A 68,593-nucleotide genomic window follows, 5' to 3' on the forward strand; every position below is an offset into this window, starting at 1 on the left:
GGAGGGGTTTGGGAGGAGCCTAGTCAAATTGGGTGGTGTCAGAGAGGAAGGGGGAGGAGCCTGGACAGAAAGGGTGGGGTCAGACAGCAGAGGAGGGGTTTGGGAGGAGCCTAGTCAAATTGGGTGGGGTCAGAGAGGAAGGGGAGGAGCCTGGGCAGATTGGGTGGGGTCAGAGAGGAGGAGTATAGGTGGAGCCTGGACAGAAAGGGTGGGGTCAGACAGCAGAGGAGGGGTTTGGGAGGAGCCTAGTCAGATTGGGTGGGGTCAGAGAGGAAGGGGGAGGAGCCTGGGCAGATTGGTTGGGGTCAGACAGCAGAGGAGGGGTTTGGGAGGAGCCTAGTCAGATTGGATGGGCACAGAGAGGAAGGGGGAGGAGCCTGAGCAGATTGGGTGGGGTCAGAGAGGAGGAGTATAGGTGGAGCCTGGACAGAAAGGGTGGGGTCAGACAGCAGAGGAGCGGTTTGGGAGGAGCCTAGTCAGATTGGGTGGGGTCAGAGAGGAAGGGGGAGGAGCCTGGGCATATTGGGTGGGGTCAGACAGCAGAGGAGGGGTTTGGGAGGAGCTTAGTGAGATTGGGTGGGGTCAGACAGCAGAGGAGGGGTTTGGGAGGAGCCTAGTCAGATTGGGTGGGCTCAGAGAGGAAGGGGAAGGAGCCTGGGCAGATTGGGTGGGGTCAGACAGCAGAGGAGGGGTTTGGGAGGAGCCTAGTCAAATTGGGTGGGGTCAGAGAGGAAGGGGAGGAGCCTGGGCAGATTGGGTGGGCTCAGAGAGGAAGGGGGAGGAGCCTGGGCAGATTGGGTGGGGTCAGACAGCAGAGGAGGGGTTTGGGAGGAGCCTAGTCAGATTGGGTGGGGTTAGAGAGGAAGGGGGAGGAGCTTGAGCAGATTGGGTGGGGTCAGAGAGGAAGGGGGAGGAGCCTGGGCAGATTTGGTGGGGTCAGAGAGGAGGAGTATAGGAGGAGCCTGGACAGAAAGGGTGGGGTCAGACAGCAGAGGAGGGGTTTGGGAGGAGCTTAGTGAGATTGGGTGGGGTCAGACAGCAGAAGAGGGGTTTGGGAGGAGCCTAGTCAGATTGGATGGGGTCAGAGAGGAAGGGGGAGGAGCCTGGGCAGATTGGGTGGGGTCAGAGAGGAAGGGGGAGCAGCCTAGTCAGATTGGATGGGGTCAGAGAGGAAGGGGGAGGAGCCTGGGCAGATTGGGTGGGGTCAGAGAGGAAGGGGGAGGAGCCTGGGCAGATTGGTTGGGGTCAGACAGCAGAGGAGGGGTTTGGGAGGAGCCTAGTCAGATTGGGTGGGGTTAGAGAGAAAGGGGGAGGAGCCTGAGCAAATTGGGTGGGGTCAGAGAGGAGGAGTATAGGAGGAGCCTGGTCAGAAAGGGTGGGGTCAGAGAGCAGAGGAGGGGTTTGGGAGGAGCCTAGTCAAATTGGGTGGGGTCAGAGAGAAAGGGGAGGAGCCTGGGCAGATTGGGTGGGGTCAGAGAGGAAGGGGGAGGAGCCTGGGCAGATTGGTTGGGGTCAGACAGCAGAGGAGGGGTTTGGGAGGAGCCTAGTCAGATTGGATGGGCACAGAGAGGAAGGGGGAGGAGCCTGGGAAGATTGGGTGGGCTCAGAGAGGAAGGGGAAGGAGCCTGGGCAGATTGGGTGGGGTCAGACAGCAGAGGAGGGGTTTGGGAGGAGCCTAGTCAAATTGAGTGGGGTCAGAGAGGAAGGGGGAGGAGCCTGGGCAGATTGGGTGGGCTCAGAGAGGAAGGGGGAGGAGCCTGGGCAGATTGGGTGGGGTCAGACAGCAGAGGAGGGGTTTGGGAGGAGCCTAGTCAGATTGGGCGGGGTTAGAGAGGAAGGGGGAGGAGCTTGAGCAGATTGGGTGGGGTCAGAGAGGAAGGGGGAGGAGCCTGGGCAGATTTGGTGGGGTCAGAGAGGAGGAGTATAGGAGGAGCCTGGACAGAAAGGGTGGGGTCAGACAGCAGAGGAGGGGTTTGGGAGGAGCCTAGTCAAATTGGGTGGGGTCAGAGAGGAAAGGGGAGGAGCCTGGGCAGATTGGGTGGGGTCAGAGAGGAGGAGTATAGGTGGAGCCTGGACAGAAAGAGTGGGGTCAGACAGCAGAGGAGGGGTTTGTGAGGAGCATAGTCAAATTGGGTGGGGTCAGAGAGGAAGGGGAGGAGCCTGGGCAGATTGGGTGGGGTTAGAGAGAAAGGGGGAGGAGCCTGAGCAAATTGGGTGGGGTCAGAGAGGAGGAGTATAGGTGGAGCCTGGACAGAAAGGGTGGGGTCAGACAGCAGAGGAGGGGTTTGGGAGGAGCCTAGTCAAATTGGGTGGGGTCAGAGAGGAAGGGGAGGAGCCTGGGCAGATTGGTTGGGGTCAGACAGTAGAGGAGGGGTTTGGGAGGAGCCTAGTCAGATTGGATGGGCACAGAGAGGAAGGGGAAGGAGCCTGAGCAGATTGGGTGGGGTCAGAGAGGAGGAGTATAGGTGGAGCCTGGACAGAAAGGGTGAGGTCAGACAGCAGAGGAGTGGTTTGGGAGGAGCCTAGTCAGATTGGGTGGGGTCAGAGAGGAAGGGGAGGAGCCTGGGAAGATTGGGTGGGGTCAGAGAGGAGGAGTATAGGTGGAGCCTGGACAGAAAGGGTGGAGTCAGACAGCAGAGGAGGGGTTTGGGAGGAGCCTAGTCAGATTGGGTGGGCTCAGAGGGGAAGGAGCCTAGGCAGATTGGGTGGGGTCAGACAGCAGAGGAGGGGTTTGGGAGGAGCCTAGTCAAATTGGGTGGGGTCAGAGAGGAAGGGGGAGGAGCCTGGGCAGATTGGGTGGGCTCAGAGAGGAAGGGGGAGGAGCCTGGGCAGATTGGGTGGGGTCAGACAGCAGAGGAGGGGTTTGGGAGGAGCCTAGTCAGATTGGGTGGGGTTAGAGAGGAAGGGGGAGGAGCTTGAGCAGATTGGGTGGGGTCAGAGAGGAAGGGGGAGGAGCCTGGGCAGATTTGGTGGGGTCAGAGAGGAGGAGTATAGGAGGAGCCTGGACAGAAAGGGTGGGGTCAGACAGCAGAGGAGGGGTTTGGGAGGAGCCTAGTCAAATTGGGTGGGGTCAGAGAGGAAGGGGGAGGAGCCTAGGCAGATTGGGTGGGGTCAGAGAGGAGGAGTATAGGAGGAGCCTGGACAGAAAGGGTGGGGTCAGACAGCAGAGGAGGGGTTTGGGAGGAGCCTAGTCAAATTGGGTGGTGTCAGAGAGGAAGGGGGAGGAGCCTGGACAGAAAGGGTGGGGTCAGACAGCAGAGGAGGGATTTGGGAGGAGCCTAGTCAAATTGGGTGGGGTCAGAGAGGAAGGGGAGGAGCCTGGGCAGATTGGGTGGGGTCAGAGAGGAGGAGTATAGGTGGAGCCTGGACAGAAAGGGTGGGGTCAGACAGCAGAGGAGGGGTTTGGGAGGAGCCTAGTCAGATTGGGTGGGGTCAGAGAGGAAGGGGGAGGAGCCTGGGCAGATTGGTTGGGGTCAGACAGCAGAGGAGGGGTTTGGGAGGAGCCTAGTCAGATTGGATGGGCACAGAGAGGAAGGGGGAGGAGCCTGAGCAGATTGGGTGGGGTCAGAGAGGAGGAGTATAGGTGGAGCCTGGACAGAAAGGGTGGGGTCAGACAGCAGAGGAGCGGTTTGGGAGGAGCCTAGTCAGATTGGGTGGGGTCAGAGAGGAAGGGGGAGGAGCCTGGGCATATTGGGTGGGGTCAGACAGCAGAGGAGGGGTTTGGGAGGAGCTTAGTGAGATTGGGTGGGGTCAGACAGCAGAGGAGGGGTTTGGGAGGAGCCTAGTCAGATTGGGTGGGCTCAGAGAGGAAGGGGAAGGAGCCTGGGCAGATTGGGTGGGGTCAGACAGCAGAGGAGGGGTTTGGGAGGAGCCTAGTCAAATTGGGTGGGGTCAGAGAGGAAGGGGAGGAGCCTGGGCAGATTGGGTGGGCTCAGAGAGGAAGGGGGAGGAGCCTGGGCAGATTGGGTGGGGTCAGACAGCAGAGGAGGGGTTTGGGAGGAGCCTAGTCAGATTGGGTGGGGTTAGAGAGGAAGGGGGAGGAGCTTGAGCAGATTGGGTGGGGTCAGAGAGGAAGGGGGAGGAGCCTGGGCAGATTTGGTGGGGTCAGAGAGGAGGAGTATAGGAGGAGCCTGGACAGAAAGGGTGGGGTCAGACAGCAGAGGAGGGGTTTGGGAGGAGCCTAGTCAAATTGGGTGGGGTCAGAGAGGAAGGGGGAGGAGCCTGGGCAGATTGGGTGGGGTCAGACAGCAGAGGAGGGGTTTGGGAGGAGCTTAGTGAGATTGGGTGGGGTCAGACAGCAGAGGAATAGGCGTAGGTACTGAGGGACTATGAAGGGATCCTGACTTATGGTGGGGAACTGCAAAAACTTTTTTAATGCACCCCTTATACTCTCTGATTTCTGTTGGGAGGGGGCAGTCAAAATTTGGGGGAGCAGTATTAAAAGGTGCTTGGGCGCAACGTGAAGGGCGATGAGGTGCACAGAACGGCATGGCTTCTAGGTACATTTTGGGGGGCTACCATTAGTTTTTATTGCTCTGATCCTCCCTCATGGGGTGTACCCCAACTGGTTAGGGGCAACGGGGGAGGGGGGGCGGAAAAAGGCTGTTTGACAGTTTCTTTTACCAACAGGGGTGACCATACGATTCTGCTGCAGGTATTGTATTGAAAGGTACAACAAGGAGCATGTGGCTGTATTTTTGCAGGTGGGGTGCCCCAACATTTTACTGCCAGCAGCAGCAGCCCCCCTCCTCCCCACCCTGCAGATTGGTATAGGTACCTTTAGGACATTTCTGTTGAAAACAGAGGCTATAGCGAATCGCGCTACGAAATCCTAGAGCACTAACAATTGCTAAATAAAGGTGGCATCGGAGCATACGAATGAGGCAGGGAGAGGCTACTGTTGGCAATTCGTTTGGTGGGTCATAGTGAATAACCTCGGCATGCAAATAGGCAGAAGTGTGAGGATTGGCAGTGTCTGTAGAGAATTTTGGCATGCTCTTCAGTTTATTTTTTCCTCCTTACATTGGCTATGAACTACAGAGGAAAGGCCTGGCCTTACTGTTGGGCAAAACATGTATTTATGATTTTACGAAGTGTAGTCTGGGTGTACTGAGAGGGGCTGTACATTACGGTAAATGCCTGTATACCCCTGCAATGTGCATCCAACTGTCGCTTGAGATTGAACAGCGAACGAAGCAGCTGGGTTACTGACTGAATGTAATTATAGAAGGCAAATAGGAAGGGTGTTTGTGGTCACTCAAATGATTGAAACCTAGTTGATGCACTACCAAAGCTGGGGTACCAGGAAGGAACATTTGAGGGGTATTGAGATGGTGGTGTCCAGAGGTCAAAATACGTTTTAGAGGCACAGAGGTGCTGTGGTCCTGGTCCCACATTGGGGGCAGTCAAAAGTCCCTGCTAAAGATTTCTGTCCAACTGTTACCACATTTTGTGCAGCCTGGCTCCCTCTGTAACGATTCCCCAGTGTCTTTCGATCCTACAGATGACTGTATCAAACATCCCAATTTTTTTCTTGGCCTCATACCCCCAAAGTAGTGCCTGACATTTGCCAGCCTAACGATACTCACATTCTGGGAAAAACCTCACTAACCATGCATATTTATGCACCACACATGGCAAATCCTAACAATTGCAGAACATCATATCGCACTTGTCATCTTTGAGGTGCTGTATGTATTTGGATTTGAGGGAAATATTCATCCTTGCTTGCTCTCCCATCTGAAGTCTATGGTGCTGCTGTTCCTTTCTCACATGTCCCTTCAAAGAGACAAGTGACACACAGACTCAATCACTCAGCAAACATATATACTTTGACGCTTTCATCTTGCTGTTTACCTTCCAAATATTCCCCCCTCACCACAAATACATGCCAGCCATTCCTCATCCCCTCAGTCATCGCAGTCCTTCACTCCTTAGGCCCTGCAAGACCACCATGAACAAGAATCATGTCAGCAAGCTGAAGAAAAGCCTCAGTGTGCTCTTTTGTTCATACTGCTGCCCTCTAGTAACACTTCATGGCAACTGCAGCATAAGAATGGGTCTGAGAAGAGGGCTGTCCTATGCAAATAATGTCCTCCCATGCATACTTTCTTCTGAGACGGTCGGCGGCTTGTGCCGTGATACCGCCTTCAACATATGGTCTTCAACCAAATTTTTAAAAAGCCCACCTGCCTTAGACGAAGGATTTTGCCACTCACAGGAAGCACATGGGGACATCACCCTCATTTAGCAGGGTCCTAAATTGCCTGCTGTCAGCCTGTAAACAGAACAAGGGCGTTCGTGGGCGTTCGTGAGCGTTCCTCAAAGGAAGGAGGTGGGTGATTAAATCCACAGTGCCAGGGCAGGCCCAGCCCAGCCCAGCCCAGCGCAGCCCAGTCTGGCACAGCGCACTGCTGTGGAGGTCCATTCCTTCACATCCTGCAGCAGGCATGATGCAGACCTACTAGAGCAAAGGCTTGACTCTGCCCTTGTCTGTCTCTTAAAGGAAACAATCTTTCTAGCTTCTTATTGCACCTAATAAATGGACTCTAGCTTGCCTCAAACTCAACCCATCATTTCATTAGCCAGAGTTCATACTTGACCTTTATTTCTATCCAAGTACACTGGCACCAAACCCCTGATTTGAGCGAGTGGCTCACACCAAAATGAAAAATCACCATCATCCAACCTATTTTACAATAAGTGTAGCACCTTCCTTGCATTCTTGTGCTCAGTTATAACCCCCAATACCACAATTGCACTCTGCAATTAACCAAACTTAAAGGACAAAGAATGAAGACATTGATAAAGGAAGATAAGGCCTTGTCCCTATTGCACCTACTTGAGAAATAGGGCGGTTGGTAGAAGGTCATGAGGGAAAACATTTGAAATGTTTGGACAAACCTGCCAAAAAAAAACTTAGCAAAAAAAAAAAAAAATGTACTGTTTGAAAATTTCCCACCTTGGTATACTTCTACAGCATTGGCAGGATTCGAACCCTGGCCTGTGAGGGCTGTCCCCACCAAAGGTACAAGACTTACCTTTGAGCTATAGCTCCTTGATGGTCTTGAGGATTGTAGTAGTAACTATAAGCAACATACAGGCCTTGGTGTCCTTCCCTGCAGCTTCCATTGCACATAAAAAGGATGACCATGACATAAGGACAATTTGATAGGCTATTTACATGGAAACCAGTGTGGTCCAGTGGGTAAGTTCCTGCCTTCGATCCAGGCAACCAGGGTTCAAATCCCGGGTTCGGCACCAGGTGACTGATGGTGGCAGAGCAGAGGTAAGTTGGAGGTGGGCCTAAATGGCCAATTGGTAAGTAAAATGTGTCTGTGTGTTGTGTAAGAGTGGAATCATGCCTAGCGAATGAGGGATTGCAGATTGGTTGGTAAGTAAAATAGGTGTGGCCTGAAGAGAGACAGGTGAAAGAAAGGGAACAGGTGTTGTGTGTAGTCAGATTGGGGGTGGTCAGAGAGGCGGGGTTCAGGAGGAGCCTAGTCACCTTGGGGGGGGGATCAGCGAGGAAGGGGGAGGAGCCTGGACAGAAAGGGTGGGGTCAGACAGCAGAGGAGGGGGTTTGGGAGGAGCCTAGTCAAATTGGGTGGGGTCAGAGAGGTAGGGGAGGAGCCTGGGCAGATTGGGTGGGGTCAGACAGCAGAGGAGGGGTTTGGGAGGAGCTTAGTGAGATTGGGTGGGGTCAGACAGCAGAAGAGGGGTTTGGGAGGAGCCTAGTCAGATTGGATGGGGTCAGAGAGGAAGGGGGAGGAGCCTGGGCAGATTGGGTGGGGTCAGAGAGGAAGGGGGAGCAGCCTAGTCAGATTGGATGGGGTCAGAGAGGAAGGGGGAGGAGCCTGGGCAGATTGGTTGGGGTCAGACAGCAGAGGAGGGGTTTGGGAGGAGCCTAGTCAGATTGGATGGGCACAGAGAGGAAGGGGGAGGAGCCTGAGCAGATTGGGTGGGGTCAGAGAGGAGGAGTATAGGTGGAGCCTGGACAGAAAGGGTGAGGTCAGACAGCAGAGGAGTGGTTTGGGAGGAGCCTAGTCAGATTGGGTGGGGTCAGAGAGGAAGGGGAAGGAGCCTGGGCAGATTGGGTGGGCTCAGAGAGGAAGGGGGAGGAGCCTGGGCAGATTGGGTGGGGTCAGACAGCAGAGGAGGGGTTTGGGAGGAGCCTAGTCAAATTGGGTGGGGTCAGAGAGGAAGGGGGAGGAGCCTGGGCAGATTGGGTGGGCTCAGAGAGGAAGGGGGAGGAGCCTGGGCAGATTGGGTGGGGTCAGACAGCAGAGGAGGGGTTTGGGAGGAGCCTAGTCAGATTGGGCGGGGTTAGAGAGGAAGGGGGAGGAGCTTGAGCAGATTGGGTGGGGTCAGAGAGGAAGGGGGAGGAGCCTGGGCAGATTTGGTGGGGTCAGAGAGGAGGAGTATAGGAGGAGCCTGGACAGAAAGGGTGGGGTCAGACAGCAGAGGAGGGGTTTGGGAGGAGCCTAGTCAAATTGGGTGGGGTCAGAGAGGAAGGGGGAGGAGCCTGGGCAGATTGGGTGGGGTCAGAGAGGAGGAGTATAGGTGGAGCCTGGACAGAAAGAGTGGGGTCAGACAGCAGAGGAGGGGTTTGTGAGGAGCATAGTCAAATTGGGTGGGGTCAGAGAGGAAGGGGAGGAGCCTGGGCAGATTGGGTGGGGTTAGAGAGAAAGGGGGAGGAGCCTGAGCAAATTGGGTGGGGTCAGAGAGGAGGAGTATAGGTGGAGCCTGGACAGAAAGGGTGGGGTCAGACAGCAGAGGAGGGGTTTGGGAGGAGCCTAGTCAAATTGGGTGGGGTCAGAGAGGAAGGGGAGGAGCCTGGGCAGATTGGTTGGGGTCAGACAGCAGAGGAGGGGTTTGGGAGGAGCCTAGTCAGATTGGATGGGCACAGAGAGGAAGGGGAAGGAGCCTGAGCAGATTGGGTGGGGTCAGAGAGGAGGAGTATAGGTGGAGCCTGGACAGAAAGGGTGAGGTCAGACAGCAGAGGAGTGGTTTGGGAGGAGCCTAGTCAGATTGGGTGGGGTCAGAGAGGAAGGGGAGGAGCCTGGGAAGATTGGGTGGGCTCAGAGAGGAAGGGGGAGGAGCCTGGGCAGATTGGGTGGGGTCAGACAGCAGAGGAGGGGTTTGGGAGGAGCCTAGTCAAATTGGGTGGGGTCAGAGAGGAAGGGGGAGGAGCCTGGGCAGATTGGGTGGGCTCAGAGAGGAAGGGGGAGGAGCCTGGGCAGATTGGGTGGGGTCAGACAGCAGAGGAGGGGTTTGGGAGGAGCCTAGTCAGATTAGGCGGGGTTAGAGAGGAAGGGGGAGGAGCTTGAGCAGATTGGGTGGGGTCAGAGAGGAAGGGGGAGGAGCCTGGGCAGATTTGGTGGGGTCAGAGAGGAGGAGTATAGGAGGAGCCTGGACAGAAAGGGTGGGGTCAGACAGCAGAGGAGGGGTTTGGGAGGAGCCTAGTCAAATTGGGTGGGGTCAGAGAGGAAGGGGGAGGAGCCTGGACAGAAAGGGTGGGGTCAGACAGCAGAGGAGGGGTTTGGGAGGAGCCTAGTCAGATTGGGTGGGCTCAGAGGGGAAGGAGCCTGGGCAGATTGGGTGGGGTCAGACAGCAGAGGAGGGGTTTGGGAGGAGCCTAGTCAAATTGGGTGGGGTCAGAGAGGAAGGGGGAGGAGCCTGGGCAGATTGGGTGGGCTCAGAGAGGAAGGGGGAGGAGCCTGGGCAGATTGGGTGGGGTCAGACAGCAGAGGAGGGGTTTGGGAGGAGCCTAGTCAAATTGGGTGGGGTCAGAGAGGAAGGGGGAGGAGCCTAGTCAAATTGGGTGGGGTCAGAGAGGAAGGGGGAGGAGCCTAGGCAGATTGGGTGGGGTCAGAGAGGAGGAGTATAGGAGGAGCCTGGACAGAAAGGGTGGGGTCAGACAGCAGAGGAGGGGTTTGGGAGGAGCCTAGTCAAATTGGGTGGTGTCAGAGAGGAAGGGGGAGGAGCCTGGACAGAAAGGGTGGGGTCAGACAGCAGAGGAGGGGTTTGGGAGGAGCCTAGTCAAATTGGGTGGGGTCAGAGAGGAAGGGGAGGAGCCTGGGCAGATTGGGTGGGGTCAGAGAGGAGGAGTATAGGTGGAGCCTGGACAGAAAGGGTGGGGTCAGACAGCAGAGGAGGGGTTTGGGAGGAGCCTAGTCAGATTGGGTGGGGTCAGAGAGGAAGGGGGAGGAGCCTGGGCAGATTGGTTGGGGTCAGACAGCAGAGGAGGGGTTTGGGAGGAGCCTAGTCAGATTGGATGGGCACAGAGAGGAAGGGGGAGGAGCCTGAGCAGATTGGGTGGGGTCAGAGAGGAGGAGTATAGGTGGAGCCTGGACAGAAAGGGTGGGGTCAGACAGCAGAGGAGCGGTTTGGGAGGAGCCTAGTCAGATTGGGTGGGGTCAGAGAGGAAGGGGGAGGAGCCTGGGCATATTGGGTGGGGTCAGACAGCAGAGGAGGGGTTTGGGAGGAGCTTAGTGAGATTGGGTGGGGTCAGACAGCAGAGGAGGGGTTTGGGAGGAGCCTAGTCAGATTGGGCGGGGTTAGAGAGGAAGGGGGAGGAGCTTGAGCAGATTGGGTGGGGTCAGAGAGGAAGGGGGAGGAGCCTGGGCAGATTTGGTGGGGTCAGAGAGGAGGAGTATAGGAGGAGCCTGGACAGAAAGGGTGGGGTCAGACAGCAGAGGAGGGGTTTGGGAGGAGCCTAGTCAAATTGGGTGGGGTCAGAGAGGAAGGGGGAGGAGCCTGGGCAGATTTGGTGGGGTCAGAGAGGAGGAGTATAGGAGGAGCCTGGACAGAAAGGGTGGGGTCAGACAGCAGAGGAGGGGTTTGGGAGGAGCCTAGTCAAATTGGGTGGGGTCAGAGAGGAAGGGGGAGGAGCCTGGGCAGATTGGGTGGGGTCAGAGAGGAGGAGTATAGGTGGAGCCTGGACAGAAAGAGTGGGGTCAGACAGCAGAGGAGGGGTTTGTGAGGAGCATAGTCAAATTGGGTGGGGTCAGAGAGGAAGGGGAGGAGCCTGGGCAGATTGGGTGGGGTTAGAGAGAAAGGGGGAGGAGCCTGAGCAAATTGGGTGGGGTCAGAGAGGAGGAGTATAGGTGGAGCCTGGACAGAAAGGGTGGGGTCAGACAGCAGAGGAGGGGTTTGGGAGGAGCCTAGTCAAATTGGGTGGGGTCAGAGAGGAAGGGGAGGAGCCTGGGCAGATTGGTTGGGGTCAGACAGCAGAGGAGGGGTTTGGGAGGAGCCTAGTCAGATTGGATGGGCACAGAGAGGAAGGGGAAGGAGCCTGAGCAGATTGGGTGGGGTCAGAGAGGAGGAGTATAGGTGGAGCCTGGACAGAAAGGGTGAGGTCAGACAGCAGAGGAGTGGTTTGGGAGGAGCCTAGTCAGATTGGGTGGGGTCAGAGAGGAAGGGGAGGAGCCTGGGAAGATTGGGTGGGGTCAGAGAGGAGGAGTATAGGTGGAGCCTGGACAGAAAGGGTGGAGTCAGACAGCAGAGGAGGGGTTTGGGAGGAGCCTAGTCAGATTGGGTGGGCTCAGAGGGGAAGGAGCCTGGGCAGATTGGGTGGGGTCAGACAGCAGAGGAGGGGTTTGGGAGGAGCCTAGTCAAATTGGGTGGGGTCAGAGAGGAAGGGGGAGGAGCCTGGGCAGATTGGGTGGGCTCAGAGAGGAAGGGGGAGGAGCCTGGGCAGATTGGGTGGGGTCAGACAGCAGAGGAGGGGTTTGGGAGGAGCCTAGTCAGATTGGGTGGGGTTAGAGAGGAAGGGGGAGGAGCTTGAGCAGATTGGGTGGGGTCAGAGAGGAAGGGGGAGGAGCCTGGGCAGATTTGGTGGGGTCAGAGAGGAGGAGTATAGGAGGAGCCTGGACAGAAAGGGTGGGGTCAGACAGCAGAGGAGGGGTTTGGGAGGAGCCTAGTCAAATTGGGTGGGGTCAGAGAGGAAGGGGGAGGAGCCTAGGCAGATTGGGTGGGGTCAGAGAGGAGGAGTATAGGAGGAGCCTGGACAGAAAGGGTGGGGTCAGACAGCAGAGGAGGGGTTTGGGAGGAGCCTAGTCAAATTGGGTGGTGTCAGAGAGGAAGGGGGAGGAGCCTGGACAGAAAGGGTGGGGTCAGACAGCAGAGGAGGGGTTTGGGAGGAGCCTAGTCAAATTGGGTGGGGTCAGAGAGGAAGGGGAGGAGCCTGGGCAGATTGGGTGGGGTCAGAGAGGAGGAGTATAGGTGGAGCCTGGACAGAAAGGGTGGGGTCAGACAGCAGAGGAGGGGTTTGGGAGGAGCCTAGTCAGATTGGGTGGGGTCAGAGAGGAAGGGGGAGGAGCCTGGGCAGATTGGTTGGGGTCAGACAGCAGAGGAGGGGTTTGGGAGGAGCCTAGTCAGATTGGATGGGCACAGAGAGGAAGGGGGAGGAGCCTGAGCAGATTGGGTGGGGTCAGAGAGGAGGAGTATAGGTGGAGCCTGGACAGAAAGGGTGGGGTCAGACAGCAGAGGAGCGGTTTGGGAGGAGCCTAGTCAGATTGGGTGGGGTCAGAGAGGAAGGGGGAGGAGCCTGGGCATATTGGGTGGGGTCAGACAGCAGAGGAGGGGTTTGGGAGGAGCTTAGTGAGATTGGGTGGGGTCAGACAGCAGAGGAGGGGTTTGGGAGGAGCCTAGTCAGATTGGGTGGGCTCAGAGAGGAAGGGGAAGGAGCCTGGGCAGATTGGGTGGGGTCAGACAGCAGAGGAGGGGTTTGGGAGGAGCCTAGTCAAATTGGGTGGGGTCAGAGAGGAAGGGGAGGAGCCTGGGCAGATTGGGTGGGCTCAGAGAGGAAGGGGGAGGAGCCTGGGCAGATTGGGTGGGGTCAGACAGCAGAGGAGGGGTTTGGGAGGAGCCTAGTCAGATTGGGTGGGGTTAGAGAGGAAGGGGGAGGAGCTTGAGCAGATTGGGTGGGGTCAGAGAGGAAGGGGGAGGAGCCTGGGCAGATTTGGTGGTGTCAGAGAGGAGGAGTATAGGAGGAGCCTGGACAGAAAGGGTGGGGTCAGACAGCAGAGGAGGGGTTTGGGAGGAGCCTAGTCAAATTGGGTGGGGTCAGAGAGGAAGGGGGAGGAGCCTGGGCAGATTGGGTGGGGTCAGACAGCAGAGGAGGGGTTTGGGAGGAGCTTAGTGAGATTGGGTGGGGTCAGACAGCAGAGGAATAGGCGTAGGTACTGAGGGACTATGAAGGGATCCTGACTTATGGTGGGGAACTGCAAAAACTTTTTTAATGCACCCCTTATACTCTCTGATTTCTGTTGGGAGGGGGCAGTCAAAATTTGGGGGAGCAGTATTAAAAGGTGCTTGGGCGCAACGTGAAGGGCGATGAGGTGCACAGAACGGCATGGCTTCTAGGTACATTTTGGGGGGCTACCATTAGTTTTTATTGCTCTGATCCTCCCTCATGGGGTGTACCCCAACTGGTTAGGGGCAACGGGGGAGGGGGGGCGGAAAAAGGCTGTTTGACAGTTTCTTTTACCAACAGGGGTGACCATACGATTCTGCTGCAGGTATTGTATTGAAAGGTACAACAAGGAGCATGTGGCTGTATTTTTGCAGGTGGGGTGCCCCAACATTTTACTGCCAGCAGCAGCAGCCCCCCTCCTCCCCACCCTGCAGATTGGTATAGGTACCTTTAGGACATTTCTGTTGAAAACAGAGGCTATAGCGAATCGCGCTACGAAATCCTAGAGCACTAACAATTGCTAAATAAAGGTGGCATCGGAGCATACGAATGAGGCAGGGAGAGGCTACTGTTGGCAATTCGTTTGGTGGGTCATAGTGAATAACCTCGGCATGCAAATAGGCAGAAGTGTGAGGATTGGCAGTGTCTGTAGAGAATTTTGGCATGCTCTTCAGTTTATTTTTTCCTCCTTACATTGGCTATGAACTACAGAGGAAAGGCCTGGCCTTACTGTTGGGCAAAACATGTATTTATGATTTTACGAAGTGTAGTCTGGGTGTACTGAGAGGGGCTGTACATTACGGTAAATGCCTGTATACCCCTGCAATGTGCATCCAACTGTCGCTTGAGATTGAACAGCGAACGAAGCAGCTGGGTTACTGACTGAATGTAATTATAGAAGGCACATAGGAAGGGTGTTTGTGGTCACTCAAATGATTGAAACCTAGTTGATGCACTACCAAAGCTGGGGTACCAGGAAGGAACATTTGAGGGGTATTGAGATGGTGGTGTCCAGAGGTCAAAATACGTTTTAGAGGCACAGAGGTGCTGTGGTCCTGGTCCCACATTGGGGGCAGTCAAAAGTCCCTGCTAAAGATTTCTGTCCAACTGTTACCACATTTTGTGCAGCCTGGCTCCCTCTGTAACGATTCCCCAGTGTCTTTCGATCCTACAGATGACTGTATCAAACATCCCAATTTTTTTCTTGGCCTCATACCCCCAAAGTAGTGCCTGACATTTGCCAGCCTAACGATACTCACATTCTGGGAAAAACCTCACTAACCATGCATATTTATGCACCACACATGGCAAATCCTAACAATTGCAGAACATCATATCGCACTTGTCATCTTTGAGGTGCTGTATGTATTTGGATTTGAGGGAAATATTCATCCTTGCTTGCTCTCCCATCTGAAGTCTATGGTGCTGCTGTTCCTTTCTCACATGTCCCTTCAAAGAGACAAGTGACACACAGACTCAATCACTCAGCAAACATATATACTTTGACGCTTTCATCTTGCTGTTTACCTTCCAAATATTCCCCCCTCACCACAAATACATGCCAGCCATTCCTCATCCCCTCAGTCATCGCAGTCCTTCACTCCTTAGGCCCTGCAAGACCACCATGAACAAGAATCATGTCAGCAAGCTGAAGAAAAGCCTCAGTGTGCTCTTTTGTTCATACTGCTGCCCTCTAGTAACACTTCATGGCAACTGCAGCATAAGAATGGGTCTGAGAAGAGGGCTGCAGAGGAGGGGTTTGGGAGGAGCTTAGTGAGATTGGGTGGGGTCAGACAGAAGAAGAGGGGTTTGGGAGGAGCCTAGTCAGATTGGATGGGGTCAGAGAGGAAGGGGGAGGAGCCTGGGCAGATTGGGTGGGGTCAGAGAGGAAGGGGGAGCAGCCTAGTCAGATTGGATGGGGTCAGAGAGGAAGGGGGAGGAGCCTGGGCAGATTGGGTGGGGTCAGAGAGGAAGGGGGAGGAGCCTGGGCAGATTGGTTGGGGTCAGACAGCAGAGGAGGGGTTTGGGAGGAGCCTAGTCAGGTTGGGTGGGGTTAGAGAGAAAGGGGGAGGAGCCTGAGCAAATTGGGTGGGGTCAGAGAGGAGGAGTATAGGAGGAGCCTGGACAGAAAGGGTGGGGTCAGAGAGCAGAGGAGGGGTTTGGGAGGAGCCTAGTCAAATTGGGTGGGGTCAGAGAGGAAGGGGAGGAGCCTGGGCAGATTGGGTGGGGTTAGAGAGAAAGGGGGAGGAGCCTGAGCAAATTGGGTGGGGTCAGAGAGGAGGAGTATAGGTGGAGCCTGGACAGAAAGGGTGGGGTCAGACAGCAGAGGAGGGGTTTGGGAGGAGCCTAGTCAAATTGGGTGGGGTCAGAGAGGAAGGGGAGGAGCCTGGGCAGATTGGTTGGGGTCAGACAGCAGAGGAGGGGTTTGGGAGGAGCCTAGTCAGATTGGGTGGGGTCAGAGAGGAAGGGGGAGGAGCCTGGGCAGATTGGGTGGGCTCAGAGAGGAAGGGGGAGGAGCCTGGGCAGATTGGGTGGGGTCAGACAGCAGAGGAGGGGTTTGGGAGGAGCCTAGTCAGATTGGGCGGGGTTAGAGAGGAAGGGGGAGGAGCTTGAGCAGATTGGGTGGGGTCAGAGAGGAAGGGGGAGGAGCCTGGGCAGATTTGGTGGGGTCAGAGAGGAGGAGTATAGGAGGAGCCTGGACAGAAAGGGTGGGGTCAGACAGCAGAGGAGGGGTTTGGGAGGAGCCTAGTCAAATTGGGTGGGGTCAGAGAGGAAGGGGGAGGAGCCTGGGCAGATTGGGTGGGGTCAGAGAGGAGGAGTATAGGTGGAGCCTGGACAGAAAGAGTGGGGTCAGACAGCAGAGGAGGGGTTTGTGAGGAGCATAGTCAAATTGGGTGGGGTCAGAGAGGAAGGGGAGGAGCCTGGGCAGATTGGGTGGGGTTAGAGAGAAAGGGGGAGGAGCCTGAGCAAATTGGGTGGGGTCAGAGAGGAGGAGTATAGGTGGAGCCTGGACAGAAAGGGTGGGGTCAGACAGCAGAGGAGGGGTTTGGGAGGAGCCTAGTCAAATTGGGTGGGGTCAGAGAGGAAGGGGAGGAGCCTGGGCAGATTGGTTGGGGTCAGACAGCAGAGGAGGGGTTTGGGAGGAGCCTAGTCAGATTGGATGGGCACAGAGAGGAAGGGGAAGGAGCCTGAGCAGATTGGGTGGGGTCAGAGAGGAGGAGTATAGGTGGAGCCTGGACAGAAAGGGTGAGGTCAGACAGCAGAGGAGTGGTTTGGGAGGAGCCTAGTCAGATTGGGTGGGGTCAGAGAGGAAGGGGAGGAGCCTGGGAAGATTGGGTGGGCTCAGAGAGGAAGGGGGAGGAGCCTGGGCAGATTGGGTGGGGTCAGACAGCAGAGGAGGGGTTTGGGAGGAGCCTAGTCAAATTGGGTGGGGTCAGAGAGGAAGGGGGAGGAGCCTGGGCAGATTGGGTGGGCTCAGAGAGGAAGGGGGAGGAGCCTGGGCAGATTGGGTGGGGTCAGACAGCAGAGGAGGGGTTTGGGAGGAGCCTAGTCAGATTAGGCGGGGTTAGAGAGGAAGGGGGAGGAGCTTGAGCAGATTGGGTGGGGTCAGAGAGGAAGGGGGAGGAGCCTGGGCAGATTTGGTGGGGTCAGAGAGGAGGAGTATAGGAGGAGCCTGGACAGAAAGGGTGGGGTCAGACAGCAGAGGAGGGGTTTGGGAGGAGCCTAGTCAAATTGGGTGGGGTCAGAGAGGAAGGGGGAGGAGCCTGGACAGAAAGGGTGGGGTCAGACAGCAGAGGAGGGGTTTGGGAGGAGCCTAGTCAGATTGGGTGGGCTCAGAGGGGAAGGAGCCTGGGCAGATTGGGTGGGGTCAGACAGCAGAGGAGGGGTTTGGGAGGAGCCTAGTCAAATTGGGTGGGGTCAGAGAGGAAGGGGGAGGAGCCTGGGCAGATTGGGTGGGCTCAGAGAGGAAGGGGGAGGAGCCTGGGCAGATTGGGTGGGGTCAGACAGCAGAGGAGGGGTTTGGGAGGAGCCTAGTCAAATTGGGTGGGGTCAGAGAGGAAGGGGGAGGAGCCTAGTCAAATTGGGTGGGGTCAGAGAGGAAGGGGGAGGAGCCTAGGCAGATTGGGTGGGGTCAGAGAGGAGGAGTATAGGAGGAGCCTGGACAGAAAGGGTGGGGTCAGACAGCAGAGGAGGGGTTTGGGAGGAGCCTAGTCAAATTGGGTGGTGTCAGAGAGGAAGGGGGAGGAGCCTGGACAGAAAGGGTGGGGTCAGACAGCAGAGGAGGGGTTTGGGAGGAGCCTAGTCAAATTGGGTGGGGTCAGAGAGGAAGGGGAGGAGCCTGGGCAGATTGGGTGGGGTCAGAGAGGAGGAGTATAGGTGGAGCCTGGACAGAAAGGGTGGGGTCAGACAGCAGAGGAGGGGTTTGGGAGGAGCCTAGTCAGATTGGGTGGGGTCAGAGAGGAAGGGGGAGGAGCCTGGGCAGATTGGTTGGGGTCAGACAGCAGAGGAGGGGTTTGGGAGGAGCCTAGTCAGATTGGATGGGCACAGAGAGGAAGGGGGAGGAGCCTGAGCAGATTGGGTGGGGTCAGAGAGGAGGAGTATAGGTGGAGCCTGGACAGAAAGGGTGGGGTCAGACAGCAGAGGAGCGGTTTGGGAGGAGCCTAGTCAGATTGGGTGGGGTCAGAGAGGAAGGGGGAGGAGCCTGGGCATATTGGGTGGGGTCAGACAGCAGAGGAGGGGTTTGGGAGGAGCTTAGTGAGATTGGGTGGGGTCAGACAGCAGAGGAGGGGTTTGGGAGGAGCCTAGTCAGATTGGGCGGGGTTAGAGAGGAAGGGGGAGGAGCTTGAGCAGATTGGGTGGGGTCAGAGAGGAAGGGGGAGGAGCCTGGGCAGATTTGGTGGGGTCAGAGAGGAGGAGTATAGGAGGAGCCTGGACAGAAAGGGTGGGGTCAGACAGCAGAGGAGGGGTTTGGGAGGAGCCTAGTCAAATTGGGTGGGGTCAGAGAGGAAGGGGGAGGAGCCTGGGCAGATTTGGTGGGGTCAGAGAGGAGGAGTATAGGAGGAGCCTGGACAGAAAGGGTGGGGTCAGACAGCAGAGGAGGGGTTTGGGAGGAGCCTAGTCAAATTGGGTGGGGTCAGAGAGGAAGGGGGAGGAGCCTGGGCAGATTGGGTGGGGTCAGAGAGGAGGAGTATAGGTGGAGCCTGGACAGAAAGAGTGGGGTCAGACAGCAGAGGAGGGGTTTGTGAGGAGCATAGTCAAATTGGGTGGGGTCAGAGAGGAAGGGGAGGAGCCTGGGCAGATTGGGTGGGGTTAGAGAGAAAGGGGGAGGAGCCTGAGCAAATTGGGTGGGGTCAGAGAGGAGGAGTATAGGTGGAGCCTGGACAGAAAGGGTGGGGTCAGACAGCAGAGGAGGGGTTTGGGAGGAGCCTAGTCAAATTGGGTGGGGTCAGAGAGGAAGGGGAGGAGCCTGGGCAGATTGGTTGGGGTCAGACAGCAGAGGAGGGGTTTGGGAGGAGCCTAGTCAGATTGGATGGGCACAGAGAGGAAGGGGAAGGAGCCTGAGCAGATTGGGTGGGGTCAGAGAGGAGGAGTATAGGTGGAGCCTGGACAGAAAGGGTGAGGTCAGACAGCAGAGGAGTGGTTTGGGAGGAGCCTAGTCAGATTGGGTGGGGTCAGAGAGGAAGGGGAGGAGCCTGGGAAGATTGGGTGGGGTCAGAGAGGAGGAGTATAGGTGGAGCCTGGACAGAAAGGGTGGAGTCAGACAGCAGAGGAGGGGTTTGGGAGGAGCCTAGTCAGATTGGGTGGGCTCAGAGGGGAAGGAGCCTGGGCAGATTGGGTGGGGTCAGACAGCAGAGGAGGGGTTTGGGAGGAGCCTAGTCAAATTGGGTGGGGTCAGAGAGGAAGGGGGAGGAGCCTGGGCAGATTGGGTGGGCTCAGAGAGGAAGGGGGAGGAGCCTGGGCAGATTGGGTGGGGTCAGACAGCAGAGGAGGGGTTTGGGAGGAGCCTAGTCAGATTGGGTGGGGTTAGAGAGGAAGGGGGAGGAGCTTGAGCAGATTGGGTGGGGTCAGAGAGGAAGGGGGAGGAGCCTGGGCAGATTTGGTGGGGTCAGAGAGGAGGAGTATAGGAGGAGCCTGGACAGAAAGGGTGGGGTCAGACAGCAGAGGAGGGGTTTGGGAGGAGCCTAGTCAAATTGGGTGGGGTCAGAGAGGAAGGGGGAGGAGCCTAGGCAGATTGGGTGGGGTCAGAGAGGAGGAGTATAGGAGGAGCCTGGACAGAAAGGGTGGGGTCAGACAGCAGAGGAGGGGTTTGGGAGGAGCCTAGTCAAATTGGGTGGTGTCAGAGAGGAAGGGGGAGGAGCCTGGACAGAAAGGGTGGGGTCAGACAGCAGAGGAGGGGTTTGGGAGGAGCCTAGTCAAATTGGGTGGGGTCAGAGAGGAAGGGGAGGAGCCTGGGCAGATTGGGTGGGGTCAGAGAGGAGGAGTATAGGTGGAGCCTGGACAGAAAGGGTGGGGTCAGACAGCAGAGGAGGGGTTTGGGAGGAGCCTAGTCAGATTGGGTGGGGTCAGAGAGGAAGGGGGAGGAGCCTGGGCAGATTGGTTGGGGTCAGACAGCAGAGGAGGGGTTTGGGAGGAGCCTAGTCAGATTGGATGGGCACAGAGAGGAAGGGGGAGGAGCCTGAGCAGATTGGGTGGGGTCAGAGAGGAGGAGTATAGGTGGAGCCTGGACAGAAAGGGTGGGGTCAGACAGCAGAGGAGCGGTTTGGGAGGAGCCTAGTCAGATTGGGTGGGGTCAGAGAGGAAGGGGGAGGAGCCTGGGCATATTGGGTGGGGTCAGACAGCAGAGGAGGGGTTTGGGAGGAGCTTAGTGAGATTGGGTGGGGTCAGACAGCAGAGGAGGGGTTTGGGAGGAGCCTAGTCAGATTGGGTGGGCTCAGAGAGGAAGGGGAAGGAGCCTGGGCAGATTGGGTGGGGTCAGACAGCAGAGGAGGGGTTTGGGAGGAGCCTAGTCAAATTGGGTGGGGTCAGAGAGGAAGGGGAGGAGCCTGGGCAGATTGGGTGGGCTCAGAGAGGAAGGGGGAGGAGCCTGGGCAGATTGGGTGGGGTCAGACAGCAGAGGAGGGGTTTGGGAGGAGCCTAGTCAGATTGGGTGGGGTTAGAGAGGAAGGGGGAGGAGCTTGAGCAGATTGGGTGGGGTCAGAGAGGAAGGGGGAGGAGCCTGGGCAGATTTGGTGGTGTCAGAGAGGAGGAGTATAGGAGGAGCCTGGACAGAAAGGGTGGGGTCAGACAGCAGAGGAGGGGTTTGGGAGGAGCCTAGTCAAATTGGGTGGGGTCAGAGAGGAAGGGGGAGGAGCCTGGGCAGATTGGGTGGGGTCAGACAGCAGAGGAGGGGTTTGGGAGGAGCTTAGTGAGATTGGGTGGGGTCAGACAGCAGAGGAATAGGCGTAGGTACTGAGGGACTATGAAGGGATCCTGACTTATGGTGGGGAACTGCAAAAACTTTTTTAATGCACCCCTTATACTCTCTGATTTCTGTTGGGAGGGGGCAGTCAAAATTTGGGGGAGCAGTATTAAAAGGTGCTTGGGCGCAACGTGAAGGGCGATGAGGTGCACAGAACGGCATGGCTTCTAGGTACATTTTGGGGGGCTACCATTAGTTTTTATTGCTCTGATCCTCCCTCATGGGGTGTACCCCAACTGGTTAGGGGCAACGGGGGAGGGGGGGCGGAAAAAGGCTGTTTGACAGTTTCTTTTACCAACAGGGGTGACCATACGATTCTGCTGCAGGTATTGTATTGAAAGGTACAACAAGGAGCATGTGGCTGTATTTTTGCAGGTGGGGTGCCCCAACATTTTACTGCCAGCAGCAGCAGCCCCCCTCCTCCCCACCCTGCAGATTGGTATAGGTACCTTTAGGACATTTCTGTTGAAAACAGAGGCTATAGCGAATCGCGCTACGAAATCCTAGAGCACTAACAATTGCTAAATAAAGGTGGCATCGGAGCATACGAATGAGGCAGGGAGAGGCTACTGTTGGCAATTCGTTTGGTGGGTCATAGTGAATAACCTCGGCATGCAAATAGGCAGAAGTGTGAGGATTGGCAGTGTCTGTAGAGAATTTTGGCATGCTCTTCAGTTTATTTTTTCCTCCTTACATTGGCTATGAACTACAGAGGAAAGGCCTGGCCTTACTGTTGGGCAAAACATGTATTTATGATTTTACGAAGTGTAGTCTGGGTGTACTGAGAGGGGCTGTACATTACGGTAAATGCCTGTATACCCCTGCAATGTGCATCCAACTGTCGCTTGAGATTGAACAGCGAACGAAGCAGCTGGGTTACTGACTGAATGTAATTATAGAAGGCACATAGGAAGGGTGTTTGTGGTCACTCAAATGATTGAAACCTAGTTGATGCACTACCAAAGCTGGGGTACCAGGAAGGAACATTTGAGGGGTATTGAGATGGTGGTGTCCAGAGGTCAAAATACGTTTTAGAGGCACAGAGGTGCTGTGGTCCTGGTCCCACATTGGGGGCAGTCAAAAGTCCCTGCTAAAGATTTCTGTCCAACTGTTACCACATTTTGTGCAGCCTGGCTCCCTCTGTAACGATTCCCCAGTGTCTTTCGATCCTACAGATGACTGTATCAAACATCCCAATTTTTTTCTTGGCCTCATACCCCCAAAGTAGTGCCTGACATTTGCCAGCCTAACGATACTCACATTCTGGGAAAAACCTCACTAACCATGCATATTTATGCACCACACATGGCAAATCCTAACAATTGCAGAACATCATATCGCACTTGTCATCTTTGAGGTGCTGTATGTATTTGGATTTGAGGGAAATATTCATCCTTGCTTGCTCTCCCATCTGAAGTCTATGGTGCTGCTGTTCCTTTCTCACATGTCCCTTCAAAGAGACAAGTGACACACAGACTCAATCACTCAGCAAACATATATACTTTGACGCTTTCATCTTGCTGTTTACCTTCCAAATATTCCCCCCTCACCACAAATACATGCCAGCCATTCCTCATCCCCTCAGTCATCGCAGTCCTTCACTCCTTAGGCCCTGCAAGACCACCATGAACAAGAATCATGTCAGCAAGCTGAAGAAAAGCCTCAGTGTGCTCTTTTGTTCATACTGCTGCCCTCTAGTAACACTTCATGGCAACTGCAGCATAAGAATGGGTCTGAGAAGAGGGCTGCAGAGGAGGGGTTTGGGAGGAGCTTAGTGAGATTGGGTGGGGTCAGACAGCAGAAGAGGGGTTTGGGAGGAGCCTAGTCAGATTGGATGGGGTCAGAGAGGAAGGGGGAGGAGCCTGGGCAGATTGGGTGGGGTCAGAGAGGAAGGGGGAGCAGCCTAGTCAGATTGGATGGGGTCAGAGAGGAAGGGGGAGGAGCCTGGGCAGATTGGGTGGGGTCAGAGAGGAAGGGGGAGGAGCCTGGGCAGATTGGTTGGGGTCAGACAGCAGAGGAGGGGTTTGGGAGGAGCCTAGTCAGGTTGGGTGGGGTTAGAGAGAAAGGGGGAGGAGCCTGAGCAAATTGGGTGGGGTCAGAGAGGAGGAGTATAGGAGGAGCCTGGACAGAAAGGGTGGGGTCAGAGAGCAGAGGAGGGGTTTGGGAGGAGCCTAGTCAAATTGGGTGGGGTCAGAGAGGAAGGGGAGGAGCCTGGGCAGATTGGGTGGGGTCAGAGAGGAAGGGGGAGGAGCCTGGGCAGATTGGTTGGGGTCAGACAGCAGAGGAGGGGTTTGGGAGGAGCCTAGTCAGATTGGATGGGCACAGAGAGGAAGGGGGAGGAGCCTGAGCAGATTGGGTGGGGTCAGAGAGGAGGAGTATAGGTGGAGCCTGGACAGAAAGGGTGAGGTCAGACAGCAGAGGAGTGGTTTGGGAGGAGCCTAGTCAAATTGGGTGGGGTCAGAGAGGAAGGGGAGGAGCCTGGGCAGATTGGTTGGGGTCAGACAGCAGAGGAGGGGTTTGGGAGGAGCCTAGTCAGATTGGATGGGCACAGAGAGGAAGGGGAAGGAGCCTGAGCAGATTGGGTGGGGTCAGAGAGGAGGAGTATAGGTGGAGCCTGGACAGAAAGGGTGAGGTCAGACAGCAGAGGAGTGGTTTCGGAGGAGCCTAGTCAGATTGGGTGGGGTCAGAGAGGAAGGGGAGGAGCCTGGGAAGATTGGGTGGGGTCAGAGAGGAGGAGTATAGGTGGAGCCTGGACAGAAAGGGTGGAGTCAGACAGCAGAGGAGGGGTTTGGGAGGAGCCTAGTCAGATTGGGTGGGCTCAGAGGGGAAGGAGCCTGGGCAGATTGGGTGGGGTCAGACAGCAGAGGAGGGGTTTGGGAGGAGCCTAGTCAAATTGGGTGGGGTCAGAGAGGAAGGGGGAGGAGCCTGGGCAGATTGGGTGGGCTCAGAGAGGAAGGGGGAGGAGCCTGGGCAGATTGGGTGGGGTCAGACAGCAGAGGAGGGGTTTGGGAGGAGCCTAGTCAGATTGGGTGGGGTTAGAGAGGAAGGGGGAGGAGCCTGGGCAGATTGGGTGGGGTCAGAGAGGAGGAGTATAGGAGGAGCCTGGACAGAAAGGGTGGGGTCAGACAGCAGAGGAGGGGTTTGGGAGGAGCCTAGTCAAATTGGGTGGTGTCAGAGAGGAAGGGGGAGGAGCCTGGACAGAAAGGGTGGGGTCAGACAGCAGAGGAGGGGTTTGGGAGGAGCCTAGTCAAATTGGGTGGGGTCAGAGAGGAAGGGGGAGGAGCCTGGGCAGATTGGGTGGGGTCAGAGAGGAGGAGTATAGGAGGAGCCTGGACAGAAAGGGTGGGGTCAGACAGCAGAGGAGGGGTTTGGGAGGAGCCTAGTCAAATTGGGTGGTGTCAGAGAGGAAGGGGGAGGAGCCTGGACAGAAAGGGTGGGGTCAGACAGCAGAGGAGGGGTTTGGGAGGAGCCTAGTCAAATTGGGTGGTGTCAGAGAGGAAGGGGGAGGAGCCTGGACAGAAAGGGTGGGGTCAGACAGCAGAGGAGGGGTTTGGGAGGAGCCTAGTCAAATTGGGTGGGGTCAGAGAGGAAGGGGAGGAGCCTGGGCAGATTGGGTGGGGTCAGAGAGGAGGAGTATAGGTGGAGCCTGGACAGAAAGGGTGGGGTCAGACAGCAGAGGAGGGGTTTGGGAGGAGCCTAGTCAGATTGGGTGGGGTCAGAGAGGAAGGGGGAGGAGCCTGGGCAGATTGGTTGGGGTCAGACAGCAGAGGAGGGGTTTGGGAGGAGCCTAGTCAGATTGGATGGGCACAGAGAGGAAGGGGGAGGAGCCTGAGCAGATTGGGTGGGGTCAGAGAGGAGGAGTATAGGTGGAGCCTGGACAGAAAGGGTGGGGTCAGACAGCAGAGGAGCGGTTTGGGAGGAGCCTAGTCAGATTGGGTGGGGTCAGAGAGGAAGGGGGAGGAGCCTGGGCATATTGGGTGGGGTCAGACAGCAGAGGAGGGGTTTGGGAGGAGCTTAGTGAGATTGGGTGGGGTCAGACAGCAGAGGAGGGGTTTGGGAGGAGCCTAGTCAGATTGGGTGGGCTCAGAGAGGAAGGGGAAGGAGCCTGGGCAGATTGGGTGGGGTCAGACAGCAGAGGAGGGGTTTGGGAGGAGCCTAGTCAAATTGGGTGGGGTCAGAGAGGAAGGGGAGGAGCCTGGGCAGATTGGGTGGGCTCAGAGAGGAAGGGGGAGGAGCCTGGGCAGATTGGGTGGGGTCAGACAGCAGAGGAGGGGTTTGGGAGGAGCCTAGTCAGATTGGGTGGGGTTAGAGAGGAAGGGGGAGGAGCTTGAACAGATTGGGTGGGGTCAGAGAGGAAGGGGGAGGAGCCTGGGCAGATTTGGTGGGGTCAGAGAGGAGGAGTATAGGAGGAGCCTGGACAGAAAGGGTGGGGTCAGACAGCAGAGGAGGGGTTTGGGAGGAGCCTAGTCAAATTGGGTGGGGTCAGAGAGGAAGGGGGAGGAGCCTGGGCAGATTGGGTGGGGTCAGACAGCAGAGGAGGGGTTTGGGAGGAGCTTAGTGAGATTGGGTGGGGTCAGACAGCAGAGGAATAGGCGTAGGTACTGAGGGACTATGAAGGGATCCTGACTTATGGTGGGGAACTGCAAAAACTTTTTTAATGCACCCCTTATACTCTCTGATTTCTGTTGGGAGGGGGCAGTCAAAATTTGGGGGAGCAGTATTAAAAGGTGCTTGGGCGCAACGTGAAGGGCGATGAGGTGCACAGAACGGCATGGCTTCTAGGTACATTTTGGGGGGCTACCATTAGTTTTTATTGCTCTGATCCTCCCTCATGGGGTGTACCCCAACTGGTTAGGGGCAACGGGGGAGGGGGGGCGGAAAAAGGCTGTTTGACAGTTTCTTTTACCAACAGGGGTGACCATACGATTCTGCTGCAGGTATTGTATTGAAAGGTACAACAAGGAGCATGTGGCTGTATTTTTGCAGGTGGGGTGCCCCAACATTTTACTGCCAGCAGCAGCAGCCCCCCTCCTCCCCACCCTGCAGATTGGTATAGGTACCTTTAGGACATTTCTGTTGAAAACAGAGGCTATAGCGAATCGCGCTACGAAATCCTAGAGCACTAACAATTGCTAAATAAAGGTGGCATCGGAGCATACGAATGAGGCAGGGAGAGGCTACTGTTGGCAATTCGTTTGGTGGGTCATAGTGAATAACCTCGGCATGCAAATAGGCAGAAGTGTGAGGATTGGCAGTGTCTGTAGAGAATTTTGGCATGCTCTTCAGTTTATTTTTTCCTCCTTACATTGGCTATGAACTACAGAGGAAAGGCCTGGCCTTACTGTTGGGCAAAACATGTATTTATGATTTTACGAAGTGTAGTCTGGGTGTACTGAGAGGGGCTGTACATTACGGTAAATGCCTGTATACCCCTGCAATGTGCATCCAACTGTCGCTTGAGATTGAACAGCGAACGAAGCAGCTGGGTTACTGACTGAATGTAATTATAGAAGGCAAATAGGAAGGGTGTTTGTGGTCACTCAAATGATTGAAACCTAGTTGATGCACTACCAAAGCTGGGGTACCAGGAAGGAACATTTGAGGGGTATTGAGATGGTGGTGTCCAGAGGTCAAAATACGTTTTAGAGGCACAGAGGTGCTGTGGTCCTGGTCCCACATTGGGGGCAGTCAAAAGTCCCTGCTAAAGATTTCTGTCCAACTGTTACCACATTTTGTGCAGCCTGGCTCCCTCTGTAACGATTCCCCAGTGTCTTTCGATCCTACAGATGACTGTATCAAACATCCCAATTTTTTTCTTGGCCTCATACCCCCAAAGTAGTGCCTGACATTTGCCAGCCTAACGATACTCACATTCTGGGAAAAACCTCACTAACCATGCATATTTATGCACCACACATGGCAAATCCTAACAATTGCAGAACATCATATCGCACTTGTCATCTTTGAGGTGCTGTATGTATTTGGATTTGAGGGAAATATTCATCCTTGCTTGCTCTCCCATCTGAAGTCTATGGTGCTGCTGTTCCTTTCTCACATGTCCCTTCAAAGAGACAAGTGACACACAGACTCAATCACTCAGCAAACATATATACTTTGACGCTTTCATCTTGCTGTTTACCTTCCAAATATTCCCCCCTCACCACAAATACATGCCAGCCATTCCTCATCCCCTCAGTCATCGCAGTCCTTCACTCCTTAGGCCCTGCAAGACCACCATGAACAAGAATCATGTCAGCAAGCTGAAGAAAAGCCTCAGTGTGCTCTTTTGTTCATACTGCTGCCCTCTAGTAACACTTCATGGCAACTGCAGCATAAGAATGGGTCTGAGAAGAGGGCTGTCCTATGCAAATAATGTCCTCCCATGCATACTTTCTTCTGAGACGGTCGGCGGCTTGTGCCGTGATACCGCCTTCAACATATGGTCTTCAACCAAATTTTTAAAAAGCCCACCTGCCTTAGACGAAGGATTTTGCCACTCACAGGAAGCACATGGGGACATCACCCTCATTTAGCAGGGTCCTAAATTGCCTGCTGTCAGCCTGTAAACAGAACAAGGGCGTTCGTGGGCGTTCGTGAGCGTTCCTCAAAGGAAGGAGGTGGGTGATTAAATCCACAGTGCCAGGGCAGGCCCAGCCCAGCCCAGCCCAGCGCAGCCCAGTCTGGCACAGCGCACTGCTGTGGAGGTCCATTCCTTCACATCCTGCAGCAGGCATGATGCAGACCTACTAGAGCAAAGGCTTGACTCTGCCCTTGTCTGTCTCTTAAAGGAAACAATCTTTCTAGCTTCTTATTGCACCTAATAAATGGACTCTAGCTTGCCTCAAACTCAACCCATCATTTCATTAGCCAGAGTTCATACTTGACCTTTATTTCTATCCAAGTACACTGGCACCAAACCCCTGATTTGAGCGAGTGGCTCACACCAAAATGAAAAATCACCATCATCCAACCTATTTTACAATAAGTGTAGCACCTTCCTTGCATTCTTGTGCTCAGTTATAACCCCCAATACCACAATTGCACTCTGCAATTAACCAAACTTAAAGGACAAAGAATGAAGACATTGATAAAGGGAGATAAGGCCTTGTCCCTATTGCACCTACTTGAGAAATAGGGCGGTTGGTAGAAGGTCATGAGGGAAAACATTTGAAATGTTTGGACAAACCTGCCAAAAAAAAACTTAGCAAAAAAAAAAAAAAATGTACTGTTTGAAAATTTCCCACCTTGGTATACTTCTACAGCATTGGCAGGATTCGAACCCTGGCCTGTGAGGGCTGTCCCCACCAAAGGTACAAGACTTACCTTTGAGCTATAGCTCCTTGATGGTCTTGAGGATTGTAGTAGTAACTATAAGCAACATACAGGCCTTGGTGTCCTTCCCTGCAGCTTCCATTGCACATAAAAAGGATGACCATGACATAAGGACAATTTGATAGGCTATTTACATGGAAACCAGTGTGGTCCAGTGGGTAAGTTCCTGCCTTCGATCCAGGCAACCAGGGTTCAAATCCCGGGTTCGGCACCAGGTGACTGATGGTGGCAGAGCAGAGGTAAGTTGGAGGTGGGCCTAAATGGCCAATTGGTAAGTAAAATGTGTCTGTGTGTTGTGTAAGAGTGGAATCATGCCTAGCGAATGAGGGATTGCAGATTGGTTGGTAAGTAAAATAGGTGTGGCCTGAAGAGAGACAGGTGAAAGAAAGGGAACAGGTGTTGTGTGTAGTCAGATTGGGGGTGGTCAGAGAGGCGGGGTTCAGGAGGAGCCTAGTCACCTTGGGGGGGGGGGATCAGCGAGGAAGGGGGAGGAGCCTGGACAGAAAGGGTGGGGTCAGACAGCAGAGGAGGGGGTTTGGGAGGAGCCTAGTCAAATTGGGTGGGGTCAGAGAGGTAGGGGAGGAGCCTGGGCAGATTGGGTGGGGTCAGACAGCAGAGGAGGGGTTTGGGAGGAGCTTAGTGAGATTGGGTGGGGTCAGACAGCAGAAGAGGGGTTTGGGAGGAGCCTAGTCAGATTGGATGGGGTCAGAGAGGAAGGGGGAGGAGCCTGGGCAGATTGGGTGGGGTCAGAGAGGAAGGGGGAGCAGCCTAGTCAGATTGGATGGGGTCAGAGAGGAAGGGGGAGGAGCCTGGGCAGATTGGTTGGGGTCAGACAGCAGAGGAGGGGTTTGGGAGGAGCCTAGTCAGATTGGATGGGCACAGAGAGGAAGGGGGAGGAGCCTGAGCAGATTGGGTGGGGTCAGAGAGGAGGAGTATAGGTGGAGCCTGGACAGAAAGGGTGAGGTCAGACAGCAGAGGAGTGGTTTGGGAGGAGCCTAGTCAGATTGGGTGGGGTCAGAGAGGAAGGGGAGGAGCCTGGAAAGATTGGGTGGGCTCAGAGAGGAAGGGGAAGGAGCCTGGGCAGATTGGGTGGGCTCAGAGAGGAAGGGGGAGGAGCCTGGGCAGATTGGGTGGGGTCAGACAGCAGAGGAGGGGTTTGGGAGGAGCCTAGTCAAATTGGGTGGGGTCAGAGAGGAAGGGGGAGGAGCCTGGGCAGATTGGGTGGGCTCAGAGAGGAAGGGGGAGGAGCCTGGGCAGATTGGGTGGGGTCAGACAGCAGAGGAGGGGTTTGGGAGGAGCCTAGTCAGATTGGGCGGGGTTAGAGAGGAAGGGGGAGGAGCTTGAGCAGATTGGGTGGGGTCAGAGAGGAAGGGGGAGGAGCCTGGGCAGATTTGGTGGGGTCAGAGAGGAGGAGTATAGGAGGAGCCTGGACAGAAAGGGTGGGGTCAGACAGCAGAGGAGGGGTTTGGGAGGAGCCTAGTCAAATTGGGTGGGGTCAGAGAGGAAGGGGGAGGAGCCTGGGCAGATTGGGTGGGGTCAGAGAGGAGGAGTATAGGTGGAGCCTGGACAGAAAGAGTGGGGTCAGACAGCAGAGGAGGGGTTTGTGAGGAGCATAGTCAAATTGGGTGGGGTCAGAGAGGAAGGGGAGGAGCCTGGGCAGATTGGGTGGGGTCAGAGAGGAAGGGGAGGAGCCTGAGCAGATTGGGTGGGGTCAGAGAGGAGGAGTATAGGTGGAGCCTGGACAGAAAGGGTGAGGTCAGACAGCAGAGGAGTGGTTTGGGGGGAGCCTAGTCAGATTGGGTGGGGTCAGAGAGGAAGGGGAGGAGCCTGGGAAGATTGGGTGGGGTCAGAGAGGAGGAGTATAGGTGGAGCCTGGACAGAAAGGGTGGAGTCAGACAGCAGAGGAGGGGTTTGGGAGGAGCCTAGTCAGATTGGGTGGGCTCAGAGGGGAAGGAGCCTGGGCAGATTGGGTGGGGTCAGACAGCAGAGGAGGGGTTTGGGAGGAGCCTAGTCAAATTGGGTGGGGTCAGAGAGGAAGGGGGAGGAGCCTGGGCAGATTGGGTGGGCTCAGAGAGGAAGGGGGAGGAGCCTGGGCAGATTGGGTGGGGTCAGACAGCAGAGGAGGGGTTTGGGAGGAGCCTAGTCAGATTGGGTGGGGTTAGAGAGGAAGGGGGAGGAGCTTGAGCAGATTGGGTGGGGTCAGAGAGGAAGGGGGAGGAGCCTGGGCAGATTTGGTGGGGTCAGAGAGGAGGAGTATAGGAGGAGCCTGGACAGAAAGGGTGGGGTCAGACAGCAGAGGAGGGGTTTGGGAGGAGCCTAGTCAAATTGGGTGGGGTCAGAGAGGAAGGGGGAGGAGCCTAGTCAAATTGGGTGGGGTCAGAGAGGAAGGGGGAGGAGCCTAGGCAGATTGGGTGGGGTCAGAGAGGAGGAGTATAGGAGGAGCCTGGACAGAAAGGGTGGGGTCAGACAGCAGAGGAGGGGTTTGGGAGGAGCCTAGTCAAATTGGGTGGTGTCAGAGAGGAAGGGGGAGGAGCCTGGACAGAAAGGGTGGGGTCAGACAGCAGAGGAGGGGTTTGGGAGGAGCCTAGTCAAATTGGGTGGGGTCAGAGAGGAAGGGGAGGAGCCTGGGCAGATTGGGTGGGGTCAGAGAGGAGGAGTATAGGTGGAGCCTGGACAGAAAGGGTGGGGTCAGACAGCAGAGGAGGGGTTTGGGAGGAGCCTAGTCAGATTGGGTGGGGTCAGAGAGGAAGGGGGAGGAGCCTGGGCAGATTGGTTGGGGTCAGACAGCAGAGGAGGGGTTTGGGAGGAGCCTAGTCAGATTGGATGGGCACAGAGAGGAAGGGGGAGGAGCCTGAGCAGATTGGGTGGGGTCAGAGAGGAGGAGTATAGGTGGAGCCTGGACAGAAAGGGTGGGGTCAGACAGCAGAGGAGCGGTTTGGGAGGAGCCTAGTCAGATTGGGTGGGGTCAGAGAGGAAGGGGGAGGAGCCTGGGCATATTGGGTGGGGTCAGACAGCAGAGGAGGGGTTTGGGAGGAGCTTAGTGAGATTGGGTGGGGTCAGACAGCAGAGGAGGGGTTTGGGAGGAGCCTAGTCAGATTGGGCGGGGTTAGAGAGGAAGGGGGAGGAGCTTGAGCAGATTGGGTGGGGTCAGAGAGGAAGGGGGAGGAGCCTGGGCAGATTTGGTGGGGTCAGAGAGGAGGAGTATAGGAGGAGCCTGGACAGAAAGGGTGGGGTCAGACAGCAGAGGAGGGGTTTGGGAGGAGCCTAGTCAAATTGGGTGGGGTCAGAGAGGAAGGGGGAGGAGCCTGGGCAGATTTGGTGGGGTCAGAGAGGAGGAGTATAGGAGGAGCCTGGACAGAAAGGGTGGGGTCAGACAGCAGAGGAGGGGTTTGGGAGGAGCCTAGTCAAATTGGGTGGGGTCAGAGAGGAAGGGGGAGGAGCCTGGGCAGATTGGGTGGGGTCAGAGAGGAGGAGTATAGGTGGAGCCTGGACAGAAAGAGTGGGGTCAGACAGCAGAGGAGGGGTTTGTGAGGAGCATAGTCAAATTGGGTGGGGTCAGAGAGGAAGGGGAGGAGCCTGGGCAGATTGGGTGGGGTTAGAGAGAAAGGGGGAGGAGCCTGAGCAAATTGGGTGGGGTCAGAGAGGAGGAGTATAGGTGGAGCCTGGACAGAAAGGGTGGGGTCAGACAGCAGAGGAGGGGTTTGGGAGGAGCCTAGTCAAATTGGGTGGGGTCAGAGAGGAAGGGGAGGAGCCTGGGCAGATTGGTTGGGGTCAGACAGCAGAGGAGGGGTTTGGGAGGAGCCTAGTCAGATTGGATGGGCACAGAGAGGAAGGGGAAGGAGCCTGAGCAGATTGGGTGGGGTCAGACAGCAGAGGAGTGGTTTGGGAGGAGCCTAGTCAGATTGGGTGGGGTCAGAGAGGAAGGGGAGGAGCCTGGGAAGATTGGGTGGGGTCAGAGAGGAGGAGTATAGGTGGAGCCTGGACAGAAAGGGTGGAGTCAGACAGCAGAGGAGGGGTTTGGGAGGAGCCTAGTCAGATTGGGTGGGGTCAGAGAGGAAGGGGAGGAGCCTGGGAAGATTGGGTGGGGTCAGAGAGGAGGAGTATAGGTGGAGCCTGGACAGAAAGGGTGGAGTCAGACAGCAGAGGAGGGGTTTGGGAGGAGCCTAGTCAGATTGGGTGGGCTCAGAGGGGAAGGAGCCTGGGCAGATTGGGTGGGGTCAGACAGCAGAGGAGGGGTTTGGGAGGAGCCTAGTCAAATTGGGTGGGGTCAGAGAGGAAGGGGGAGGAGCCTGGGCAGATTGGGTGGGCTCAGAGAGGAAGGGGGAGGAGCCTGGGCAGATTGGGTGGGGTCAGACAGCAGAGGAGGGGTTTGGGAGGAGCCTAGTCAGATTGGGTGGGGTTAGAGAGGAAGGGGGAGGAGCTTGAGCAGATTGGGTGGGGTCAGAGAGGAAGGGGGAGGAGCCTGGGCAGATTTGGTGGGGTCAGAGAGGAGGAGTATAGGAGGAGCCTGGACAGAAAGGGTGGGGTCAGACAGCAGAGGAGGGGTTTGGGAGGAGCCTAGTCAAATTGGGTGGGGTCAGAGAGGAAGGGGGAGGAGCCTAGGCAGATTGGGTGGGGTCAGAGAGGAGGAGTATAGGAGGAGCCTGGACAGAAAGGGTGGGGTCAGACAGCAGAGGAGGGGTTTGGGAGGAGCCTAGTCAAATTGGGTGGTGTCAGAGAGGAAGGGGGAGGAGCCTTGACAGAAAGGGTGGGGTCAGACAGCAGAGGAGGGGTTTGGGAGGAGCCTAGTCAAATTGGGTGGGGTCAGAGAGGAAGGGGAGGAGCCTGGGCAGATTGGGTGGGGTCAGAGAGGAGGAGTATAGGTGGAGCCTGGACAGAAAGGGTGGGGTCAGACAGCAGAGGAGGGGTTTGGGAGGAGCCTAGTCAGATTGGGTGGGGTCAGAGAGGAAGGGGGAGGAGCCTGGGCAGATTGGTTGGGGTCAGACAGCAGAGGAGGGGTTTGGGAGGAGCCTAGTCAGATTGGATGGGCACAGAGAGGAAGGGGGAGGAGCCTGAGCAGATTGGGTGGGGTCAGAGAGGAGGAGTATAGGTGGAGCCTGGACAGAAAGGGTGGGGTCAGACAGCAGAGGAGCGGTTTGGGAGGAGCCTAGTCAGATTGGGTGGGGTCAGAGAGGAAGGGGGAGGAGCCTGGGCATATTGGGTGGGGTCAGACAGCAGAGGAGGGGTTTGGGAGGAGCTTAGTGAGATTGGGTGGGGTCAGACAGCAGAGGAGGGGTTTGGGAGGAGCCTAGTCAGATTGGGTGGGCTCAGAGAGGAAGGGGAAGGAGCCTGGGCAGATTGGGTGGGGTCAGACAGCAGAGGAGGGGTTTGGGAGGAGCCTAGTCAAATTGGGTGGGGTCAGAGAGGAAGGGGAGGAGCCTGGGCAGATTGGGTGGGCTCAGAGAGGAAGGGGGAGGAGCCTGGGCAGATTGGGTGGGGTCAGACAGCAGAGGAGGGGTTTGGGAGGAGCCTAGTCAGATTGGGTGGGGTTAGAGAGGAAGGGGGAGGAGCTTGAGCAGATTGGGTGGGGTCAGAGAGGAAGGGGGAGGAGCCTGGGCAGATTTGGTGGTGTCAGAGAGGAGGAGTATAGGAGGAGCCTGGACAGAAAGGGTGGGGTCAGACAGCAGAGGAGGGGTTTGGGAGGAGCCTAGTCAAATTGGGTGGGGTCAGAGAGGAAGGGGGAGGAGCCTGGGCAGATTGGGTGGGGTCAGACAGCAGAGGAGGGGTTTGGGAGGAGCTTAGTGAGATTGGGTGGGGTCAGACAGCAGAGGAATAGGCGTAGGTACTGAGGGACTATGATGGGATCCTGACTTATGGTGGGGAACTGCAAAAACTTTTTTAATGCACCCCTTATACTCTCTGATTTCTGTTGGGAGGGGGCAGTCAAAATTTGGGGGAGCAGTATTAAAAGGTGCTTGGGCGCAACGTGAAGGGCGATGAGGTGCACAGAACGGCATGGCTTCTAGGTACATTTTGGGGGGCTACCATTAGTTTTTATTGCTCTGATCCTCCCTCATGGGGTGTACCCCAACTGGTTAGGGGCAACGGGGGAGGGGGGGCGGAAAAAGGCTGTTTGACAGTTTCTTTTACCAACAGGGGTGACCATACGATTCTGCTGCAGGTATTGTATTGAAAGGTACAACAAGGAGCATGTGGCTGTATTTTTGCAGGTGGGGTGCCCCAACATTTTACTGCCAGCAGCAGCAGCCCCCCTCCTCCCCACCCTGCAGATTGGTATAGGTACCTTTAGGACATTTCTGTTGAAAACAGAGGCTATAGCGAATCGCGCTACGAAATCCTAGAGCACTAACAATTGCTAAATAAAGGTGGCATCGGAGCATACGAATGAGGCAGGGAGAGGCTACTGTTGGCAATTCGTTTGGTGGGTCATAGTGAATAACCTCGGCATGCAAATAGGCAGAAGTGTGAGGATTGGCAGTGTCTGTAGAGAATTTTGGCATGCTCTTCAGTTTATTTTTTCCTCCTTACATTGGCTATGAACTACAGAGGAAAGGCCTGGCCTTACTGTTGGGCAAAACATGTATTTATGATTTTACGAAGTGTAGTCTGGGTGTACTGAGAGGGGCTGTACATTACGGTAAATGCCTGTATACCCCTGCAATGTGCATCCAACTGTCGCTTGAGATTGAACAGCGAACGAAGCAGCTGGGTTACTGACTGAATGTAATTATAGAAGGCACATAGGAAGGGTGTTTGTGGTCACTCAAATGATTGAAACCTAGTTGATGCACTACCAAAGCTGGGGTACCAGGAAGGAACATTTGAGGGGTATTGAGATGGTGGTGTCCAGAGGTCAAAATACGTTTTAGAGGCACAGAGGTGCTGTGGTCCTGGTCCCACATTGGGGGCAGTCAAAAGTCCCTGCTAAAGATTTCTGTCCAACTGTTACCACATTTTGTGCAGCCTGGCTCCCTCTGTAACGATTCCCCAGTGTCTTTCGATCCTACAGATGACTGTATCAAACATCCCAATTTTTTTCTTGGCCTCATACCCCCAAAGTAGTGCCTGACATTTGCCAGCCTAACGATACTCACATTCTGGGAAAAACCTCACTAACCATGCATATTTATGCACCACACATGGCAAATCCTAACAATTGCAGAACATCATATCGCACTTGTCATCTTTGAGGTGCTGTATGTATTTGGATTTGAGGGAAATATTCATCCTTGCTTGCTCTCCCATCTGAAGTCTATGGTGCTGCTGTTCCTTTCTCACATGTCCCTTCAAAGAGACAAGTGACACACAGACTCAATCACTCAGCAAACATATATACTTTGACGCTTTCATCTTGCTGTTTACCTTCCAAATATTCCCCCCTCACCACAAATACATGCCAGCCATTCCTCATCCCCTCAGTCATCGCAGTCCTTCACTCCTTAGGCCCTGCAAGACCACCATGAACAAGAATCATGTCAGCAAGCTGAAGAAAAGCCTCAGTGTGCTCTTTTGTTCATACTGCTGCCCTCTAGTAACACTTCATGGCAACTGCAGCATAAGAATGGGTCTGAGAAGAGGGCTGCAGAGGAGGGGTTTGGGAGGAGCTTAGTGAGATTGGGTGGGGTCAGACAGCAGAAGAGGGGTTTGGGAGGAGCCTAGTCAGATTGGATGGGGTCAGAGAGGAAGGGGGAGGAGCCTGGGCAGATTGGGTGGGGTCAGAGAGGAAGGGGGAGCAGCCTAGTCAGATTGGATGGGGTCAGAGAGGAAGGGGGAGGAGCCTGGGCAGATTGGGTGGGGTCAGAGAGGAAGGGGGAGGAGCCTGGGCAGATTGGTTGGGGTCAGACAGCAGAGGAGGGGTTTGGGAGGAGCCTAGTCAGGTTGGGTGGGGTTAGAGAGGAAGGGGGAGGAGCCTGAGCAGATGGGGTGGGGTCAGAGAGGAGGAGTATAGGTGGAGCCTGGACAGAAAGGGTGAGGTCAGACAGCAGAGGAGTGGTTTGGGAGGAGCCTAGTCAGATTGGGTGGGGTCAGAGAGGAAGGGGAGGAGCCTGGAAAGATTGGGTGGGCTCAGAGAGGAAGGGGAAGGAGCCTGGGCAGATTGGGTGGGCTCAGAGAGGAAGGGGGAGGAGCCTGGGCAGATTAGGTGGGGTCAGACAGCAGAGGAGGGGTTTGGGAGGAGCCTAGTCAAATTGGGTGGGGTCAGAGAGGAAGGGGGAGGAGCCTGGGCAGATTGGGTGGGCTCAGAGAGGAAGGGGGAGGAGCCTGGGCAGATTGGGTGGGGTCAGACAGCAGAGGAGGGGTTTGGGAGGAGCCTAGTCAGATTGGGCGGGGTTAGAGAGGAAGGGGGAGGAGCTTGAGCAGATTGGGTGGGGTCAGAGAGGAAGGGGGAGGAGCCTGGGCAGATTTGGTGGGGTCAGAGAGGAGGAGTATAGGAGGAGCCTGGACAGAAAGGGTGGGGTCAGACAGCAGAGGAGGGGTTTGGGAGGAGCCTAGTCAAATTGGGTGGGGTCAGAGAGGAAGGGGGAGGAGCCTGGGCAGATTGGGTGGGGTCAGAGAGGAGGAGTATAGGTGGAGCCTGGACAGAAAGAGTGGGGTCAGACAGCAGAGGAGGGGTTTGTGAGGAGCATAGTCAAATTGGGTGGGGTCAGAGAGGAAGGGGAGGAGCCTGGGCAGATTGGGTGGGGTTAGAGAGAAAGGGGGAGGAGCCTGAGCAAATTGGGTGGGGTCAGAGAGGAGGAGTATAGGTGGAGCCTGGACAGAAAGGGTGGGGTCAGACAGCAGAGGAGGGGTTTGGGAGGAGCCTAGTCAAATTGGGTGGGGTCAGAGAGGAAGGGGAGGAGCCTGGGCAGATTGGTTGGGGTCAGACAGCAGAGGAGGGGTTTGGGAGGAGCCTAGTCAGATTGGATGGGCACAGAGAGGAAGGGGAAGGAGCCTGAGCAGATTGGGTGGGGTCAGAGAGGAGGAGTATAGGTGGAGCCTGGACAGAAAGGGTGAGGTCAGACAGCAGAGGAGTGGTTTGGGAGGAGCCTAGTCAGATTGGGTGGGGTCAGAGAGGAAGGGGAGGAGCCTGGGAAGATTGGGTGGGGTCAGAGAGGAGGAGTATAGGTGGAGCCTGGACAGAAAGGGTGGAGTCAGACAGCAGAGGAGGGGTTTGGGAGGAGCCTAGTCAGATTGGGTGGGCTCAGAGGGGAAGGAGCCTGGGCAGATTGGGTGGGGTCAGACAGCAGAGGAGGGGTTTGGGAGGAGCCTAGTCAAATTGGGTGGGGTCAGAGAGGAAGGGGGAGGAGCCTGGGCAGATTGGGTGGGCTCAGAGAGGAAGGGGGAGGAGCCTGGGCAGATTGGGTGGGGTCAGACAGCAGAGGAGGGGTTTGGGAGGAGCCTAGTCAGATTGGGTGGGGTTAGAGAGGAAGGGGGAGGAGCTTGAGCAGATTGGGTGGGGTCAGAGAGGAAGGGGGAGGAGCCTGGGCAGATTTGGTGGGGTCAGAGAGGAGGAGTATAGGAGGAGCCTGGACAGAAAGGGTGGGGTCAGACAGCAGAGGAGGGGTTTGGGAGGAGCCTAGTCAAATTGGGTGGGGTCAGAGAGGAAGGGGGAGGAGCCTAGTCAAATTGGGTGGGGTCAGAGAGGAAGGGGGAGGAGCCTAGGCAGATTGGGTGGGGTCAGAGAGGAGGAGTATAGGAGGAGCCTGGACAGAAAGGGTGGGGTCAGACAGCAGAGGAGGGGTTTGGGAGGAGCCTAGTCAAATTGGGTGGTGTCAGAGAGGAAGGGGGAGGAGCCTGGACAGAAAGGGTGGGGTCAGACAGCAGAGGAGGGGTTTGGGAGGAGCCTAGTCAAATTGGGTGGGGTCAGAGAGGAAGGGGAGGAGCCTGGGCAGATTGGGTGGGGTCAGAGAGGAGGAGTATAGGTGGAGCCTGGACAGAAAGGGTGGGGTCAGACAGCAGAGGAGGGGTTTGGGAGGAGCCTAGTCAGATTGGGTGGGGTCAGAGAGGAAGGGGGAGGAGCCTGGGCAGATTGGTTGGGGTCAGACAGCAGAGGAGGGGTTTGGGAGGAGCCTAGTCAGATTGGATGGGCACAGAGAGGAAGGGGGAGGAGCCTGAGCAGATTGGGTGGGGTCAGAGAGGAGGAGTATAGGTGGAGCTTGGACAGAAAGGGTGGGGTCAGACAGCAGAGGAGCGGTTTGGGAGGAGCCTAGTCAGATTGGGTGGGGTCAGAGAGGAAGGGGGAGGAGCCTGGGCATATTGGGTGGGGTCAGACAGCAGAGGAGGGGTTTGGGAGGAGCTTAGTGAGATTGGGTGGGGTCAGACAGCAGAGGAGGGGTTTGGGAGGAGCCTAGTCAGATTGGGCGGGGTTAGAGAGGAAGGGGGAGGAGCTTGAGCAGATTGGGTGGGGTCAGAGAGGAAGGGGGAGGAGCCTGGGCAGATTTGGTGGGGTCAGAGAGGAGGAGTATAGGAGGAGCCTGGACAGAAAGGGTGGGGTCAGACAGCAGAGGAGGGGTTTGGGAGGAGCCTAGTCAAATTGGGTGGGGTCAGAGAGGAAGGGGGAGGAGCCTGGGCAGATTTGGTGGGGTCAGAGAGGAGGAGTATAGGAGGAGCCTGGACAGAAAGGGTGGGGTCAGACAGCAGAGGAGGGGTTTGGGAGGAGCCTAGTCAAATTGGGTGGGGTCAGAGAGGAAGGGGGAGGAGCCTGGGCAGATTGGGTGGGGTCAGAGAGGAGGAGTATAGGTGGAGCCTGGACAGAAAGAGTGGGGTCAGACAGCAGAGGAGGGGTTTGTGAGGAGCATAGTCAAATTGGGTGGGGTCAGAGAGGAAGGGGAGGAGCCTGGGCAGATTGGGTGGGGTTAGAGAGAAAGGGGGAGGAGCCTGAGCAAATTGGGTGGGGTCAGAGAGGAGGAGTATAGGTGGAGCCTGGACAGAAAGGGTGGGGTCAGACAGCAGAGGAGGGGTTTGGGAGGAGCCTAGTCAAATTGGGTGGGGTCAGAGAGGAAGGGGAGGAGCCTGGGCAGATTGGTTGGGGTCAGACAGCAGAGGAGGGGTTTGGGAGGAGCCTAGTCAGATTGGATGGGCACAGAGAGGAAGGGGAAGGAGCCTGAGCAGATTGGGTGGGGTCAGAGAGGAGGAGTATAGGTGGAGCCTGGACAGAAAGGGTGAGGTCAGACAGCAGAGGAGTGGTTTGGGAGGAGCCTAGTCAGATTGGGTGGGGTCAGAGAGGAAGGGGAGGAGCCTGGGAAGATTGGGTGGGGTCAGAGAGGAGGAGTATAGGTGGAGCCTGGACAGAAAGGGTGGAGTCAGACAGCAGAGGAGGGGTTTGGGAGGAACCTAGTCAGATTGGGTGGGCTCAGAGGGGAAGGAGCCTGGGCAGATTGGGTGGGGTCAGACAGCAGAGGAGGGGTTTGGGAGGAGCCTAGTCAAATTGGGTGGGGTCAGAGAGGAAGGGGGAGGAGCCTGGGCAGATTGGGTGGGCTCAGAGAGGAAGGGGGAGGAGCCTGGGCAGATTGGGTGGGGTCAGACAGCAGAGGAGGGGTTTGGGAGGAGCCTAGTCAGATTGGGTGGGGTTAGAGAGGAAGGGGGAGGAGCTTGAGCAGATTGGGTGGGGTCAGAGAGGAAGGGGGAGGAGCCTGGGCAGATTTGGTGGGGTCAGAGAGGAGGAGTATAGGAGGAGCCTGGACAGAAAGGGTGAGGTCAGACAGCAGAGGAGTGGTTTGGGAGGAGCCTAGTCAGATTGGGTGGGGTCAGAGAGGAAGGGGAGGAGCCTGGAAAGATTGGGTGGGCTCAGAGAGGAAGGGGAAGGAGCCTGGGCAGATTGGGTGGGCTCAGAGAGGAAGGGGGAGGAGCCTGGGCAGATTGGGTGGGGTCAGACAGCAGAGGAGGGGTTTGGGAGGAGCCTAGTCAAATTGGGTGGGGTCAGAGAGGAAGGGGGAGGAGCCTGGGCAGATTGGGTGGGCTCAGAGAGGAAGGGGGAGGAGCCTGGGCAGATTGGGTGGGGTCAGACAGCAGAGGAGGGGTTTGGGAGGAGCCTAGTCAGATTGGGCGGGGTTAGAGAGGAAGGGGGAGGAGCTTGAGCAGATTGGGTGGGGTCAGAGAGGAAGGGGGAGGAGCCTGGGCAGATTTGGTGGGGTCAGAGAGGAGGAGTATAGGAGGAGCCTGGACAGAAAGGGTGGGGTCAGACAGCAGAGGAGGGGTTTGGGAGGAGCCTAGTCAAATTGGGTGGGGTCAGAGAGGAAGGGGGAGGAGCCTGGGCAGATTGGGTGGGGTCAGAGAGGAGGAGTATAGGTGGAGCCTGGACAGAAAGAGTGGGGTCAGACAGCAGAGGAGGGGTTTGTGAGGAGCATAGTCAAATTGGGTGGGGTCAGAGAGGAAGGGGAGGAGCCTGGGCAGATTGGGTGGGGTTAGAGAGAAAGGGGGAGGAGCCTGAGCAAATTGGGTGGGGTCAGAGAGGAGGAGTATAGGTGGAGCCTGGACAGAAAGGGTGGGGTCAGACAGCAGAGGAGGGGTTTGGGAGGAGCCTAGTCAAATTGGGTGGGGTCAGAGAGGAAGGGGAGGAGCCTGGGCAGATTGGTTGGGGTCAGACAGCAGAGGAGGGGTTTGGGAGGAGCCTAGTCAGATTGGATGGGCACAGAGAGGAAGGGGAAGGAGCCTGAGCAGATTGGGTGGGGTCAGAGAGGAGGAGTATAGGTGGAGCCTGGACAGAAAGGGTGAGGTCAGACAGCAGAGGAGTGGTTTGGGAGGAGCCTAGTCAGATTGGGTGGGGTCAGAGAGGAAGGGGAGGAGCCTGGGAAGATTGGGTGGGGTCAGAGAGGAGGAGTATAGGTGGAGCCTGGACAGAAAGGGTGGAGTCAGACAGCAGAGGAGGGGTTTGGGAGGAGCCTAGTCAGATTGGGTGGGCTCAGAGGGGAAGGAGCCTGGGCAGATTGGGTGGGGTCAGACAGCAGAGGAGGGGTTTGGGAGGAGCCTAGTCAAATTGGGTGGGGTCAGAGAGGAAGGGGGAGGAGCCTGGGCAGATTGGGTGGGCTCAGAGAGGAAGGGGGAGGAGCCTGGGCAGATTGGGTGGGGTCAGACAGCAGAGGAGGGGTTTGGGAGGAGCCTAGTCAGATTGGGTGGGGTTAGAGAGGAAGGGGGAGGAGCTTGAGCAGATTGGGTGGGGTCAGAGAGGAAGGGGGAGGAGCCTGGGCAGATTTGGTGGGGTCAGAGAGGAGGAGTATAGGAGGAGCCTGGACAGAAAGGGTGGGGTCAGACAGCAGAGGAGGGGTTTGGGAGGAGCCTAGTCAAATTGGGTGGGGTCAGAGAGGAAGGGGGAGGAGCCTAGTCAAATTGGGTGGGGTCAGAGAGGAAGGGGGAGGAGCCTAGGCAGATTGGGTGGGGTCAGAGAGGAGGAGTATAGGAGGAGCCTGGACAGAAAGGGTGGGGTCAGACAGCAGAGGAGGGGTTTGGGAGGAGCCTAGTCAAATTGGGTGGTGTCAGAGAGGAAGGGGGAGGAGCCTGGACAGAAAGGGTGGGGTCAGACAGCAGAGGAGGGGTTTGGGAGGAGCCTAGTCAAATTGGGTGGGGTCAGAGAGGAAGGGGAGGAGCCTGGGCAGATTGGGTGGGGTCAGAGAGGAGGAGTATAGGTGGAGCCTGGACAGAAAGGGTGGGGTCAGACAGCAGAGGAGGGGTTTGGGAGGAGCCTAGTCAGATTGGGTGGGGTCAGAGAGGAAGGGGGAGGAGCCTGGGCAGATTGGTTGGGGTCAGACAGCAGAGGAGGGGTTTGGGAGGAGCCTAGTCAGATTGGATGGGCACAGAGAGGAAGGGGGAGGAGCCTGAGCAGATTGGGTGGGGTCAGAGAGGAGGAGTATAGGTGGAGCCTGGACAGAAAGGGTGGGGTCAGACAGCAGAGGAGCGGTTTGGGAGGAGCCTAGTCAGATTGGGTGGGGTCAGAGAGGAAGGGGGAGGAGCCTGGGCATATTGGGTGGGGTCAGACAGCAGAGGAGGGGTTTGGGAGGAGCTTAGTGAGATTGGGTGGGGTCAGACAGCAGAGGAGGGGTTTGGGAGGAGCCTAGTCAGATTGGGCGGGGTTAGAGAGGAAGGGGGAGGAGCTTGAGCAGATTGGGTGGGGTCAGAGAGGAAGGGGGAGGAGCCTGGGCAGATTTGGTGGGGTCAGAGAGGAGGAGTATAGGAGGAGCCTGGACAGAAAGGGTGGGGTCAGACAGCAGAGGAGGGGTTTGGGAGGAGCCTAGTCAAATTGGGTGGGGTCAGAGAGGAAGGGGGAGGAGCCTGGGCAGATTTGGTGGGGTCAGAGAGGAGGAGTATAGGAGGAGCCTGGACAGAAAGGGTGGGGTCAGACAGCAGAGGAGGGGTTTGGGAGGAGCCTAGTCAAATTGGGTGGGGTCAGAGAGGAAGGGGGAGGAGCCTGGGCAGATTGGGTGGGGTCAGAGAGGAGGAGTATAGGTGGAGCCTGGACAGAAAGAGTGGGGTCAGACAGCAGAGGAGGGGTTTGTGAGGAGCATAGTCAAATTGGGTGGGGTCAGAGAGGAAGGGGAGGAGCCTGGGCAGATTGGGTGGGGTTAGAGAGAAAGGGGGAGGAGCCTGAGCAAATTGGGTGGGGTCAGAGAGGAGGAGTATAGGTGGAGCCTGGACAGAAAGGGTGGGGTCAGACAGCAGAGGAGGGGTTTGGGAGGAGCCTAGTCAAATTGGGTGGGGTCAGAGAGGAAGGGGAGGAGCCTGGGCAGATTGGTTGGGGTCAGACAGCAGAGGAGGGGTTTGGGAGGAGCCTAGTCAGATTGGATGGGCACAGAGAGGAAGGGGAAGGAGCCTGAGCAGATTGGGTGGGGTCAGACAGCAGAGGAGTGGTTTGGGAGGAGCCTAGTCAGATTGGGTGGGGTCAGAGAGGAAGGGGAGGAGCCTGGGAAGATTGGGTGGGGTCAGAGAGGAGGAGTATAGGTGGAGCCTGGACAGAAAGGGTGGAGTCAGACAGCAGAGGAGGGGTTTGGGAGGAGCCTAGTCAGATTGGGTGGGGTCAGAGAGGAAGGGGAGGAGCCTGGGAAGATTGGGTGGGGTCAGAGAGGAGGAGTATAGGTGGAGCCTGGACAGAAAGGGTGGAGTCAGACAGCAGAGGAGGGGTTTGGGAGGAGCCTAGTCAGATTGGGTGGGCTCAGAGGGGAAGGAGCCTGGGCAGATTGGGTGGGGTCAGACAGCAGAGGAGGGGTTTGGGAGGAGCCTAGTCAAATTGGGTGGGGTCAGAGAGGAAGGGGGAGGAGCCTGGGCAGATTGGGTGGGCTCAGAGAGGAAGGGGGAGGAGCCTGGGCAGATTGGGTGGGGTCAGACAGCAGAGGAGGGGTTTGGGAGGAGCCTAGTCAGATTGGGTGGGGTTAGAGAGGAAGGGGGAGGAGCTTGAGCAGATTGGGTGGGGTCAGAGAGGAAGGGGGAGGAGCCTGGGCAGATTTGGTGGGGTCAGAGAGGAGGAGTATAGGAGGAGCCTGGACAGAAAGGGTGGGGTCAGACAGCAGAGGAGGGGTTTGGGAGGAGCCTAGTCAAATTGGGTGGGGTCAGAGAGGAAGGGGGAGGAGCCTAGGCAGATTGGGTGGGGTCAGAGAGGAGGAGTATAGGAGGAGCCTGGACAGAAAGGGTGGGGTCAGACAGCAGAGGAGGGGTTTGGGAGGAGCCTAGTCAAATTGGGTGGTGTCAGAGAGGAAGGGGGAGGAGCCTGGACAGAAAGGGTGGGGTCAGACAGCAGAGGAGGGGTTTGGGAGGAGCCTAGTCAAATTGGGTGGGGTCAGAGAGGAAGGGGAGGAGCCTGGGCAGATTGGGTGGGGTCAGAGAGGAGGAGTATAGGTGGAGCCTGGACAGAAAGGGTGGGGTCAGACAGCAGAGGAGGGGTTTGGGAGGAGCCTAGTCAGATTGGGTGGGGTCAGAGAGGAAGGGGGAGGAGCCTGGGCAGATTGGTTGGGGTCAGACAGCAGAGGAGGGGTTTGGGAGGAGCCTAGTCAGATTGGATGGGCACAGAGAGGAAGGGGGAGGAGCCTGAGCAGATTGGGTGGGGTCAGAGAGGAGGAGTATAGGTGGAGCCTGGACAGAAAGGGTGGGGTCAGACAGCAGAGGAGCGGTTTGGGAGGAGCCTAGTCAGATTGGGTGGGGTCAGAGAGGAAGGGGGAGGAGCCTGGGCATATTGGGTGGGGTCAGACAGCAGAGGAGGGGTTTGGGAGGAGCTTAGTGAGATTGGGTGGGGTCAGACAGCAGAGGAGGGGTTTGGGAGGAGCCTAGTCAGATTGGGTGGGCTCAGAGAGGAAGGGGAAGGAGCCTGGGCAGATTGGGTGGGGTCAGACAGCAGAGGAGGGGTTTGGGAGGAGCCTAGTCAAATTGGGTGGGGTCAGAGAGGAAGGGGAGGAGCCTGGGCAGATTGGGTGGGCTCAGAGAGGAAGGGGGAGGAGCCTGGGCAGATTGGGTGGGGTCAGACAGCAGAGGAGGGGTTTGGGAGGAGCCTAGTCAGATTGGGTGGGGTTAGAGAGGAAGGGGGAGGAGCTTGAGCAGATTGGGTGGGGTCAGAGAGGAAGGGGGAGGAGCCTGGGCAGATTTGGTGGTGTCAGAGAGGAGGAGTATAGGAGGAGCCTGGACAGAAAGGGTGGGGTCAGACAGCAGAGGAGGGGTTTGGGAGGAGCCTAGTCAAATTGGGTGGGGTCAGAGAGGAAGGGGGAGGAGCCTGGGCAGATTGGGTGGGGTCAGACAGCAGAGGAGGGGTTTGGGAGGAGCTTAGTGAGATTGGGTGGGGTCAGACAGCAGAGGAATAGGCGTAGGTACTGAGGGACTATGAAGGGATCCTGACTTATGGTGGGGAACTGCAAAAACTTTTTTAATGCACCCCTTATACTCTCTGATTTCTGTTGGGAGGGGGCAGTCAAAATTTGGGGGAGCAGTATTAAAAGGTGCTTGGGCGCAACGTGAAGGGCGATGAGGTGCACAGAACGGCATGGCTTCTAGGTACATTTTGGGGGGCTACCATTAGTTTTTATTGCTCTGATCCTCCCTCATGGGGTGTACCCCAACTGGTTAGGGGCAACGGGGGAGGGGGGGCGGAAAAAGGCTGTTTGACAGTTTCTTTTACCAACAGGGGTGACCATACGATTCTGCTGCAGGTATTGTATTGAAAGGTACAACAAGGAGCATGTGGCTGTATTTTTGCAGGTGGGGTGCCCCAACATTTTACTGCCAGCAGCAGCAGCCCCCCTCCTCCCCACCCTGCAGATTGGTATAGGTACCTTTAGGACATTTCTGTTGAAAACAGAGGCTATAGCGAATCGCGCTACGAAATCCTAGAGCACTAACAATTGCTAAATAAAGGTGGCATCGGAGCATACGAATGAGGCAGGGAGAGGCTACTGTTGGCAATTCGTTTGGTGGGTCATAGTGAATAACCTCGGCATGCAAATAGGCAGAAGTGTGAGGATTGGCAGTGTCTGTAGAGAATTTTGGCATGCTCTTCAGTTTATTTTTTCCTCCTTACATTGGCTATGAACTACAGAGGAAAGGCCTGGCCTTACTGTTGGGCAAAACATGTATTTATGATTTTACGAAGTGTAGTCTGGGTGTACTGAGAGGGGCTGTACATTACGGTAAATGCCTGTATACCCCTGCAATGTGCATCCAACTGTCGCTTGAGATTGAACAGCGAACGAAGCAGCTGGGTTACTGACTGAATGTAATTATAGAAGGCACATAGGAAGGGTGTTTGTGGTCACTCAAATGATTGAAACCTAGTTGATGCACTACCAAAGCTGGGGTACCAGGAAGGAACATTTGAGGGGTATTGAGATGGTGGTGTCCAGAGGTCAAAATACGTTTTAGAGGCACAGAGGTGCTGTGGTCCTGGTCCCACATTGGGGGCAGTCAAAAGTCCCTGCTAAAGATTTCTGTCCAACTGTTACCACATTTTGTGCAGCCTGGCTCCCTCTGTAACGATTCCCCAGTGTCTTTCGATCCTACAGATGACTGTATCAAACATCCCAATTTTTTTCTTGGCCTCATACCCCCAAAGTAGTGCCTGACATTTGCCAGCCTAACGATACTCACATTCTGGGAAAAACCTCACTAACCATGCATATTTATGCACCACACATGGCAAATCCTAACAATTGCAGAACATCATATCGCACTTGTCATCTTTGAGGTGCTGTATGTATTTGGATTTGAGGGAAATATTCATCCTTGCTTGCTCTCCCATCTGAAGTCTATGGTGCTGCTGTTCCTTTCTCACATGTCCCTTCAAAGAGACAAGTGACACACAGACTCAATCACTCAGCAAACATATATACTTTGACGCTTTCATCTTGCTGTTTACCTTCCAAATATTCCCCCCTCACCACAAATACATGCCAGCCATTCCTCATCCCCTCAGTCATCGCAGTCCTTCACTCCTTAGGCCCTGCAAGACCACCATGAACAAGAATCATGTCAGCAAGCTGAAGAAAAGCCTCAGTGTGCTCTTTTGTTCATACTGCTGCCCTCTAGTAACACTTCATGGCAACTGCAGCATAAGAATGGGTCTGAGAAGAGGGCTGCAGAGGAGGGGTTTGGGAGGAGCTTAGTGAGATTGGGTGGGGTCAGACAGCAGAAGAGGGGTTTGGGAGGAGCCTAGTCAGATTGGATGGGGTCAGAGAGGAAGGGGGAGGAGCCTGGGCAGATTGGGTGGGGTCAGAGAGGAAGGGGGAGCAGCCTAGTCAGATTGGATGGGGTCAGAGAGGAAGGGGGAGGAGCCTGGGCAGATTGGGTGGGGTCAGAGAGGAAGGGGGAGGAGCCTGGGCAGATTGGTTGGGGTCAGAGAGGAAGGGGGAGGAGCCTAGTCAGATTGGATGGGCACAGAGAGGAAGGGGGAGGAGCCTGAGCAGATTGGGTGGGGTCAGACAGCAGAAGAGGGGTTTGGGAGGAGCCTAGTCAGATTGGATGGGGTCAGAGAGGAAGGGGGAGGAGCCTGGGCAGATTGGGTGGGGTCAGAGAGGAAGGGGGAGGAGCCTAGTCAGATTGGATGGGCACAGAGAGGAAGGGGGAGGAGCCTGAGCAGATTGGGTGGGGTCAGAGAGGAGGAGTATAGGTGGAGCTTGGACAGAAAGGGTGGGGTCAGACAGCAGAGGAGCGGTTTGGGAGGAGCCTAGTCAGATTGGGTGGGGTCAGAGAGGAAGGGGGAGGAGCCTGGGCATATTGGGTGGGGTCAGACAGCAGAGGAGGGGTTTGGGAGGAGCTTAGTGAGATTGGGTGGGGTCAGACAGCAGAGGAGGGGTTTGGGAGGAGCCTAGTCAGATTGGGCGGGGTTAGAGAGGAAGGGGGAGGAGCTTGAGCAGATTGGGTGGGGTCAGAGAGGAAGGGGGAGGAGCCTGGGCAGATTTGGTGGGGTCAGAGAGGAGGAGTATAGGAGGAGCCTGGACAGAAAGGGTGGGGTCAGACAGCAGAGGAGGGGTTTGGGAGGAGCCTAGTCAAATTGGGTGGGGTCAGAGAGGAAGGGGGAGGAGCCTGGGCAGATTTGGTGGGGTCAGAGAGGAGGAGTATAGGAGGAGCCTGGACAGAAAGGGTGGGGTCAGACAGCAGAGGAGGGGTTTGGGAGGAGCCTAGTCAAATTGGGTGGGGTCAGAGAGGAAGGGGGAGGAGCCTGGGCAGATTGGGTGGGGTCAGAGAGGAGGAGTATAGGTGGAGCCTGGACAGAAAGAGTGGGGTCAGACAGCAGAGGAGGGGTTTGTGAGGAGCATAGTCAAATTGGGTGGGGTCAGAGAGGAAGGGGAGGAGCCTGGGCAGATTGGGTGGGGTTAGAGAGAAAGGGGGAGGAGCCTGAGCAAATTGGGTGGGGTCAGAGAGGAGGAGTATAGGTGGAGCCTGGACAGAAAGGGTGGGGTCAGACAGCAGAGGAGGGGTTTGGGAGGAGCCTAGTCAAATTGGGTGGGGTCAGAGAGGAAGGGGAGGAGCCTGGGCAGATTGGTTGGGGTCAGACAGCAGAGGAGGGGTTTGGGAGGAGCCTAGTCAGATTGGATGGGCACAGAGAGGAAGGGGAAGGAGCCTGAGCAGATTGGGTGGGGTCAGAGAGGAGGAGTATAGGTGGAGCCTGGACAGAAAGGGTGAGGTCAGACAGCAGAGGAGTGGTTTGGGAGGAGCCTAGTCAGATTGGGTGGGGTCAGAGAGGAAGGGGAGGAGCCTGGGAAGATTGGGTGGGGTCAGAGAGGAGGAGTATAGGTGGAGCCTGGACAGAAAGGGTGGAGTCAGACAGCAGAGGAGGGGTTTGGGAGGAGCCTAGTCAGATTGGGTGGGCTCAGAGGGGAAGGAGCCTGGGCAGATTGGGTGGGGTCAGACAGCAGAGGAGGGGTTTGGGAGGAGCCTAGTCAAATTGGGTGGGGTCAGAGAGGAAGGGGGAGGAGCCTGGGCAGATTGGGTGGGCTCAGAGAGGAAGGGGGAGGAGCCTGGGCAGATTGGGTGGGGTCAGACAGCAGAGGAGGGGTTTGGGAGGAGCCTAGTCAGATTGGGTGGGGTTAGAGAGGAAGGGGGAGGAGCTTGAGCAGATTGGGTGGGGTCAGAGAGGAAGGGGGAGGAGCCTGGGCAGATTTGGTGGGGTCAGAGAGGAGGAGTATAGGAGGAGCCTGGACAGAAAGGGTGAGGTCAGACAGCAGAGGAGTGGTTTGGGAGGAGCCTAGTCAGATTGGGTGGGGTCAGAGAGGAAGGGGAGGAGCCTGGAAAGATTGGGTGGGCTCAGAGAGGAAGGGGAAGGAGCCTGGGCAGATTGGGTGGGCTCAGAGAGGAAGGGGGAGGAGCCTGGGCAGATTGGGTGGGGTCAGACAGCAGAGGAGGGGTTTGGGAGGAGCCTAGTCAAATTGGGTGGGGTCAGAGAGGAAGGGGGAGGAGCCTGGGCAGATTGGGTGGGCTCAGAGAGGAAGGGGGAGGAGCCTGGGCAGATTGGGTGGGGTCAGACAGCAGAGGAGGGGTTTGGGAGGAGCCTAGTCAGATTGGGCGGGGTTAGAGAGGAAGGGGGAGGAGCTTGAGCAGATTGGGTGGGGTCAGAGAGGAAGGGGGAGGAGCCTGGGCAGATTTGGTGGGGTCAGAGAGGAGGAGTATAGGAGGAGCCTGGACAGAAAGGGTGGGGTCAGACAGCAGAGGAGGGGTTTGGGAGGAGCCTAGTCAAATTGGGTGGGGTCAGAGAGGAAGGGGGAGGAGCCTGGGCAGATTGGGTGGGGTCAGAGAGGAGGAGTATAGGTGGAGCCTGGACAGAAAGAGTGGGGTCAGACAGCAGAGGAGGGGTTTGTGAGGAGCATAGTCAAATTGGGTGGGGTCAGAGAGGAAGGGGAGGAGCCTGGGCAGATTGGGTGGGGTTAGAGAGAAAGGGGGAGGAGCCTGAGCAAATTGGGTGGGGTCAGAGAGGAGGAGTATAGGTGGAGCCTGGACAGAAAGGGTGGGGTCAGACAGCAGAGGAGGGGTTTGGGAGGAGCCTAGTCAAATTGGGTGGGGTCAGAGAGGAAGGGGAGGAGCCTGGGCAGATTGGTTGGGGTCAGACAGCAGAGGAGGGGTTTGGGAGGAGCCTAGTCAGATTGGATGGGCACAGAGAGGAAGGGGAAGGAGCCTGAGCAGATTGGGTGGGGTCAGAGAGGAGGAGTATAGGTGGAGCCTGGACAGAAAGGGTGAGGTCAGACAGCAGAGGAGTGGTTTGGGAGGAGCCTAGTCAGATTGGGTGGGGTCAGAGAGGAAGGGGAGGAGCCTGGGAAGATTGGGTGGGGTCAGAGAGGAGGAGTATAGGTGGAGCCTGGACAGAAAGGGTGGAGTCAGACAGCAGAGGAGGGGTTTGGGAGGAGCCTAGTCAGATTGGGTGGGCTCAGAGGGGAAGGAGCCTGGGCAGATTGGGTGGGGTCAGACAGCAGAGGAGGGGTTTGGGAGGAGCCTAGTCAAATTGGGTGGGGTCAGAGAGGAAGGGGGTGGAGCCTGGGCAGATTGGGTGGGCTCAGAGAGGAAGGGGGAGGAGCCTGGGCAGATTGGGTGGGGTCAGACAGCAGAGGAGGGGTTTGGGAGGAGCCTAGTCAGATTGGGTGGGGTTAGAGAGGAAGGGGGAGGAGCTTGAGCAGATTGGGTGGGGTCAGAGAGGAAGGGGGAGGAGCCTGGGCAGATTTGGTGGGGTCAGAGAGGAGGAGTATAGGAGGAGCCTGGACAGAAAGGGTGGGGTCAGACAGCAGAGGAGGGGTTTGGGAGGAGCCTAGTCAAATTGGGTGGGGTCAGAGAGGAAGGGGGAGGAGCCTAGTCAAATTGGGTGGGGTCAGAGAGGAAGGGGGAGGAGCCTAGGCAGATTGGGTGGGGTCAGAGAGGAGGAGTATAGGAGGAGCCTGGACAGAAAGGGTGGGGTCAGACAGCAGAGGAGGGGTTTGGGAGGAGCCTAGTCAAATTGGGTGGTGTCAGAGAGGAAGGGGGAGGAGCCTGGACAGAAAGGGTGGGGTCAGACAGCAGAGGAGGGGTTTGGGAGGAGCCTAGTCAAATTGGGTGGGGTCAGAGAGGAAGGGGAGGAGCCTGGGCAGATTGGGTGGGGTCAGAGAGGAGGAGTATAGGTGGAGCCTGGACAGAAAGGGTGGGGTCAGACAGCAGAGGAGGGGTTTGGGAGGAGCCTAGTCAGATTGGGTGGGGTCAGAGAGGAAGGGGGAGGAGCCTGGGCAGATTGGTTGGGGTCAGACAGCAGAGGAGGGGTTTGGGAGGAGCCTAGTCAGATTGGATGGGCACAGAGAGGAAGGGGGAGGAGCCTGAGCAGATTGGGTGGGGTCAGAGAGGAGGAGTATAGGTGGAGCCTGGACAGAAAGGGTGGGGTCAGACAGCAGAGGAGCGGTTTGGGAGGAGCCTAGTCAGATTGGGTGGGGTCAGAGAGGAAGGGGGAGGAGCCTGGGCATATTGGGTGGGGTCAGACAGCAGAGGAGGGGTTTGGGAGGAGCTTAGTGAGATTGGGTGGGGTCAGACAGCAGAGGAGGGGTTTGGGAGGAGCCTAGTCAGATTGGGCGGGGTTAGAGAGGAAGGGGGAGGAGCTTGAGCAGATTGGGTGGGGTCAGAGAGGAAGGGGGAGGAGCCTGGGCAGATTTGGTGGGGTCAGAGAGGAGGAGTATAGGAGGAGCCTGGACAGAAAGGGTGGGGTCAGACAGCAGAGGAGGGGTTTGGGAGGAGCCTAGTCAAATTGGGTGGGGTCAGAGAGGAAGGGGGAGGAGCCTGGGCAGATTTGGTGGGGTCAGAGAGGAGGAGTATAGGAGGAGCCTGGACAGAAAGGGTGGGGTCAGACAGCAGAGGAGGGGTTTGGGAGGAGCCTAGTCAAATTGGGTGGGGTCAGAGAGGAAGGGGGAGGAGCCTGGGCAGATTGGGTGGGGTCAGAGAGGAGGAGTATAGGTGGAGCCTGGACAGAAAGAGTGGGGTCAGACAGCAGAGGAGGGGTTTGTGAGGAGCATAGTCAAATTGGGTGGGGTCAGAGAGGAAGGGGAGGAGCCTGGGCAGATTGGGTGGGGTTAGAGAGAAAGGGGGAGGAGCCTGAGCAAATTGGGTGGGGTCAGAGAGGAGGAGTATAGGTGGAGCCTGGACAGAAAGGGTGGGGTCAGACAGCAGAGGAGGGGTTTGGGAGGAGCCTAGTCAAATTGGGTGGGGTCAGAGAGGAAGGGGAGGAGCCTGGGCAGATTGGTTGGGGTCAGACAGCAGAGGAGGGGTTTGGGAGGAGCCTAGTCAGATTGGATGGGCACAGAGAGGAAGGGGAAGGAGCCTGAGCAGATTGGGTGGGGTCAGACAGCAGAGGAGTGGTTTGGGAGGAGCCTAGTCAGATTGGGTGGGGTCAGAGAGGAAGGGGAGGAGCCTGGGAAGATTGGGTGGGGTCAGAGAGGAGGAGTATAGGTGGAGCCTGGACAGAAAGGGTGGAGTCAGACAGCAGAGGAGGGGTTTGGGAGGAGCCTAGTCAGATTGGGTGGGGTCAGAGAGGAAGGGGAGGAGCCTGGGAAGATTGGGTGGGGTCAGAGAGGAGGAGTATAGGTGGAGCCTGGACAGAAAGGGTGGAGTCAGACAGCAGAGGAGGGGTTTGGGAGGAGCCTAGTCAGATTGGGTGGGCTCAGAGGGGAAGGAGCCTGGGCAGATTGGGTGGGGTCAGACAGCAGAGGAGGGGTTTGGGAGGAGCCTAGTCAAATTGGGTGGGGTCAGAGAGGAAGGGGGAGGAGCCTGGGCAGATTGGGTGGGCTCAGAGAGGAAGGGGGAGGAGCCTGGGCAGATTGGGTGGGGTCAGACAGCAGAGGAGGGGTTTGGGAGGAGCCTAGTCAGATTGGGTGGGGTTAGAGAGGAAGGGGGAGGAGCTTGAGCAGATTGGGTGGGGTCAGAGAGGAAGGGGGAGGAGCCTGGGCAGATTTGGTGGGGTCAGAGAGGAGGAGTATAGGAGGAGCCTGGACAGAAAGGGTGGGGTCAGACAGCAGAGGAGGGGTTTGGGAGGAGCCTAGTCAAATTGGGTGGGGTCAGAGAGGAAGGGGGAGGAGCCTAGGCAGATTGGGTGGGGTCAGAGAGGAGGAGTATAGGAGGAGCCTGGACAGAAAGGGTGGGGTCAGACAGCAGAGGAGGGGTTTGGGAGGAGCCTAGTCAAATTGGGTGGTGTCAGAGAGGAAGGGGGAGGAGCCTGGACAGAAAGGGTGGGGTCAGACAGCAGAGGAGGGGTTTGGGAGGAGCCTAGTCAAATTGGGTGGGGTCAGAGAGGAAGGGGAGGAGCCTGGGCAGATTGGGTGGGGTCAGAGAGGAGGAGTATAGGTGGAGCCTGGACAGAAAGGGTGGGGTCAGACAGCAGAGGAGGGGTTTGGGAGGAGCCTAGTCAGATTGGGTGGGGTCAGAGAGGAAGGGGGAGGAGCCTGGGCAGATTGGTTGGGGTCAGACAGCAGAGGAGGGGTTTGGGAGGAGCCTAGTCAGATTGGATGGGCACAGAGAGGAAGGGGGAGGAGCCTGAGCAGATTGGGTGGGGTCAGAGAGGAGGAGTATAGGTGGAGCCTGGACAGAAAGGGTGGGGTCAGACAGCAGAGGAGCGGTTTGGGAGGAGCCTAGTCAGATTGGGTGGGGTCAGAGAGGAAGGGGGAGGAGCCTGGGCATATTGGGTGGGGTCAGACAGCAGAGGAGGGGTTTGGGAGGAGCTTAGTGAGATTGGGTGGGGTCAGACAGCAGAGGAGGGGTTTGGGAGGAGCCTAGTCAGATTGGGTGGGCTCAGAGAGGAAGGGGAAGGAGCCTGGGCAGATTGGGTGGGGTCAGACAGCAGAGGAGGGGTTTGGGAGGAGCCTAGTCAAATTGGGTGGGGTCAGAGAGGAAGGGGAGGAGCCTGGGCAGATTGGGTGGGCTCAGAGAGGAAGGGGGAGGAGCCTGGGCAGATTGGGTGGGGTCAGACAGCAGAGGAGGGGTTTGGGAGGAGCCTAGTCAGATTGGGTGGGGTTAGAGAGGAAGGGGGAGGAGCTTGAGCAGATTGGGTGGGGTCAGAGAGGAAGGGGGAGGAGCCTGGGCAGATTTGGTGGTGTCAGAGAGGAGGAGTATAGGAGGAGCCTGGACAGAAAGGGTGGGGTCAGACAGCAGAGGAGGGGTTTGGGAGGAGCCTAGTCAAATTGGGTGGGGTCAGAGAGGAAGGGGGAGGAGCCTGGGCAGATTGGGTGGGGTCAGACAGCAGAGGAGGGGTTTGGGAGGAGCTTAGTGAGATTGGGTGGGGTCAGACAGCAGAGGAATAGGCGTAGGTACTGAGGGACTATGAAGGGATCCTGACTTATGGTGGGGAACTGCAAAAACTTTTTTAATGCACCCCTTATACTCTCTGATTTCTGTTGGGAGGGGGCAGTCAAAATTTGGGGGAGCAGTATTAAAAGGTGCTTGGGCGCAACGTGAAGGGCGATGAGGTGCACAGAACGGCATGGCTTCTAGGTACATTTTGGGGGGCTACCATTAGTTTTTATTGCTCTGATCCTCCCTCATGGGGTGTACCCCAACTGGTTAGGGGCAACGGGGGAGGGGGGGCGGAAAAAGGCTGTTTGACAGTTTCTTTTACCAACAGGGGTGACCATACGATTCTGCTGCAGGTATTGTATTGAAAGGTACAACAAGGAGCATGTGGCTGTATTTTTGCAGGTGGGGTGCCCCAACATTTTACTGCCAGCAGCAGCAGCCCCCCTCCTCCCCACCCTGCAGATTGGTATAGGTACCTTTAGGACATTTCTGTTGAAAACAGAGGCTATAGCGAATCGCGCTACGAAATCCTAGAGCACTAACAATTGCTAAATAAAGGTGGCATCGGAGCATACGAATGAGGCAGGGAGAGGCTACTGTTGGCAATTCGTTTGGTGGGTCATAGTGAATAACCTCGGCATGCAAATAGGCAGAAGTGTGAGGATTGGCAGTGTCTGTAGAGAATTTTGGCATGCTCTTCAGTTTATTTTTTCCTCCTTACATTGGCTATGAACTACAGAGGAAAGGCCTGGCCTTACTGTTGGGCAAAACATGTATTTATGATTTTACGAAGTGTAGTCTGGGTGTACTGAGAGGGGCTGTACATTACGGTAAATGCCTGTATACCCCTGCAATGTGCATCCAACTGTCGCTTGAGATTGAACAGCGAACGAAGCAGCTGGGTTACTGACTGAATGTAATTATAGAAGGCACATAGGAAGGGTGTTTGTGGTCACTCAAATGATTGAAACCTAGTTGATGCACTACCAAAGCTGGGGTACCAGGAAGGAACATTTGAGGGGTATTGAGATGGTGGTGTCCAGAGGTCAAAATACGTTTTAGAGGCACAGAGGTGCTGTGGTCCTGGTCCCACATTGGGGGCAGTCAAAAGTCCCTGCTAAAGATTTCTGTCCAACTGTTACCACATTTTGTGCAGCCTGGCTCCCTCTGTAACGATTCCCCAGTGTCTTTCGATCCTACAGATGACTGTATCAAACATCCCAATTTTTTTCTTGGCCTCATACCCCCAAAGTAGTGCCTGACATTTGCCAGCCTAACGATACTCACATTCTGGGAAAAACCTCACTAACCATGCATATTTATGCACCACACATGGCAAATCCTAACAATTGCAGAACATCATATCGCACTTGTCATCTTTGAGGTGCTGTATGTATTTGGATTTGAGGGAAATATTCATCCTTGCTTGCTCTCCCATCTGAAGTCTATGGTGCTGCTGTTCCTTTCTCACATGTCCCTTCAAAGAGACAAGTGACACACAGACTCAATCACTCAGCAAACATATATACTTTGACGCTTTCATCTTGCTGTTTACCTTCCAAATATTCCCCCCTCACCACAAATACATGCCAGCCATTCCTCATCCCCTCAGTCATCGCAGTCCTTCACTCCTTAGGCCCTGCAAGACCACCATGAACAAGAATCATGTCAGCAAGCTGAAGAAAAGCCTCAGTGTGCTCTTTTGTTCATACTGCTGCCCTCTAGTAACACTTCATGGCAACTGCAGCATAAGAATGGGTCTGAGAAGAGGGCTGCAGAGGAGGGGTTTGGGAGGAGCTTAGTGAGATTGGGTGGGGTCAGACAGCAGAAGAGGGGTTTGGGAGGAGCCTAGTCAGATTGGATGGGGTCAGAGAGGAAGGGGGAGGAGCCTGGGCAGATTGGGTGGGGTCAGAGAGGAAGGGGGAGCAGCCTAGTCAGATTGGATGGGGTCAGAGAGGAAGGGGGAGGAGCCTGGGCAGATTGGGTGGGGTCAGAGAGGAAGGGGGAGGAGCCTGGGCAGATTGGTTGGGGTCAGACAGCAGAGGAGGGGTTTGGGAGGAGCCTAGTCAGGTTGGGTGGGGTTAGAGAGGAAGGGGGAGGAGCCTGAGCAGATTGGGTGGGGTCAGAGAGGAGGAGTATAGGTGGAGCCTGGACAGAAAGGGTGAGGTCAGACAGCAGAGGAGTGGTTTGGGAGGAGCCTAGTCAGATTGGGTGGGGTCAGAGAGGAAGGGGAGGAGCCTGGAAAGATTGGGTGGGCTCAGAGAGGAAGGGGAAGGAGCCTGGGCAGATTGGGTGGGCTCAGAGAGGAAGGGGGAGGAGCCTGGGCAGATTGGGTGGGGTCAGACAGCAGAGGAGGGGTTTGGGAGGAGCCTAGTCAAATTGGGTGGGGTCAGAGAGGAAGGGGGAGGAGCCTGGGCAGATTGGGTGGGCTCAGAGAGGAAGGGGGAGGAGCCTGGGCAGATTGGGTGGGGTCAGACAGCAGAGGAGGGGTTTGGGAGGAGCCTAGTCAGATTGGGCGGGGTTAGAGAGGAAGGGGGAGGAGCTTGAGCAGATTGGGTGGGGTCAGAGAGGAAGGGGGAGGAGCCTGGGCAGATTTGGTGGGGTCAGAGAGGAGGAGTATAGGAGGAGCCTGGACAGAAAGGGTGGGGTCAGACAGCAGAGGAGGGGTTTGGGAGGAGCCTAGTCAAATTGGGTGGGGTCAGAGAGGAAGGGGGAGGAGCCTGGGCAGATTGGGTGGGGTCAGAGAGGAGGAGTATAGGTGGAGCCTGGACAGAAAGAGTGGGGTCAGACAGCAGAGGAGGGGTTTGTGAGGAGCATAGTCAAATTGGGTGGGGTCAGAGAGGAAGGGGAGGAGCCTGGGCAGATTGGGTGGGGTTAGAGAGAAAGGGGGAGGAGCCTGAGCAAATTGGGTGGGGTCAGAGAGGAGGAGTATAGGTGGAGCCTGGACAGAAAGGGTGGGGTCAGACAGCAGAGGAGGGGTTTGGGAGGAGCCTAGTCAAATTGGGTGGGGTCAGAGAGGAAGGGGAGGAGCCTGGGCAGATTGGTTGGGGTCAGACAGCAGAGGAGGGGTTTGGGAGGAGCCTAGTCAGATTGGATGGGCACAGAGAGGAAGGGGAAGGAGCCTGAGCAGATTGGGTGGGGTCAGAGAGGAGGAGTATAGGTGGAGCCTGGACAGAAAGGGTGAGGTCAGACAGCAGAGGAGTGGTTTGGGAGGAGCCTAGTCAGATTGGGTGGGGTCAGAGAGGAAGGGGAGGAGCCTGGGAAGATTGGGTGGGGTCAGAGAGGAGGAGTATAGGTAGAGCCTGGACAGAAAGGGTGGAGTCAGACAGCAGAGGAGGGGTTTGGGAGGAGCCTAGTCAGATTGGGTGGGCTCAGAGGGGAAGGAGCCTGGGCAGATTGGGTGGGGTCAGACAGCAGAGGAGGGGTTTGGGAGGAGCCTAGTCAAATTGGGTGGGGTCAGAGAGGAAGGGGGAGGAGCCTGGGCAGATTGGGTGGGCTCAGAGAGGAAGGGGGAGGAGCCTGGGCAGATTGGGTGGGGTCAGACAGCAGAGGAGGGGTTTGGGAGGAGCCTAGTCAGATTGGGTGGGGTTAGAGAGGAAGGGGGAGGAGCTTGAGCAGATTGGGTGGGGTCAGAGAGGAAGGGGGAGGAGCCTGGGCAGATTTGGTGGGGTCAGAGAGGAGGAGTATAGGAGGAGCCTGGACAGAAAGGGTGGGGTCAGACAGCAGAGGAGGGGTTTGGGAGGAGCCTAGTCAAATTGGGTGGGGTCAGAGAGGAAGGGGGAGGAGCCTAGTCAAATTGGGTGGGGTCAGAGAGGAAGGGGGAGGAGCCTAGGCAGATTGGGTGGGGTCAGAGAGGAGGAGTATAGGAGGAGCCTGGACAGAAAGGGTGGGGTCAGACAGCAGAGGAGGGGTTTGGGAGGAGCCTAGTCAAATTGGGTGGTGTCAGAGAGGAAGGGGGAGGAGCCTGGACAGAAAGGGTGGGGTCAGACAGCAGAGGAGGGGTTTGGGAGGAGCCTAGTCAAATTGGGTGGGGTCAGAGAGGAAGGGGAGGAGCCTGGGCAGATTGGGTGGGGTCAGAGAGGAGGAGTATAGGTGGAGCCTGGACAGAAAGGGTGGGGTCAGACAGCAGAGGAGGGGTTTGGGAGGAGCCTAGTCAGATTGGGTGGGGTCAGAGAGGAAGGGGGAGGAGCCTGGGCAGATTGGTTGGGGTCAGACAGCAGAGGAGGGGTTTGGGAGGAGCCTAGTCAGATTGGATGGGCACAGAGAGGAAGGGGGAGGAGCCTGAGCAGATTGGGTGGGGTCAGAGAGGAGGAGTATAGGTGGAGCTTGGACAGAAAGGGTGGGGTCAGACAGCAGAGGAGCGGTTTGGGAGGAGCCTAGTCAGATTGGGTGGGGTCAGAGAGGAAGGGGGAGGAGCCTGGGCATATTGGGTGGGGTCAGACAACAGAGGAGGGGTTTGGGAGGAGCTTAGTGAGATTGGGTGGGGTCAGACAGCAGAGGAGGGGTTTGGGAGGAGCCTAGTCAGATTGGGCGGGGTTAGAGAGGAAGGGGGAGGAGCTTGAGCAGATTGGGTGGGGTCAGAGAGGAAGGGGGAGGAGCCTGGGCAGATTTGGTGGGGTCAGAGAGGAGGAGTATAGGAGGAGCCTGGACAGAAAGGGTGGGGTCAGACAGCAGAGGAGGGGTTTGGGAGGAGCCTAGTCAAATTGGGTGGGGTCAGAGAGGAAGGGGGAGGAGCCTGGGCAGATTTGGTGGGGTCAGAGAGGAGGAGTATAGGAGGAGCCTGGACAGAAAGGGTGGGGTCAGACAGCAGAGGAGGGGTTTGGGAGGAGCCTAGTCAAATTGGGTGGGGTCAGAGAGGAAGGGGGAGGAGCCTGGGCAGATTGGGTGGGGTCAGAGAGGAGGAGTATAGGTGGAGCCTGGACAGAAAGAGTGGGGTCAGACAGCAGAGGAGGGGTTTGTGAGGAGCATAGTCAAATTGGGTGGGGTCAGAGAGGAAGGGGAGGAGCCTGGGCAGATTGGGTGGGGTTAGAGAGAAAGGGGGAGGAGCCTGAGCAAATTGGGTGGGGTCAGAGAGGAGGAGTATAGGTGGAGCCTGGACAGAAAGGGTGGGGTCAGACAGCAGAGGAGGGGTTTGGGAGGAGCCTAGTCAAATTGGGTGGGGTCAGAGAGGAAGGGGAGGAGCCTGGGCAGATTGGTTGGGGTCAGACAGCAGAGGAGGGGTTTGGGAGGAGCCTAGTCAGATTGGATGGGCACAGAGAGGAAGGGGAAGGAGCCTGAGCAGATTGGGTGGGGTCAGAGAGGAGGAGTATAGGTGGAGCCTGGACAGAAAGGGTGAGGTCAGACAGCAGAGGAGTGGTTTGGGAGGAGCCTAGTCAGATTGGGTGGGGTCAGAGAGGAAGGGGAGGAGCCTGGGAAGATTGGGTGGGGTCAGAGAGGAGGAGTATAGGTGGAGCCTGGACAGAAAGGGTGGAGTCAGACAGCAGAGGAGGGGTTTGGGAGGAGCCTAGTCAGATTGGGTGGGCTCAGAGGGGAAGGAGCCTGGGCAGATTGGGTGGGGTCAGACAGCAGAGGAGGGGTTTGGGAGGAGCCTAGTCAAATTGGGTGGGGTCAGAGAGGAAGGGGGAGGAGCCTGGGCAGATTGGGTGGGCTCAGAGAGGAAGGGGGAGGAGCCTGGGCAGATTGGGTGGGGTCAGACAGCAGAGGAGGGGTTTGGGAGGAGCCTAGTCAGATTGGGTGGGGTTAGAGAGGAAGGGGGAGGAGCTTGAGCAGATTGGGTGGGGTCAGAGAGGAAGGGGGAGGAGCCTGGGCAGATTTGGTGGGGTCAGAGAGGAGGAGTATAGGAGGAGCCTGGACAGAAAGGGTGGGGTCAGACAGCAGAGGAGGGGTTTGGGAGGAGCCTAGTCAAATTGGGTGGGGTCAGAGAGGAAGGGGGAGGAGCCTAGGCAGATTGGGTGGGGTCAGAGAGGAGGAGTATAGGAGGAGCCTGGACAGAAAGGGTGGGGTCAGACAGCAGAGGAGGGGTTTGGGAGGAGCCTAGTCAAATTGGGTGGTGTCAGAGAGGAAGGGGGAGGAGCCTGGACAGAAAGGGTGGGGTCAGACAGCAGAGGAGGGGTTTGGGAGGAGCCTAGTCAAATTGGGTGGGGTCAGAGAGGAAGGGGAGGAGCCTGGGCAGATTGGGTGGGGTCAGAGAGGAGGAGTATAGGTGGAGCCTGGACAGAAAGGGTGGGGTCAGACAGCAGAGGAGGGGTTTGGGAGGAGCCTAGTCAGATTGGGTGGGGTCAGAGAGGAAGGGGGAGGAGCCTGGGCAGATTGGTTGGGGTCAGACAGCAGAGGAGGGGTTTGGGAGGAGCCTAGTCAGATTGGATGGGCACAGAGAGGAAGGGGGAGGAGCCTGAGCAGATTGGGTGGGGTCAGAGAGGAGGAGTATAGGTGGAGCCTGGACAGAAAGGGTGGGGTCAGACAGCAGAGGAGCGGTTTGGGAGGAGCCTAGTCAGATTGGGTGGGGTCAGAGAGGAAGGGGGAGGAGCCTGGGCATATTGGGTGGGGTCAGACAGCAGAGGAGGGGTTTGGGAGGAGCTTAGTGAGATTGGGTGGGGTCAGACAGCAGAGGAGGGGTTTGGGAGGAGCCTAGTCAGATTGGGTGGGCTCAGAGAGGAAGGGGAAGGAGCCTGGGCAGATTGGGTGGGGTCAGACAGCAGAGGAGGGGTTTGGGAGGAGCCTAGTCAAATTGGGTGGGGTCAGAGAGGAAGGGGAGGAGCCTGGGCAGATTGGGTGGGCTCAGAGAGGAAGGGGGAGGAGCCTGGGCAGATTGGGTGGGGTCAGACAGCAGAGGAGGGGTTTGGGAGGAGCCTAGTCAGATTGGGTGGGGTTAGAGAGGAAGGGGGAGGAGCCTGGGCAGATTTGGTGGTGTCAGAGAGGAGGAGTATAGGAGGAGCCTGGACAGAAAGGGTGGGGTCAGACAGCAGAGGAGGGGTTTGGGAGGAGCCTAGTCAAATTGGGTGGGGTCAGAGAGGAAGGGGGAGGAGCCTGGGCAGATTGGGTGGGGTCAGACAGCAGAGGAGGGGTTTGGGAGGAGCTTAGTGAGATTGGGTGGGGTCAGACAGCAGAGGAATAGGCGTAGGTACTGAGGGACTATGAAGGGATCCTGACTTATGGTGGGGAACTGCAAAAACTTTTTTAATGCACCCCTTATACTCTCTGATTTCTGTTGGGAGGGGGCAGTCAAAATTTGGGGGAGCAGTATTAAAAGGTGCTTGGGCGCAACGTGAAGGGCGATGAGGTGCACAGAACGGCATGGCTTCTAGGTACATTTTGGGGGGCTACCATTAGTTTTTATTGCTCTGATCCTCCCTCATGGGGTGTACCCCAACTGGTTAGGGGCAACGGGGGAGGGGGGGCGGAAAAAGGCTGTTTGACAGTTTCTTTTACCAACAGGGGTGACCATACGATTCTGCTGCAGGTATTGTATTGAAAGGTACAACAAGGAGCATGTGGCTGTATTTTTGCAGGTGGGGTGCCCCAACATTTTACTGCCAGCAGCAGCAGCCCCCCTCCTCCCCACCCTGCAGATTGGTATAGGTACCTTTAGGACATTTCTGTTGAAAACAGAGGCTATAGCGAATCGCGCTACGAAATCCTAGAGCACTAACAATTGCTAAATAAAGGTGGCATCGGAGCATACGAATGAGGCAGGGAGAGGCTACTGTTGGCAATTCGTTTGGTGGGTCATAGTGAATAACCTCGGCATGCAAATAGGCAGAAGTGTGAGGATTGGCAGTGTCTGTAGAGAATTTTGGCATGCTCTTCAGTTTATTTTTTCCTCCTTACATTGGCTATGAACTACAGAGGAAAGGCCTGGCCTTACTGTTGGGCAAAACATGTATTTATGATTTTACGAAGTGTAGTCTGGGTGTACTGAGAGGGGCTGTACATTACGGTAAATGCCTGTATACCCCTGCAATGTGCATCCAACTGTCGCTTGAGATTGAACAGCGAACGAAGCAGCTGGGTTACTGACTGAATGTAATTATAGAAGGCACATAGGAAGGGTGTTTGTGGTCACTCAAATGATTGAAACCTAGTTGATGCACTACCAAAGCTGGGGTACCAGGAAGGAACATTTGAGGGGTATTGAGATGGTGGTGTCCAGAGGTCAAAATACGTTTTAGAGGCACAGAGGTGCTGTGGTCCTGGTCCCACATTGGGGGCAGTCAAAAGTCCCTGCTAAAGATTTCTGTCCAACTGTTACCACATTTTGTGCAGCCTGGCTCCCTCTGTAACGATTCCCCAGTGTCTTTCGATCCTACAGATGACTGTATCAAACATCCCAATTTTTTTCTTGGCCTCATACCCCCAAAGTAGTGCCTGACATTTGCCAGCCTAACGATACTCACATTCTGGGAAAAACCTCACTAACCATGCATATTTATGCACCACACATGGCAAATCCTAACAATTGCAGAACATCATATCGCACTTGTCATCTTTGAGGTGCTGTATGTATTTGGATTTGAGGGAAATATTCATCCTTGCTTGCTCTCCCATCTGAAGTCTATGGTGCTGCTGTTCCTTTCTCACATGTCCCTTCAAAGAGACAAGTGACACACAGACTCAATCACTCAGCAAACATATATACTTTGACGCTTTCATCTTGCTGTTTACCTTCCAAATATTCCCCCCTCACCACAAATACATGCCAGCCATTCCTCATCCCCTCAGTCATCGCAGTCCTTCACTCCTTAGGCCCTGCAAGACCACCATGAACAAGAATCATGTCAGCAAGCTGAAGAAAAGCCTCAGTGTGCTCTTTTGTTCATACTGCTGCCCTCTAGTAACACTTCATGGCAACTGCAGCATAAGAATGGGTCTGAGAAGAGGGCTGCAGAGGAGGGGTTTGGGAGGAGCTTAGTGAGATTGGGTGGGGTCAGACAGCAGAAGAGGGGTTTGGGAGGAGCCTAGTCAGATTGGATGGGGTCAGAGAGGAAGGGGGAGGAGCCTGGGCAGATTGGGTGGGGTCAGAGAGGAAGGGGGAGCAGCCTAGTCAGATTGGATGGGGTCAGAGAGGAAGGGGGAGGAGCCTGGGCAGATTGGGTGGGGTCAGAGAGGAAGGGGGAGGAGCCTGGGCAGATTGGTTGGGGTCAGACAGCAGAGGAGGGGTTTGGGAGGAGCCTAGTCAGGTTGGGTGGGGTTAGAGAGAAAGGGGGAGGAGCCTGAGCAAATTGGGTGGGGTCAGAGAGGAGGAGTATAGGAGGAGCCTGGACAGAAAGGGTGGGGTCAGAGAGCAGAGGAGGGGTTTGGGAGGAGCCTAGTCAAATTGGGTGGGGTCAGAGAGGAAGGGGAGGAGCCTGGGCAGATTGGGTGGGGTCAGAGAGGAAGGGGGAGGAGCCTGGGCAGATTGGTTGGGGTCAGACAGCAGAGGAGGGGTTTGGGAGGAGCCTAGTCAGATTGGATGGGCACAGAGAGGAAGGGGGAGGAGCCTGAGCAGATTGGGTGGGGTCAGAGAGGAGGAGTATAGGTGGAGCCTGGACAGAAAGGGTGAGGTCAGACAGCAGAGGAGTGGTTTGGGAGGAGCCTAGTCAAATTGGGTGGGGTCAGAGAGGAAGGGGAGGAGCCTGGGCAGATTGGTTGGGGTCAGACAGCAGAGGAGGGGTTTGGGAGGAGCCTAGTCAGATTGGATGGGCACAGAGAGGAAGGGGAAGGAGCCTGAGCAGATTGGGTGGGGTCAGAGAGGAGGAGTATAGGTGGAGCCTGGACAGAAAGGGTGAGGTCAGACAGCAGAGGAGTGGTTTCGGAGGAGCCTAGTCAGATTGGGTGGGGTCAGAGAGGAAGGGGAGGAGCCTGGGAAGATTGGGTGGGGTCAGAGAGGAGGAGTATAGGTGGAGCCTGGACAGAAAGGGTGGAGTCAGACAGCAGAGGAGGGGTTTGGGAGGAGCCTAGTCAGATTGGGTGGGCTCAGAGGGGAAGGAGCCTGGGCAGATTGGGTGGGGTCAGACAGCAGAGGAGGGGTTTGGGAGGAGCCTAGTCAAATTGGGTGGGGTCAGAGAGGAAGGGGGAGGAGCCTGGGCAGATTGGGTGGGCTCAGAGAGGAAGGGGGAGGAGCCTGGGCAGATTGGGTGGGGTCAGACAGCAGAGGAGGGGTTTGGGAGGAGCCTAGTCAGATTGGGTGGGGTTAGAGAGGAAGGGGGAGGAGCCTGGGCAGATTGGGTGGGGTCAGAGAGGAGGAGTATAGGAGGAGCCTGGACAGAAAGGGTGGGGTCAGACAGCAGAGGAGGGGTTTGGGAGGAGCCTAGTCAAATTGGGTGGTGTCAGAGAGGAAGGGGGAGGAGCCTGGACAGAAAGGGTGGGGTCAGACAGCAGAGGAGGGGTTTGGGAGGAGCCTAGTCAAATTGGGTGGGGTCAGAGAGGAAGGGGGAGGAGCCTGGGCAGATTGGGTGGGGTCAGAGAGGAGGAGTATAGGAGGAGCCTGGACAGAAAGGGTGGGGTCAGACAGCAGAGGAGGGGTTTGGGAGGAGCCTAGTCAAATTGGGTGGTGTCAGAGAGGAAGGGGGAGGAGCCTGGACAGAAAGGGTGGGGTCAGACAGCAGAGGAGGGGTTTGGGAGGAGCCTAGTCAAATTGGGTGGTGTCAGAGAGGAAGGGGGAGGAGCCTGGACAGAAAGGGTGGGGTCAGACAGCAGAGGAGGGGTTTGGGAGGAGCCTAGTCAAATTGGGTGGGGTCAGAGAGGAAGGGGAGGAGCCTGGGCAGATTGGGTGGGGTCAGAGAGGAGGAGTATAGGTGGAGCCTGGACAGAAAGGGTGGGGTCAGACAGCAGAGGAGGGGTTTGGGAGGAGCCTAGTCAGATTGGGTGGGGTCAGAGAGGAAGGGGGAGGAGCCTGGGCAGATTGGTTGGGGTCAGACAGCAGAGGAGGGGTTTGGGAGGAGCCTAGTCAGATTGGATGGGCACAGAGAGGAAGGGGGAGGAGCCTGAGCAGATTGGGTGGGGTCAGAGAGGAGGAGTATAGGTGGAGCCTGGACAGAAAGGGTGGGGTCAGACAGCAGAGGAGCGGTTTGGGAGGAGCCTAGTCAGATTGGGTGGGGTCAGAGAGGAAGGGGGAGGAGCCTGGGCATATTGGGTGGGGTCAGACAGCAGAGGAGGGGTTTGGGAGGAGCTTAGTGAGATTGGGTGGGGTCAGACAGCAGAGGAGGGGTTTGGGAGGAGCCTAGTCAGATTGGGTGGGCTCAGAGAGGAAGGGGAAGGAGCCTGGGCAGATTGGGTGGGGTCAGACAGCAGAGGAGGGGTTTGGGAGGAGCCTAGTCAAATTGGGTGGGGTCAGAGAGGAAGGGGAGGAGCCTGGGCAGATTGGGTGGGCTCAGAGAGGAAGGGGGAGGAGCCTGGGTAGATTGGGTGGGGTCAGACAGCAGAGGAGGGGTTTGGGAGGAGCCTAGTCAGATTGGGTGGGGTTAGAGAGGAAGGGGGAGGAGCTTGAACAGATTGGGTGGGGTCAGAGAGGAAGGGGGAGGAGCCTGGGCAGATTTGGTGGGGTCAGAGAGGAGGAGTATAGGAGGAGCCTGGACAGAAAGGGTGGGGTCAGACAGCAGAGGAGGGGTTTGGGAGGAGCCTAGTCAAATTGGGTGGGGTCAGAGAGGAAGGGGGAGGAGCCTGGGCAGATTGGGTGGGGTCAGACAGCAGAGGAGGGGTTTGGGAGGAGCTTAGTGAGATTGGGTGGGGTCAGACAGCAGAAGAGGGGTTTGGGAGGAGCCTAGTCAGATTGGATGGGGTCAGAGAGGAAGGGGGAGGAGCCTGGGCAGATTGGGTGGGGTCAGAGAGGAAGGGGGAGCAGCCTAGTCAGATTGGATGGGGTCAGAGAGGAAGGGGGAGGAGCCTGGGCAGATTGGGTGGGGTCAGAGAGGAAGGGGGAGGAGCCTGGGCAGATTGGTTGGGGTCAGACAGCAGAGGAGGGGTTTGGGAGGAGCCTAGTCAGATTGGGTGGGGTTAGAGAGAAAGGGGGAGGAGCCTGAGCAAATTGGGTGGGGTCAGAGAGGAGGAGTATAGGAGGAGCCTGGTCAGAAAGGGTGGGGTCAGAGAGCAGAGGAGGGGTTTGGGAGGAGCCTAGTCAAATTGGGTGGGGTCAGAGAGGAAGGGGAGGAGCCTGGGCAGATTGGGTGGGGTCAGAGAGGAAGGGGGAGGAGCCTGGGCAGATTGGTTGGGGTCAGACAGCAGAGGAGGGGTTTGGGAGGAGCCTAGTCAGATTGGATGGGCACAGAGAGGAAGTGGGAGGAGCCTGGGAAGATTGGGTGGGCTCAGAGAGGAAGGGGAAGGAGCCTGGGCAGATTGGGTGGGGTCAGACAGCAGAGGAGGGGTTTGGGAGGAACCTAGTCAAATTGGGTGGGGTCAGAGAGGAAGGGAGAGGAGCCTGGGCAGATTGGGTGGGCTCAGAGAGGAAGGGGGAGGAGCCTGGGCAGATTGGGTGGGGTCAGACAGCAGAGGAGGGGTTTGGGAGGAGCCTAGTCAGATTGGGCGGGGTTAGAGAGGAAGGGGGAGGAGCTTGAGCAGATTGGGTGGGGTCAGAGAGGAAGGGGGAGGAGCCTGGGCAGATTTGGTGGGGTCAGAGAGGAGGAGTATAGGAGGAGCCTGGACAGAAAGGGTGGGGTCAGACAGCAGAGGAGGGGTTTGGGAGGAGCCTAGTCAAATTGGGTGGGGTCAGAGAGGAAAGGGGAGGAGCCTGGGCAGATTGGGTGGGGTCAGAGAGGAGGAGTATAGGTGGAGCCTGGACAGAAAGAGTGGGGTCAGACAGCAGAGGAGGGGTTTGTGAGGAGCATAGTCAAATTGGGTGGGGTCAGAGAGGAAGGGGAGGAGCCTGGGCAGATTGGGTGGGGTTAGAGAGAAAGGGGGAGGAGCCTGAGCAAATTGGGTGGGGTCAGAGAGGAGGAGTATAGGTGGAGCCTGGACAGAAAGGGTGGGGTCAGACAGCAGAGGAGGGGTTTGGGAGGAGCCTAGTCAAATTGGGTGGGGTCAGAGAGGAAGGGGAGGAGCCTGGGCAGATTGGTTGGGGTCAGACAGTAGAGGAGGGGTTTGGGAGGAGCCTAGTCAGATTGGATGGGCACAGAGAGGAAGGGGAAGGAGCCTGAGCAGATTGGGTGGGGTCAGAGAGGAGGAGTATAGGTGGAGCCTGGACAGAAAGGGTGAGGTCAGACAGCAGAGGAGTGGTTTGGGAGGAGCCTAGTCAGATTGGGTGGGGTCAGAGAGGAAGGGGAGGAGCCTGGGAAGATTGGGTGGGGTCAGAGAGGAGGAGTATAGGTGGAGCCTGGACAGAAAGGGTGGAGTCAGACAGCAGAGGAGGGGTTTGGGAGGAGCCTAGTCAGATTGGGTGGGCTCAGAGGGGAAGGAGCCTAGGCAGATTGGGTGGGGTCAGACAGCAGAGGAGGGGTTTGGGAGGAGCCTAGTCAAATTGGGTGGGGTCAGAGAGGAAGGGGGAGGAGCCTGGGCAGATTGGGTGGGCTCAGAGAGGAAGGGGGAGGAGCCTGGGCAGATTGGGTGGGGTCAGACAGCAGAGGAGGGGTTTGGGAGGAGCCTAGTCAGATTGGGTGGGGTTAGAGAGGAAGGGGGAGGAGCTTGAGCAGATTGGGTGGGGTCAGAGAGGAAGGGGGAGGAGCCTGGGCAGATTTGGTGGGGTCAGAGAGGAGGAGTATAGGAGGAGCCTGGACAGAAAGGGTGGGGTCAGACAGCAGAGGAGGGGTTTGGGAGGAGCCTAGTCAAATTGGGTGGGGTCAGAGAGGAAGGGGGAGGAGCCTAGGCAGATTGGGTGGGGTCAGAGAGGAGGAGTATAGGAGGAGCCTGGACAGAAAGGGTGGGGTCAGACAGCAGAGGAGGGGTTTGGGAGGAGCCTAGTCAAATTGGGTGGTGTCAGAGAGGAAGGGGGAGGAGCCTGGACAGAAAGGGTGGGGTCAGACAGCAGAGGAGGGATTTGGGAGGAGCCTAGTCAAATTGGGTGGGGTCAGAGAGGAAGGGGAGGAGCCTGGGCAGATTGGGTGGGGTCAGAGAGGAGGAGTATAGGTGGAGCCTGGACAGAAAGGGTGGGGTCAGACAGCAGAGGAGGGGTTTGGGAGGAGCCTAGTCAGATTGGGTGGGGTCAGAGAGGAAGGGGGAGGAGCCTGGGCAGATTGGTTGGGGTCAGACAGCAGAGGAGGGGTTTGGGAGGAGCCTAGTCAGATTGGATGGGCACAGAGAGGAAGGGGGAGGAGCCTGAGCAGATTGGGTGGGGTCAGAGAGGAGGAGTATAGGTGGAGCCTGGACAGAAAGGGTGGGGTCAGACAGCAGAGGAGCGGTTTGGGAGGAGCCTAGTCAGATTGGGTGGGGTCAGAGAGGAAGGGGGAGGAGCCTGGGCATATTGGGTGGGGTCAGACAGCAGAGGAGGGGTTTGGGAGGAGCTTAGTGAGATTGGGTGGGGTCAGACAGCAGAGGAGGGGTTTGGGAGGAGCCTAGTCAGATTGGGTGGGCTCAGAGAGGAAGGGGAAGGAGCCTGGGCAGATTGGGTGGGGTCAGACAGCAGAGGAGGGGTTTGGGAGGAGCCTAGTCAAATTGGGTGGGGTCAGAGAGGAAGGGGAGGAGCCTGGGCAGATTGGGTGGGCTCAGAGAGGAAGGGGGAGGAGCCTGGGCAGATTGGGTGGGGTCAGACAGCAGAGGAGGGGTTTGGGAGGAGCCTAGTCAGATTGGGTGGGGTTAGAGAGGAAGGGGGAGGAGCTTGAGCAGATTGGGTGGGGTCAGAGAGGAAGGGGGAGGAGCCTGGGCAGATTTGGTGGGGTCAGAGAGGAGGAGTATAGGAGGAGCCTGGACAGAAAGGGTGGGGTCAGACAGCAGAGGAGGGGTTTGGGAGGAGCCTAGTCAAATTGGGTGGGGTCAGAGAGGAAGGGGGAGGAGCCTGGGCAGATTGGGTGGGGTCAGACAGCAGAGGAGGGGTTTGG

The sequence above is a fragment of the Lissotriton helveticus genome, chromosome 5_1, assembly GCF_964261635.1.
Source record: "Lissotriton helveticus chromosome 5_1, aLisHel1.1, whole genome shotgun sequence".
Lineage (NCBI taxonomy): Eukaryota > Metazoa > Chordata > Amphibia > Caudata > Salamandridae > Lissotriton > Lissotriton helveticus.